The sequence below is a fragment of the Arachis hypogaea genome, chromosome 3, assembly GCF_003086295.3.
Source record: "Arachis hypogaea cultivar Tifrunner chromosome 3, arahy.Tifrunner.gnm2.J5K5, whole genome shotgun sequence".
NCBI lineage: Eukaryota > Viridiplantae > Streptophyta > Magnoliopsida > Fabales > Fabaceae > Arachis > Arachis hypogaea.
Window position 1 is genome coordinate 37,737,873 of NC_092038.1, and position 72,089 is coordinate 37,809,961.

Consider the following 72,089-nt stretch of genomic DNA (forward strand, 5'->3'; position numbering starts at 1 on the left):
TCTTTCATTAAATTTTGTGATTAGAAAATAGGAAGTGTATGTTACCAGTTTAAACTTTAAAATTGTACTTATGTGGTAGATGACTATAAATTTTGTGACATGCTCCAACCGACTAGGTGTATATATAGTGTTCTGAGGCAGCAGAACATGGCTTTGCATGACAGGATCATATCATATCTGGAGAGAGCCGGTTTGTACCACCTGGTGAGGCTCAACGTCAGGTGGTTCTAGCTGGATGACATGATTCAGGATGACAGATCCGGTGGCGATGGAGTCGGTCATGCCGATCATCGTGTCCGGCATGGCCGTCCTCAGCGTCGGGGTGGTTCATCAGGGGGCACATCTGCTGGTCCTGGTGATAGACCCGCTGAGCATGCAACGGCGGAGACCCAAGAAGTTTCGCTTACACATGTTTCCAGCTCCCAGATATACCACGACATCCATGGCTAGATGTATAACGACCTGGCGGGTCTGACTTTCACGATAGATATGGACCACGAGGTTGGGAGCTCATAGTTCTATTCCGACTTTGCAGATCTCATCCGGGGTGATGGCTCTCCACATTTTCAGCAGCAGACCCCACAGGATTAGGTGCCTGAGACCCAGCTCTAGATGGACGTTGCGCAAGGGTACCGCCCAGATATGGATGATATGCAACAGTACTAGCCGCAGATGTCTGACCCTCATGGATTCCAGCCCCAGCTACTTGTAGACCTGAATGAGCCTGCTGGCAATCCATATGACAGTTGGTTGGGCATGGGAGGGATACCTGCATTTGCATATGGCGTGGACATGCCGGTCGATCCTCCAGCACAGCAGCGCCAGAGGCCCACCAGAGTGAGACGGGCCACTCGATGCGGTATAGGGTCGCATCTCCTGGGCGCATTTGGACATGACTCTGCCGACAAGGATGAGGATAGGCAGGGGCTATAGCTTACTATTTTATGTTTTCATTGATTATACCTATGTATGTCGGAACCATGTACTTTTGTATTATATGTGTTTGTACTTAGTTTATTTCCATTGAATTAGGTGTATGTAATGTATGTTTTTAGTTAACCACAGACTTTGTATTATGTTTATATAAATTGTATACTAATGCATAAACCGCTATACCCCTCTCGCGGTTTATGCAGAATTTACGCCCACACGTAAACCGCGACACCCCTGTCGCAGTTTATGTTCAGTTCTTCTTGCACGTAATCCGCGACACCCCTATAGCGGATTACGTGTATTCTGTAAACCGCATGACCTCTATCGCGGTTTACATAGATTACGCGAAAAATACATTTTGGTATCACTTTACCATTATGTGTATTCTGATAAAATTGGTTTTCATTTTATTTATTATAGTAAATTGCCCTATGAATTATTCAAATAATCTAATCAAATTTAACATTAAACAAAAAAAAAATAAAATAAAACTCATATGAATTTTTCTATATTTATTAAATTATAGGGTAAAGTATACTTTTTGTCCCTAAAATTTGGCAAAAGTCTTAAAAATATTCATAAGTTTTATTTTGTTTCAATTTTGTCTCAAAAGTTTTCGATTTGAAACAAATATATCCTCGACGGCTAAAGTTTCAAAAAATTTAAGATCAATTTAACAATAATGCATAAAAATTATGCTTGATTTGCTTGTGTCGAGGGGTTGTTCTTATGAAATTGTTGTTGAATTGGTCTTAATTTTTTTTAAAAAATTAACCGTCAGTGATATATTTGATGCAAATCGAAAACTTCTAGAACAAAATTGAAATAAAATAAAACTTAGGGGTATTTTTTAAATTGTAGTCAAATTTCAAGGACTAAAAATATACTTTATCCTAAATTATAATATCGTGGACATAGTTTAAGGGCTTATTTGGATGAACTTCTAAGAATAGATTTTTTTTGAGTTTTCTTTTTTTTTTTAAAGATGAAGTAAACGTAATTTTATGTTTGAGTATCTCATACAAAAAAGATCTTTTTATTTATCAATTATGTTTGGATATAACAATATAAAAATACTTTTTTTATTTATTACATAAAAAATATTTTTTTTTTAAAAAAAAAAATCTTTTAAAAAAAAGATGTAAATTACAACTTCTTAAAAAAGATATTTTTTTATATTTTAGTACTTTTACTTTTTACTACTAAAAATTTGTCAAACACATTAAAAAATAAAAAAATCTTTTTTTTTTTATCAAAATAATGATGCCCTAACAACCATTAATACTTTAATCTAGTTTTATATAAAATTGATTGATTTTAATTTTACACGAGTTTTGTAATTTTGTTTCTGATCCAAGCAGACCCTCAACCAAAATCCCAAATGACATGGCAATTTCTGATCTGTGTGCCGTAGCCGCCATTGACGACAAAGAACCAGAGCTAAGCTACAGCTTGGACCCTGAAACGGTGTCGTTTTCTCTACCGTAAAATTCGCAGCTTTGGCATATTCCGTGTAAAAAAGATGAGGTCTTCTTTGGAGACGATCAACATCGCTGCAAGTACTCAGAAGCTTGAAGTTGATAATCGAATTTCTCTTCGTTTCTACTATCGGATTGCAGATAATATCCTCAAACAGGTATTTCTCTTCTGTTCTTCAAAGGCGTTATTATCTTCAAGTAGGAAGGAATTGTGGATACTCGTAGTTGGTGATGCTTGGCTTCAACTTGTTGATAAAAATCGATGCTTTAGCTGGTTTTGTGCTGTTTAGATGAATATAAGCATACCCTTTATTCGATATGAGGTCTAGTTTAGATTCCTGGTATGGATTTTGTAGTGATCCATCGTTTGCACTGAAAATTGGTGTCAATTCCCTGACGTTTTGTGTCATAGTTGATGGCAGTTATTTGTTCACTTTCTAGTGGTGTTGAATAACTGTGAAATGTGCAACCTAGTATTTGACTCATTGGGTGACTATTCTTTCTTAGTCAATGGCTATTTGCTTATTTTGGAGTTGTAAAATATCTTGTGTTTTACTAAGCAAATAGCCATTATCTAAGCAAGAATGAGAGAGAGAGAGATTGGAATTTTCACCAGTTAATTGCTAATTGTGAAATACATATATCATCTGCTCACCTGTTGCATTTAGAATTTCTAAGTTTAGTAGGATATATACCAGTTAATAGGTATTCTCTTTATATCTGGAAACATTACTGCGGAAACTATATTTAATTTCTTGTTACTTTGTTCTGCATGCTTTCTCAGCTCCAAATATTTTTTTTTTTATTGCAGGCAGATATCTTTCGTGCTGAGAATAATATTGTTGATTTATATATCATGCTGCTAAGATTTTCTAGGTAATAGAAGTTCTTGTCGTGATATCGTGTGCTATCATCACTTTGGATGGTTTAAACTTTATACATTGCTTTATTATTATTATTCAATATATATAATTTTTTTCCATACTGCATTGAGTGTCTTTCTGTTTGGTTTGGTTAGCCTGGTCTCTGAGACAATTCCATGTCACCGAGACTATAGAACATCTCCACAAAGCAAGAAAGTATCATTAAGAAAGGTTAACATTTTAACGCTTGTCTTTTAGTTAAAATGTTTTAGACATTGTTGGATGTAACCTGATCTTCAAACTCTTGCTATAGAGATTGTTAAATTCTATGAATGAACTGGAGAAGTTGAAACCACTGGTACGACAGAAGATCATTGAGTTTAACAGCAGGCAAGCATATCAACACAATGGGTGGGAAAAAAATCATTCAAATAGTTTGATGCATTTCTCTCCAATGAAAAAGGAAACCTTGCCTAGTTACGGTCTAATAAAGGTAAAATTGTGAGAGAATTTGTACTGAAGGTTGTAGCCTATCAGTGATAATCCAACAATTAGATCTTATGTTTGAACACATCTTTTTCTGTTTATGGGCTCCCCACCTCTCCCTGGAAATTTACTTTGTTTCCATAAGTTGGTATGTATGTGACCAGGAAGTCAGACCAAGAGCTGGAGAGTTTGTCTCCGAGGGATCAAGGGGTCAGCCTTTTTCTTATGCAAAGCCTATTGACGAGAAAATGAGACGATTGTAAGTATTGAACTCTTCTTCCATGTGTAATTGGGCTCCTTAATGCATAATCAGTACTGCATATATAATTTGTACTTGCTTTCCACAGACATGAACTTATTTGATGGTTTTGATTGGATAGCTATCCTTTGATTGTCACATGAGACTTGTGCATATGAAATTGGATAGAGATACATGTAATTTGATTCGTAATCCTTGCAATTGTGCTCTCGTTTTGTAGATCTCTAACTCTCCCACGTCCAACAGATGAAACTCTCTCTAGACATTCGATTCTTGGTCCCAGTGGGCTTAACGGGCAGTGGCTACCACCTATAAGTGATAAACGGGTATGTTAGCATTTTGCTATGTCTTTCAACTCTATTAAAAGAAAGTCATCCTGAGGTTGATTTCTAATCCAAAGACTTTGGTTTCTAAACAATCATCCTGGGTGTAGGTCAGGTATCCATCCAACATTGATCTCTCACCAATTGAAATTCCAAGGTTGTGGCACTATTTTATTCTATTTTGCCTTTCTTCGTTTTTTGACTTTACAATTGTTTCGTGTTATGCATCTCATCTCAGCTTTTGTAAAATACTAAAGTTTATTTCAAGAAAATTTCAGCAAATGGGTCTATTTGGTTTTAACTTTTGAGGTTTGGATTCCATACACGATGCACCGCTGAGCTGGTTTATCTGTTTAAATTGATATACTAACTCCATTTTGTCCTATTGGATTCTGTATCTAAACTACCAGCCTACAACAAGATTTGGAAGATGGATCTCAGAAGAAAAAAGATAATAGCGCTGTAGAACACAATAATTTGGATATGAATTCCAGTCTTACTCAAACTGAGGACTGCCAGGCTCAGCATGCTGATGAACCTCCTTCTCTTATCTCTTTTGAAGAAGTAACAGAAATCACTCCTCAAATAGAAGTTATAAGACAGCCTTCTCCGCCGCCTGTACTTGCTGAAGTACAAGATTTGGTTCCTCCAGTTTCACATCAGGTGAATGATGTGGAATGTAAGATAGAGACCACATCATCAGATAATTTCCTTTGTGGCGAGTCTCCTCTGCAACTACACATTGTGAGAGATAATAAGATTTTATCATTAATCTTTAGTGAATTCTTCTTTTGGTTTGGAAATTCTTCCACTCTTTCTAATGATTGTTTCTATTTGCAGTCAACTGCTATGATGGAAACTTTTATGAAGTTTGCAAAATCAAATACTAAAAAGAATTTGGAGACTTGTGGAATTCTTGCAGGTTTGCTTGTAAGTGATCCCATTTTTGGCTTAAAGTAACATTCAAGAATTGGTGAAAACAAGTGATCACAGTTCTGTAGGTTCTAAATTTTTCATCAATGTTGTTGGTCTTATCCTTGGATTTGTCTCTCTTAGCTTATGCTTTATTTCAATAATGAACCATTGACTATTATTTTGCAAATACACTTGATGCAGAAAAATAGAAAATTTTATATTACGGCTCTAATAATCCCAAAGCAAGAGGCTACGTCAAGTTCTGTAAGAACTCGTTCACAAAGCTTTTGGGAAATTATTATTATTATTGTTATTATTATTATTATTATTATTATTATTATTATTATTGAGCAGTGTCAAGCCACAAATGAAGAAGAAATATTTGAAGCACAGGACAAGAGATCACTTTTCCCACTTGGATGGATCCATGTGAGTTTTCAGTTTTCTGCTATTGGAGCAGTAATGCTTATGCTCGAACCTTTTGACTTATTTATAGCCTCATTTGTCTCATATGTTAATTCTGAATTGGCAGACACATCCTACACAATCTTGTTTCATGTCATCCATTGATGTACACACCCATTATTCATATCAGGTGAGTTCATGAGGTTTCTTGAAAGAGAAAGTATAGGGAATTAATTTTTAGTTTGCCAACATTAGCCAATTTCTTTTCTAATTCTAGAAATTCTCATTTTCTGGAGGATTTAGGGTTGAAGTTTATGATTTAAGATTTAGAATCTAAGATAAACAAAATAATTTTAAAAAATTTGGCTAATGTTGGTGGAAAAAAGTTGGCTTCCTAGTATTATTCTGAGAGAATTGTTATTTCACTCGATCAATATACCCGAGAGCTTCATGTATGTTTGATAGTTCTTTTGTCGTAACTTATTCGAATTGGAATGCTTTCTCCTTAGATTATGCTGCCAGAAGCTGTTGCAATAGTCATGGCACCAACTGACAGTTCAAGGTAATGTTGCATCTCAAACCGAATATTTTTTTGTCCGAGGATGATTAGTCTCTCACTTTCGATGACTACGTCGTGGGGATGCACAGAAAACATGGCATATTTAGGTTGACAAGCCCGGGTGGCATGTCGGTGATCAGACAGTGCCCGCAGCGTGGTTTTCATCCGCACAATCCGCCGCCGGATGGTGGTCCCATCTACGATACATGTACAGATGTTTACATGAATCCTGATTTGAAATTTGATGTCATTGATCTACGATGATTATTGAAAAAAACCGGTTTGTTAAAAAAAAGTGTCCTGCCATGCCAATTGTTCATATTACCATACTTAAATAGGTTTTATAATTAGACTTAAACCATTAGAGCAGCCTTGCTGCTTTATATTCTTTGCTTATTTTGTAACTATTGACCAGCTTGCCTGTTTGGCCATTTATTCTGTATTCCATTCGTGGCGATTTCATCAAATCTAGTTAATACACTGACTCTGATTGTTATCTTACTTCCATGTTCCATTACTATATTCAGCGTGGTAGTTAAAAGAGTTTTGAGAACCCTACTATAAAAAAATAAAAGGTAGTATCTCACGCGCAGTTATTTTTATGTAAAGTTGATAGTTGAGAGTTCTTAGATAATTTGACATATTTGACTAAGATTTTGTTTGGGAAGGTCCATAAGTGGCTTCTTTTTAAATTTTTACCTATGAAAAGTTATAGGGTTAATGTTTGATATAATTTTTAAAATTAAGTTATAGTTTTTTAAGAAGTTATTTAAAGTGCTATAAAAAAATTAAAAAAATTAAATTTTTTTGTAATAAAAATTTTTATCAATTTTTTTAAATAAGTATTTTAGTAACTAAAAAATCAAATATAAAAAATTATTTTAATTTATATTTTTAAATAATAATTAATTAATGATTAAAAATAATAAATTTTGATTATTTTTTAACATTTCTGTTTATTCAAATTAATCTTAAATTATATTTAATAATTTTAACTATTAATTTTACATGTAAACTTTTGCCAAAATAAAAATAAAAAAGGAGCAGTCGGATTAATTTTGAGAAAATGGCAAAAGAATCAACTAACTAAATAATGGGATACTCAGAATTATTAAAGAGAATGAGTAGATTATGTTGGACTAATCCACTGTTCATATTTGACAAAGTCATTTGAGTATTCTTTTTTTTTTTTTTTTTGATCAAAAGTCATTTGAGTATTCTAAATTGGTCACTTGGTGAGGTAGGTGAAACAATTCGCCACTGAAAAAATCTTAATATAAATATTCTTGATATCATAACTGCATGGCTTGGGTCATGGGCATGGCCTTCGTTATGAATTTTGACGGAAAATTTTATATTAATTAATCAATAAACAATGGTTGTTGGTTTGGCTTGGTTGCTGACGTAAGTAGTTAGTGGCGCTTGAGTGAAAGCCATAACCCATAAGGCGGTGACGGTGCATTGAGGATAGAGTATTTATCGTTATTCAATTCTTTGAACATTTCCAATTTCCAAAGTCTTTGAAACTTATGTTGTCAATTTTAAGATGGTGAATTTTACGGTGTCTATAATTTGATGTCTAATTTTTATTTAATTTATTTTTTATAATAATTTTTAAATATTTAATAATTATTTATTTTTATATTTTTAAAATTAAATATTAATTTTTAACCTTTTTTAATAAGTTAGATAAACATTTTTAGACACCATAGAAATCACTTTTTAAGATATCTGGGAATCATTGGTCCAAAGTAACAGAATCATAGTAACAAGCAGATGGCTCTCATTCGCTTGAGAGATGAACATGGTATGGTACCAACTTCATAATTGAATCATTGTATAGTGTATCTACTAGTACCAGTGTCCTCTTATTATGAGGTCCAGTTTGGTAAATAATTTAATTAAAGTTTTTTAAATTTTTTTTAAATAATAAATAGTTATATTAAAAATAATTTATAAATAAATTATTTTATATTTGAATTTTTAATTTTAAAATTAAAAGTGTTTATTTTTAAAAAAATATAAAAAAATATATTATAAAAAAAGTTATTTTTTTTATTTTTTATAAATTTCTATAAAACTTCTTAAAAAGCTGTAATTTGATTTTGAAAATTATACCAGCCAATAATACGATTATTTTTGATAAGTTAAAAGTTTAAAAAAATACTTTTAAAATTTTTTAAACAAATTCTTAACTTTGTTTTTTTTCTGTAGACAATATTTTTTAATTTAACAAACTAAAGACTAATTTATCTTAAATCTAAATTTTATTTAAAAAATTTATCACTAACTAATAAATTATTACATATATATAAAAAAATTCGAGTCCATATATTTAAACGACTAAATTGATCTCTGATCAATCCAAGTTACTCCCTGCCATTATTAGCTATAGTGAAATGCAAGTGATGTATGCTTTGTTTGTGGGCTCCACAGGATAGTAGGGGAGTGGGGTCCCATGCTATGGCAGGGCAAGTATTGAGCATTGGAGGTATTGAGGTAAGGACTATTTTGTCATTCTTTCAAATCACTCACATGCCCAAGTTGTCAAAAATGGTTGTCTTTGTGAGAGAAACACTTAATACTAAAACTTTTATTTTCTTAACCCTTGTTAGAGTTTACTAACAAAGGCATCAATAGCTTTTCTCACTCTTAACCTTATGATTTATTTATCTTTGTACCTAATCCTTTAACCTTCATTTGTCCTTGCATAATATTACTTGTTTAATTTGACCAAGTTAATACCCAAATGGATGGATAAATCTATTTCCGTGTCATGTCATGTCATCTATAAAATAATTATAATTCAAAGGGCATACTTATTGGAAGGAAAAAAATTGAAATAGTTACAGAAGAGAGATTCGGTCCTTAACATGCTATTAAATGAACATCCACCTCCACCGAAAATGAAAGAGTTGGTCCTTGCTAACCACCTTAATTATTACTTTGTAAAGCTTTTGTAAAGAGCAATATTGCTCTGGTCTACATCTGATTCTCACAATCTTGTGCTGCACTAAATCTTGAGTTAGAGTGCTTCTTCAATTTTGTTGAAATTGATTGGCAGGTAGCTAGACTGTTCTTTCATTTTATTTTATTTATTTTTTATTTCTTGATAAGGAGTTTAGATAAGATTTTAATGATGATGACTATACTTCAATAAACCGTACAAATATTAATTTTCTCGGAAACATATTGTCGTATACTCTTATGTAAGTGACAAAAACCAAAATTGTATTTTCTAACCCAAAAAGATTTCAGTTTGATCCATCCACGTGTTTGACGATTATTCAATTCAACTTGGTATTAAATGAAATCAGTTTTACATGTCCTTAAGAAATCATCTATTATAGATATAGGGAATAAAAAGATGTAGCTAAACCAACCTAGAAGTTTTATTTTGACAGTGCTTCCCCGTCTAATTTAACTGATTAATTAATATAAATAAAAATTTTGCTGAGACAAGGTTGCTCTACCTTAGATTTATGCATAAACATGATGGGGATTGGGGAAATTGGGATGATGAGAAACCCCCCAAAATTAAATAATCTATAACTCCTTGAATTCAGCAAAGTTTGATTGTGTTTGCAGTCACACACCTACATTTGTTTTCTTTCTTTACAATTTTCCAAACAAATTGTCACTGATATAACATACACTTTCTCTTTAGTTCTTTTCTTTTTATGTCATATTCTGTGTCTTCTACTTTTGTTTCTACTCTCCAACAAGTCCCTCTTGAAAGTAAATTAGATGAATGGTACCACACCACAAAGTAGCTAGCTCTTCTTTTTATATGTATACAATGGTCTATTATTATTATTATTATTGTCATCTATTTCTCTTTCTTTTTTGACTTTGCAATGAAAAGCAACTCTATTATTTTAAAAATTTGGTTTGAAATTTCAGTCCCTTAATTAAGGCTCTATTATTTCCTTGCTATTTACATCAGCAGTTATATATATATTTAGGTTAGTTATTTGATTGAAGCTTAATTGGTTGGAACTTGGAAACACAGCTACCTTAAAGTTGCTTGGTTATGTTGTCTGAAATAGTTGCTCCTCGTCTTTCATTCTCCCTTGAAGACAGCGAGGAGAAGGATGTTCCTCGAAAAGACACACTGCTTTTGGGTTCAAATGAAGATGAATTTGAGTTTAGCAGAAACAACAGCATAGATTACGAGTCATCTTGTTGTGCAGATGAGGTTTTCTCCAACGGAGTGATGATAACAGAGAAAGAGAAAAGCAACACAAGCAGAAAGCACATGCGGTATATGAAGCTGCCTCCACTTGCATCGTCACCAACAAGCAAGAGCAAGAAACTAGAAGAGAAGAGAAGCGAGTCAAAGTCTTCATTCTGGGGATTCGGTAGAAGCAAGAGTCTCAACAACTGTGATAGAAAGAAGAAGTTGATGTGTTCTTCGAGTCCTTTAATGTTGTCGCGTAGCAAGTCAACGGGATCAGCATCAGTTCCTGTTCCAAAGAACAACAAGCAGCAATCCAGATCAGCGATGATGAATATGTATCCTCCTCGATCATCGTCATCATCATATGCAAATAATGGGCATCGTGTTAGTCCTGTATTGAACGTTCCAACCCCTGTTTCTCTCTTTGGTTTGGCTTCTTTCTTGCGTCTCGGAAATTCAAATAAGCTTCGTAAGACTACCAAGAACTAATTAATCAATCATCTTCTTTTTGCCTTTAGCTGTTCGTTTATCATTTTATCATGAATCAAGTCTTAATCATGTACCTGTACATATGTCTTTAGCTTGTTCATATTATGTCAATGTGAAACGATGCTCTTTCAGTTCAACTAACCATTATTTTGGAGGAAAAACAAAAATAATTAACTTACTTTGCGACTAATTCACCAAATATATTGACCATTTTTTTACTTTATTCTAATTCTAATCTAATGCCGTGTACGGACCGCCCTAGATTTAGGGCATTAACATTTTAGAAACAAAACCAACTTTGGATACTCCAATCAAAATTTATGATTGTGTGTGAATATATTTTATTTTGATTATTAAATGATAAGTTATAAGATTTAATTTTTATATGTTACAAAAATATTATTTTGATTTAAAAATATAATTAAATAAATAAGTCATATTTTTTAAATAAAAATTATCTAAAAAAAATATTTTTAATATTTTTATTGGAGCAGTTGCCAAACTAAATATCGTGCCTGTGTCTTTCAAGTTTCAAGACAAACAACTAATTTTAGGGTCACATTAAACTTGTACTGTGTACTAAGAAAAATAGAAAAAATAGAGCCTTTTCATTAAGGGTACTATTCATTAGCGGAATTCTCGAAGCGATGATACAGACTTCTTGGATCAAATCAATTTAATTTAATTTAATTTAATTTAATTTAATTAGAATAACACCTGATTGATGCGCCCACAGCTAAATAAATTAGACTATACATTATGGATTTGGTCTAATATTTTAAAAGTTACTAATTCTTTGTAGATCGACCAAAGAACATGTTAAAAATGAGATTTGAAAGTTATGTGATTTGTTTTATTTATAAAATTCATTATTTTGTTATATTAATTATGATTTTTTTTTCAATGCAAAAATAATTTATTATGTAATATTTTTATTATTAGAATGTTATATTTAGGACTGCACATAGATCGGATAATATCCACATATCCGTATTCGATCCGAATTTTACGGATATTATCCGATCCGCATAGTCATTGGATCGGATCAGATCCGATCCGCACTATAGTAGGATCAGATTACGAATTTAGCAGTGATATCTGCGGATCCAATCCGCAGATCCGCATATCCGCACATCTCATATAAATAGCATAGTTTAAGAAAGTAATGTGATATGAATTTAGTGTGTTGATTTATGAATTTTTTGATATCTTGTTTTTAATTTTTTATGTTGTATTTTAACTTAAAATAATTAAACTTAGATCTTGTGTTATTATATTTTTTTGTTATTCAAAAGAACTTTTATTGATAATATTTTAGGAGTAAATATGTTTAAACAGGTGAAAAATAGATTTTTTGGACATTTTTTGTAAAAACAACCAAACAAAATCTTAAATCAGTTTTTTTGAATTATGCGGATATACCTAATATCCTATCCAATCCGATCTACAAATAGGAGGATCGGATCAGATCGGATCCGGCCTAAAAAAATGCAGATATCCTATCCGATCCGATCGAATGAATATAATGCAGAACGGATAGAATTATAGGTTATATCCGATCCGATCCGATCCATGTACAACCCTAGTTACACTTCTAACTACATTATTCTGATAGCAAAAATATTACAATAATTTTTAAATATATCTTTATATAATAGAAACCACATTGACTTTATTTAAAAACCAGAAACATTTTTTCAATCTTAAGACCCTAAATACACACACATATCATTACAATTTTTAACCCTCTTTGAAAAATGTAATAATAAAAACAAAGAAACATCTAGTAAAAAGTAAAAACTAATAGAGACTTACAAAAGAACATCACCAATATTTTATTGCAGCAGTGATCATTGCTCGTCTTATGAATCTTTTTACCAAATTATTCAATTTCACCAAACTTACTAATATTTTATTCAATTACAGCCTTCGATCCAAAATTTAATCAGCATTCAAACCATTTTAGAGTTAATCTTTTACAAGCCACCACAATCCATTATAATCCGAATTAACAAGTTACAATCACAAGTAATCAGAAAGACAATCAATTAATCGATCATACATAGATAATAATTATAACAAGTAGTACAATTAGCAGTTAACAAAATATCAATTAGACAAATCATGTAACTATGCGGCTCAAGCAATTTCAAACAAATGCAGTATGATGCATAACTGTCCTATTGGCCATGAGCTCATGTGTCGGTTATACCGCCAGACCCGACACAAATTCGGTTGGCAACTCTCGGATTAGTCTTTTTGTTGTGCATCCCCAAGAGGAATAACTTTCGAGGTAGAGTGTCCTATCATCTTCTTCTGGAGGTATACTCAGGGGGTAAGGTTCTGAGGAATAGTGTCCTACCACCTTCCTCAAACTGTGCCAAAAACAACGGAGAGTGCCGTTTCACCTTACAACCAAAGAGAGACGTGGAAAAAAATTTCGAAGAAAAATACCCTACCACCTTCCCCACTTCCAACAAACAATCAAAAGAGAATGTGGAGAAAATATTCTTAAAGGAGAGTGCCCTACCACATTTTTCATTTTTATACTGCAACTGCATTTCTAAGAAGAATAATTCTAAGAGAGAGTACTCTATCTCCTTCTCCTGGAGGAATACTTAATAGGTAATATTTCTAAGGATTAATATCCTATCACCTTCCCTTGGAAGCAGAACCACATTAACACGCAAGTGGGACAAAATCCACGTCCTTGCCAATTTAATGATATATCATAATCATAATCATAATCACAATCAAGCATAATCAAGATTATATTTAAATCCACAATTCTATATAATCACACTCATTATAAGATTAATTAATTATTCTCATCATAATAAGGAGGGAATCATTCATAGTCAACTTGTTTGTTTGCAACAAGAAAGAGAATCCTCAATCTCAACATGCCTATTCGTGAGCGGAATAGCGCCACCATCCTCACTGTAAGCAGGACAAAACTACCATCCCCACAACATCAAGTATAATAATTATTATTATCAAATTCTTCATTAATTTTGTCATCAATAAGACGATAACCAACCTCAAAATTCTTCTCATTTAATCTCATATGTCATTCTTTAATTAATCATTTTAAGGACTAACTAAACATAACTCTCAAACTTCTTAGGTTCAACTTTAAAGTACTCCCAAAATTCTCAAAATCGATTTCAATTTCATTTTTTTTAAGTTTAAAATATTTCAAAAGACTCGAAGATTATTTAGTTTCGCCAAATCAAATTCAAATGCTTTAACTTCTCTAAAACATCTCAAAACAGAATTCTTCAATCAAATTAACTAAATAAAACTTTAAAACAAAATCTCTAGTCTTTATGAAAATAACACCAGTTTTCATTATTCTTATGATTCAATTTCACTCAAATACTTATAAAAATTTCGGTAGCATCTCCTCTAAAACTCAAACTTTACCACCCGTCAAGGATCCATCCAAACCATCTCTCAACCCTTTTCTCAACATATCATTCAACATAAATCAAGAAACCGATCATAATCACAGCCACAAACACAATGACATCAAATCAAGCACCATTCATAACTATAAATCAGACCGTTCTCAATAATATCAAACAAAAGATTTGTAATTGATCATTTAACTTTTTTTAACCTCTTACTTAATCTTTCATTAACTTTAATCTTAACAATCTATCAGCCTTTTATCAGCAATTATTCAAACAACAGATTTTTAATAATCCTTTCATCATAATTTAATTTATCATTCAACACAAACAATTCAATTTATCGATGACAACGACGGAACCAAACCTCGCTAGCACTGTCTCTCTCTTCTCCCTCCTTTCCAATTTCGCGTGTGGATGGATGTGTAGGACGGGGAGTGACAACGTGAGGTTAGAAGGAGAGTAGAGTGTGTATTGAAAAATTAGGATTTGAATAATTTTAATAAGAATAAAGTATCATTTTTGTCCCCAACGTTTGGGATAAATTTTAAAGTTGTCCTTTAACGTTTCAATCGTTCTATTTAAGTCCCTAACATTTAAAATTGGCTCAATATTGTCATGTCGTTAGGGATCCGTTAACAGAATTGACGGCGGGACAAAATTGAGACGATTTTAAAACGTTAGGAACTTAAATACAATTGGGACAAAAACGATACATAGAAATAAATTTTAATTTTATCCTTTATTAATATTAGTTTTTTACTGTATATAATATTCAATTATTTTTTTAATCACATCTAAGTAAATTACACTTAATCACACTACTTTCATTCTAAATAATTTTTTTATATAAATTTATTTAGAATGAAAGTAGTGTGATTAAGTGTAATTTACTTAGATGTGATTAAAAAATAATTAAATATTATTTACAGTAAAAAATTGATATTATTGAAGGATAAAACTAGAATTTATTTTTATATATCATTTTTATTCCCAACGTTTTTGTCATATTTAAGTCCCTAACGTTTTAAAATCGTCTCAATTTTGTCCTGCCGTCAATTCTGTTAACGGATCTCTAACGGCAGGATAACATTGAGTCAATTTTAAAATGTTAGGAATTTAAATAGGACGATTGAAACATTAGGGATAACTTTAGGACTTACCCCAAACGTTGGAACAAAAACGATACTTTATTCTTTTAATAAAATTCAAGATAATGTAATAATTAAAAATTAAATATAATACAACAATAATTATTTTTAAAAATATTATTTAATTATCTATTTATAAATTATTTTTAAATAAATACACTAATTCAAAAATTAAAAATAATTAAATTAATTTTTCTTTATTCATAAAATAAAAATTTAGAAGCTCGATATTCACAATAAATCATATAAAATTTTTTGTTATAAATAAAAAATATTTAATAACTATAAAAATTATATAAATTTTAATAAATTTTAAACTCAATCATAGTTGTCAAAATTGGACCGGATCGGCCAATTCGACCGAAAAATCGATAAATCGGATCCTATACCGGTCCGGTCCAGGGGTAGGACCGTTCAAGGTTGAGAACCGGAATGAATCGGACAAAATTGTTCCGGACCGAACCGCTCGGCCAACCAAAGGCGAAACTACACGCATATGAGTTCTGCAAGCCCACCATGCTCCAGCGTGCCAAGTGTCAAAGCTTTGTATTTTTTGAAAATTTTTCCAAAAGTTCGAACCTCTTACGCCAAGGTTGCAAGAAGAACTCTCATGCCACCAAGCTACACTCATTCTTACTAACATATATCCCAATTATAATACATATAGTAACTTTTTATTATACTTATATTCAATTAATTTTAATTTTAAAATTACTTATTTTTAAATCAATTATATTTTATTTAACTATAAATTTTATTAATATATATATATATATATATATATATATATATATATATATATATATATATGGCCAGTTTTCTGGTGGCTAAGGATATGGTGCCTAAAGGTGCCTAGTGGTTAATCAACTAGTAGAGAAGTGACACATGTCATTGTTGATTATAGCGAGAAACACCCTCTAAAACGGTAATGAAAAATTATTTCAATGCTAATATATGTAAATTTTAAATATTTACTGTGATGACAAATGGATAATTTTGTCATCAAAACGTTTTTTTCGTATGAGCATTCCACTATATGGACCAAGCAGGAAAAAAAATTAAATTGGAGGGTCCTAGAAAAAAATCAGTTATAAACTCAGAGCTTCATCAAATTATGATAGAAAAAAGCTTCACCAAAAAGTCTATGGTGTTGGACTGGGTTCATCAAGTATGGTTGTTTTGAAACTCTCTTCCATCGTAGGATCGCAGCTGAGCTGTCCTAAGTGAAACACATTCTAGCTTCCACGATGATCACCGCCCAGTGAACGCCGCCTTAATCTACCGGCCTCTAGTATCACAATAACTCTTCTATCGTCACACAGGATGGTAGTGAATGATACTAATTGGCTAGCAAGGTTGACCTTTGAAGGGAGTAATTATGGCATTAGATGAATTCCAGAACAAGAGAGTTATGGTGTTAGTTTTGAATGGTTTCAAAGTTTGGTGTTCGGTTAGTTGTTGTTCTTTGATTTTGAGGAAAAAAAGATCCCAACAGTGAGAAAGATATGATTTTGGTGACTAGTGAAAGTGAATCAAATTGAATCAAAGTTAGATGGAAGAGAAAAATATGGTGAAAGCAAAATTGTTACAGCTCAATACCACTTGAATTATTAATTTCTAATATCTTGCGGTTCTTTTTCTTACTATTTTTCTTTGTTTTTTTTCAATAATTGCTTGTCATATGCTCTGATAATATGATATTTTGTTATATAGAAATAGCATGTCTATTAAAATGTGTTTGGGAATATAATCTGAAAGTTGAAGATGAAGGAAAAGGGAAAGAGAAAGGAAAAGGAAAAAGAAGAAGATATAGTTTTATTTTGGTTGGATTTGGATTAATTTGTATTTTCTTGGGTTAATGGTTGTGCAATACATGATGTTGGGAGAGAGAAAATTTTACTGTGGTAACTTTACATTAATTAATTCTATTAGTGACCTTCAAATTTGAGTCAAATCTAAATGTTGAATTCAAATTCATGACATGTGTATCTATCCTAGTCATGATAGTCACAATAATATCAACGCCACTATAGAAAGCACATATATATATATATATATATATATATATATATATATATATATATATATATATTAAAAAGATAAACAAAAAAATTATTAATCACAAATTATTTTTTTATGATTATATGATATCTATTAATATTATTTTTTTAATAAATATTTGTAATATATAATAATAGGTAAAAACTCACATGCAGTTGTTTTCATATGAAGTTGATAGTTAAAAATCATTAGATGATATTAATTAAATTTGTCAAATCATCTAACTATTTTTAAATATCAACTTCACATAAAAATTAACTGTATGTAAGTTTTTATTTATAATAATATAATAATACAATAAATATAAATTTAATTAATAAAATATTAAAATTTGAAAATAATAATTATTTTTATAAAAACAAATAAAAGTACTTATAATAAATAAAAATAATTAAATTTTATATAATTATTTAATTATACTAGATTAACCGGTTCGACCAATAACCCACCGATTGAACTAATAATCCAATAACCCAATAACTTCACAGGTTCGATCACCAGTTCAGTTATAACTATGCTCAAAATCTCATAATTTTGTTTTAATCTTTTTGTAAAATAATTTTTAAAATAAAATTATAAATAAATATTATAAATATTAAATAACTCATAATTTAGTTTCCGAAATTCGGAAACAAACGTATTACATTAATTCAACATAACTAACATATAATTGTACATGGTTTCGAATTTTCGAGAATTCTAGAAGTTTTCTCGATACATCTAGTTGCAAAGCAGATACCACTGGAAGCAAATCTTTATCTTTATAGTAATACAAATGGGAAGTTCATTTGCTGACGTGGCGCTCATACGTTGAGTCTGGGAGTTTATTTGCTTATGTGTCATCACTAGAAATTTGTAGATTTATATTTATAAATTATAAATTATTATTTGCTCAGGTTGTTATTTTCAAATTTTAAATTTGGGTTGTTTTATTTAGGTTGTTATTTTTAAAATTTTAAATTGTTTTATTTGTTTGGGTTATTTTATAAAAATTGTTATTTTTTAAATTTTAAATTATTTTATTTAATTTGTTATTTTTTAAATTTTATTTAAATTTTATTTAGATTGTTCTTTTTTATATTTTAACACTATTTTTTAAAAATCTGTTAATTCTTTTTAGCATAATTTTTTAAAATTTTGTTGATTTTTTTTAAATTGCAGCTACATAAATTCTTTTAAAGAAATTTAGAGTTTTAAAAAAATTTACGTTAATTATTCTTCGGTTATTACATACTAATATTACAATAAATAAATATTTATGTTAGTTTAGAATTTTTAAATTATTATTTATTTAAGTTGTTATTTTTAAATTTTAAATTTGGGTTGTTTTACTTAGTTTGTTATTTTTTAAATTTTAAATTAAAGTCAACCAAATTTTAAAAAGCTTAGTTATGATGCAACTATAAAAGGATAAGTTATGAGAGATGTAAAGCACCACAATTTAAAGTACATCAATCACTTTCTTTACATATATCCAAAATCTCCCTATTTATTCCAATGGCTGATATTCACAAAATTGCTAACATCAATCCTACAATCGACAATTTGTGTGTACGTATACGAGTGATATGGTTATGGACACTATCAAGTTACAGAAATTCTCCATTGCCATACTCAATTGAGATGGTTTGACTCGATGAAGACGCGAGTTTTCTACTAATATCCTTTTATCCATGACTCCAAGGTTATTTATTTATTTATTTAAATTAAAGTCTATGTACATTAGATTAGATATTAAATAAGTCTATATTTAACTTTTTCTTATGTTATTTTCTTTTTTAAGCAGGTATTAAATAAAGCTTGGTGTCATTAATGATTCGACTGTGCATATTATGTAGTCTTTGACAAAGAGGCAAAACAAGTTTTGGAAGAGAGCTGTGTAGAAATACTTGATCCACTCCTATTGGTAAGATCTAACCAATATTTATTTCTAAAAGCATTAGTGAAGATATTTTTATTGGTACTTTTTATATTATTTATTATTAATATATTATGTAATATCCTGTAGAAAGGAGATCTATCAGATACACCTACACTTTTACTCAACCTAATTGATAAGATCTTTCTCTTCATCGTTGAAGTTCAAATATATGATATTTCATATTTTTCACCTTCTTATAAAGTTAAGAAGATGACTAATAATATGTATCTCATAAATAAATTCAAAGAGGCTCACCCTATTCAAATGGTGAGTATATATAAGTGTATTTCTACTAAAAATTAATTTATTTTTTGTTTTCTTGGTCATTAGTAGTATCTAATTTATAAATAATAATTAATTATAATTTTAGGATGTTGACTACATCGGTGGTTTGTTTCCAATTTCAAAGACATCCACAATCATTGAAGGGGAGAAAGTATAAGGTACTAAGGTATTTGTTCAAAAAATAATTTTTTTTGTTTGTTCTCTCAAAATTCGATCTTAATTTTATTCAAAAAATATTAGTGAGATAAAATCAAAGGTTAGAAAGAAGTCTTTAATTTAACATGATTTTTTGTACAGAATTTGTTGCTTGAATTCTCCAATGAAGTTGCGGCCAATGATGAATCTGAATTGTTGGAAAGTGCTATTATACCAACTAAGTGACTATCCTCAGAGTCGGAAGATTTGAAGGTGGAAGGAGATACCTCAACTTGCAAGAAGATCAAGATTGAGAAAGAAACTTGAGAATTTGGATGCACATGTTTTGGAATTTCTTTTAGAGTCTATCTAATAGAATAATGCCAAGCATATGTTTGTTTTGGTGGAAACATTGTCTTTTCTTGAGTTGTTATTTTTCTTTTGGTTCTTTTCGATTTTTATGTTTGGAATTTAGAATTTTTTTAAATATAAATTGAAGTTATTTGGTTATTACTTGTGGTTTTATTTTTAATTTGATTCTCACCGTTGATATTCTGATAATTTTTAATTTAATATTTAATGTCATAAAGTTATAAATTTCTTCTTTGAATTATTGTTGATACAATTAAGTTAGTTATTAATTTTTAATGTGTACTTATTTAAAAAAAATCTAATTATAATTTTTAATTAAAATATTATGTTTATAATTTTAAATTTAAATTCAAATATAGTTTTTTTTGAATTTTTACGTAAGCAATTGGGTTTGAAAATATTTTTTAAAAATTTATATAATTTATAAATTACTATGCTAATTACAAAGGATTATAATAAAATAAATAGAATTATCAGTCTTATTAAGATGTGAAATTATTTATACTATTTAAAAAAATGTAATACTGTTTAAATTTTAGAAAAAGTATAATAAAGTTAATACTGTTTATGATGAAACTAAAAAAATTATTTTTAAATTAATAAATTTCTATATTGCTAATGGACAACGGACGTTTGATTAGAAAATTTTTTCCTAATGGAATTCTTCCTTAGACTATAGAATCGCCTTGGTAGCTTCCTCCTTACTCTCCTAGCATATGAGTACTCTTAGCCTCCTGCTTTCTATTGTCTGATGCCTCTTCAATTGCCTAAGCAACCTATTTATAATAGTTGGGTTTGATGGACAATTCCCATCCTTACCCTTCTTATGACGTCATTGCTTACGTCATTGTTTGTTCTCTTGCACCAGCTACATTGTTGGTGCTCTATAACCTAAGTGCTTACGTCATTATGCAATAATGTTAAAAGATGCTTCAAATGCACTGTCCTCCTCTTTTATCATGTGACCCTCAGATGCATTGTCATCTTCTTTCATCATGTGAGTTAATTCCGTTTCATTATTGCTTTCTTCAGATAACTCTGAGGCACATAGCTGGCACTTGTGGTCTTCTTTGTCTTTTATCAAATAGCAAGATTCCTCTTTATCCCTTCAGGGAGCTTTTCTAAAAGTCCGGATAAGTTATAAAATGCTGATTCAAATTCCACCAAGAGTCTCATCTCTCTTTCTTCAATTTCATTTCTTTTACTGGACACAAGCAAAGTATTTCTACTTTTATAATTAATCCTTGTGCGAGATTCCTTCGTTATTTTTTGAGTTCTTTCAAAGACCCTTACTAATGTGCTGGCTAGCCTTCCTTCATGACTGTAAATTGTTAAGTCTTGAATCTGATCAATTGGTTGAAAATTTCCTGGGAAGACGGACATGAATATTACTTGGTGTGCTGGAACTAAGCATTCTTCTTCTTCATTAAAAATAGGTTGACTGTTTGTAAATTTTAGGGATATATCCCTTGGATTTACATTGTCAATCATATTTTTAAATCTCTTTACTGCATCAACGAATCCTGCAGGAAACTCACTAATAATTTTTAGATCATTAAAAATTAAAATTGTATCAATTAATCCATATTGGAAAAACTGATAGGTGTCAGATGGGGAAGCATCTGGAAATATAACCAGATTTGTTAGCTGTTTTTTGGCAATAGGATAATATCCCAAAATTGCCCTTTTTTCTTCAGTCTAATTCAGGACTATGTTAAGGGTTTCTCTGAGATTTGATCTACAGACCCTTTTCTTTTCCTTGATTTCAGTCCTTGTAGGAATGTTTCTTATTATCCCTGTTCTCTGGGTTTGAATTGGAGCTTTATCTGCTCTTTTTAGGGTTTGCTCTGGATGGAGAGCTTCATATTCCCTGAAGGATTTCTTTGCCTCTTCCAGTGTTAGAAACCCTCCTTTATGAATTATCCTTGACTGGTGTGTGAATGGTGCTGCTTTTTTCCAGGCATCATATACTCCTTTCATGGGGCCATTATAAATTACATAATATTTTTTTATCTTGGGTGGATTTTTTAATGATTTCAGCAATTGTTTTATTTTCTGAAATTTTTTCTTCACCTGATTTGTCCACCATGCTTAGCTGGCTGAACTCTGATGGTTTTGCTTGTTGTGTTGATTTCATTGCTTCAATGGCCTTCTTGAGAGATTGGATCTGTGTCCTTATTTGCTGACAATGCTTACATTTTTCGAGTTCTTGCTCATATTTTTGAATTTCTTGATCTAATGCGTTGTAGACGAACTCCATTCTCTTGTTAATGTATCTGCAATAACATTTTTGTCACCCTTAATATATTCAATTTTTATTGGATATTGTAACAAAAATAATTGCCATCTTACCAATCGTCCATGATTATAATCAACTTTTAAATTATATCGTATGAAACCTGTTAGGTAACTTGAATCTGTCCTTAATGTAAATTCTCTGGGTAGTAAATCAATTTTCCATTTCTTAAGAGATTTAATTGCTGCTAGAGTTTCCTTTTCATGAGTGGTATATCTTTGTTCTGTTGGAGTAAAAGTCCCTGAAATATACCTGCAAAGTAATTCCTTTGGGGAATATTTAGAATCTAGTGATTCTTTTTCTTGTTCCAAACTTTTTATAGCTTTCTTAGCTTTTAGACATCCTGACCATGTTATGTCTGAAGCATCTGTTTCTACTGTTAAGTAGTCATTTTCTTCTGGGATATAAAGTTCTGGAAGTTTTTCACATAATTCTTTAATCCTTTGAATTTGCATACTGTCTTTTTCATCCCATTTCCATTCTTTTTTAGTACTTATTTTTGGAAATAAGCTTTTAGTGTATTCTGTTATATTCTTTAAAAATCCTTGATCAGAAATATAATTTATACACCCTAAAAATCTTTGTAATTGTTTTCTATCTTCTATTTTATTAGGAAATAAATTTACCTTTTCTAGGACATTTGGCTGAAGTTTTAGCTTTCCTTGAGTGGATAGAATTAATCCAAGAAACTCTATTTCTTGTTTTGCTATTCTTACTTTCTTTTTGCTAAGAACTAATCCTTTTTCTTGACATCTTTCTAAAACTATTAATAATTTTTGAAGATGATCTTCTTTATCCTGTTTTGTAAAAATTAGTATATCATCAATGTACACTAAAACAAATTCATTTAACTCTTTTAGATTTTCTTCCATAAATCTTTGATAAATACCTGGGGCTTGTTTTAATTCGAATGGTAATACATTCTATTCATAGAGCAACACACTTGTTGATTCTTTTGTTGGACAAGTAAAAGCAGTTAATTTCTTTGTTTCTTCGTCTAAACGAAGTTGCCAATATCCTGATTTTGCATCAAGAGATGAAAACCAAGTTGCTCCTTTGATTTTTTCTAAAATAGAATCTTTTCTTGGAAGTTTATGAGCATTACCAATTGTTGCTTCATTCATCTTCTTATAGTTAATAACCATTCTTCGTTTTTCCCTTTTAATTTCATTATTGTTTTCGACATAAAAGGCTGGAGCCGCATGATGACTTTTACTTAATCTTATAATTCCTTTTTCCAAAAGATCTCTACATTCTAATGAAAACTCTTCTCTATCTCTTGCGGAATAAGGAATTTTATTTGGAACATTTATCTCTTTTGTAGGATCTTTTAATTTAATACTTACTAATTCGTTATTTGTATTTTTAATATCTAAAGGATTTTTAGCACAAATTTTATCCAAAAGTTCTTCTATCTTTATTTCAAGATTATTTTTTGGGATATTTATTTGAAAGTATAAATTTAAATAACATGTCTCCAATATAGAGAATATTTTAAATTTTAAGATCCTATCTATAGTAGTAGTCGGTATTTTTATATGTTTTGATTTTTGATTTATTGAAGAATTGTGTGGGGCTTTTAAAACTATATATGTTAATTCTTGAATGAATGGATGATATAGCTTTAAAAAGTTATTTCCTATGATAAAATCCATTCCAGAATCTAACATATATATAGATGGAACAATGAACCTATAATTTTGAATAAAAATTTCAACCATCTCTGCTTTTTGGTCAATTTTATATATTGATTTGTCAGCTATTCTAACTCTTAATGGTTTCTTTAATTTTTTCCAATCAAGTTTTATATTTGAACTAGCAAAGCATTGTGTTGCTCCAGAATCTATGAAAGCATTTATAAACTTTTCTGTTATTTTTATAGTAATAAATGTAGCATTATTACTCAGTCTCTGAGTCTGTTTCCGAGACATATTCAAAAATATAGTCTAAGTTATCATCAGATTCTTCTAATGGTTCCATGAAACAAGACTTAGCAATTTCTATTTGTTTAGTAAGATCCTTTTTATCCTTCTTTTTCGGGCATTCATTTGCATAGTATCCTTCTTCTTGGCAATACCAACGTTTACAATTTTCTTTTTTATTCGGGCAATAGTTATTTTCTTTTCTAAAATATCTCTTTTTTCTCCAGTTTGGATAGTATTTTCTTTTTCTAAATTGATATTTTCTTTTTTTTGAAAATTTTTATTAAGACCATATTTTTGAGGTATCTCTTCATTATCCTGACAGCAAATTTTAATTATATTTGCAAATCTTTTTTGAGTTGCTTCTTGCGTACAACGTTCTTTTATTTCCTCTCTTATTGCAGAGGTTGCTCCACCAAAATTATTTTCAATTGTCCCTCTATTTATTTTTCTTATAAATCTTCCCATTATAAATTCATAAGCAGGATATGAAAGTTTTGTTATATACATACTAAGATAATGATTTTTATCTTCTTCTTTTAATTTGTAATAATGTATTCTATATTCACATATATAAGACTCCACATTACATAAATCATATATCTGAATATTAGCTAAATGGTTTTTTGCTTCTTCATATTCTTTATTATAGACTTCTTGTCTATGATCTATAATATCTTTTCCAAAAAATTCTTTATATAGAATCATCATTATATATAATATCTTATCATAAGCTGTTGTTTTTGTTTCTAATTCTTCTATTATTTGGTTTTCTATTGATGTCATATAATCTCTTATAGTTCCTTTAGTATGAAACCCTATGTAATTCCAAATGTCTCTTCCAGACAATTCACTAAGTTTTGGATTAGTAAAGGCTTCTAATAAGAAGGAATTCAACCAGTTTTCGAAAATTTCTTTTTCGTTCTTTTTACAGTCTAAATCGAGCATTCTTTCTCCTTCCATTTCCTGGATTTTAGGAACGTATTTTGACGGTATTTTTGTATATTTTGAATCTTTATTTATAAACCCTTTTTTAAAAGCATAATTATCAAAACCTGTTTCCCATTTGAATTGAGATTGATTATCCTTAGATGTTCCAGCTTCATTTTTTACTTGTATTGGAATTGCTGGTTCTTCGTCACTTGAATAATCTAGAATGTGATCTTCATTTTCTATATTTTCAGAATTTACTAATTCTTCTTCTATTTGAAAACCATGTTCCATAATATTATTTTCTTGAGCCATTTTTAATTGTTTAAAAAGTATTGTAACTTCTTCTAATTTTTTTTCAATATTCATAATTTCAATGGTGGTTTTACTTTTAAGTCTGTTATGTTGATTATATTTTGAAAATTTTCTTCTTTGGGATTCTCTTTTTCCTTATTTCTTTGAAATTTTATGGATACTAATATTTCTTCAAGCATATCTACTATAGAATTTAATTGTGGGTTAAAAGTATGATAAAGATGTGGGAAATCATTTCTATGGTAGCATTTTTTAGAAATTCCGTGTGAAAAATAAGTTTTTTCAGGTTTTTGAAGTCCTTCAATAAAACTTATAGTAAAATAAAGATTTTGAGAAAAATTATTTTGTATTGATTTTAAGAATTCGGTGTCATTACAATTAACATTGGTTAAAATAATTAATTTTTGATCTATTAATTTTGATAATTTAATTATTTCTTCCCTTAAATCTTCTAATTTACTTTTTTCCATTAGGTGACGCTTTTCTTTGTGAAGAGTTACGGTTTTAAGTGAAAAGTGTAGCTTTAGAATGTATGGTTTATACTTTGCCACGTAGCATATCTTCAAACTTTGATCTGTACCTTATATTTTACCTAATAATAATAATAGATTTTGTTTTGTATCCCACTAATCCAAATTGGTTCGCGAATCACAAGAGTTAAACTTTTTTTGGACATGGTCACATGGGTAGGGCCGAATAACCAGACCCAACAGTTGAACTTATTTTTTCTGTTGGCCCGTCCCTCATGACCTGTGTAGCCCACTATACTTTGCAAACCCAACCCAATATAACCTTAAACAAACCCATTTACCAACCAACTTAATGCGAGACCAAAAACTAGCTGTAGGAGCCAGGCCTTGGATCAATGGCAGCATCACCTGCCTCGTTGGGTACTGCACCTAGGTTCGAATCCTCAGTAAGGAATATAAACCCATCACATGTTAATAATAGTAGTGTGTGTGAGTATGTATGTTGTGTAACCTAGGATGGAATAAATCTATCAACCAAAAAAAAAAAAACTACCTGTATTATGAGGGTGTCAGAGAGCGTGAATTATGTCCTATATTTCATATTGACCCCAAGTCGATTAAAAATGTTTAATAACTTATTATGAACTAAAAATAAGATACAATCGCACCCTTTAACAAAAAGATGCTTAATTTTCGTGCAATCCTAAATGAACTATCTTAAGATTGATGCTTAATCTCATCTATTAATTCTAGGGGGTATCAAGCGCCAATTCTTGAGGGGAAATCAGGAGATTGATATCATGTATTGATGTGCATTCTCATTTCCATATTCCTCTCTCCTTTTTTTCACTTTTATGAATTCAGCACATTTTAAGTTTATGAACTTAAAGTCTACAATTGGTTCTATTTATTTAAATTTATGAGTAGCTTTCAAAGTTTACCTACAATGTCAATGTTTCTTAGACAAGCTAGCTAATGAGATTGGCTAACAGCATCTTCATGCATAACATGCACTTGCAATCACCTGTATAGACGACATGAATTCTACCACAGTTGATAAGAATCTATCCATGAAACCAAGAAATCATGGTGACCAAAAAATCTCACTCTTAAACCTATAACAAACATAAGACAAACCAAACATTGCTTTCCTACTCCTATCTGACAGTTTGAGTGGAAACACAATCACAGTAGGTATTTAATTCCGGGTAAACTCTGAACTATTTTCACCAACAAACAAAACAGCTTACCTGTTCCTTTCTTAGGGCACCTGGTCTTGCCTCTCAATCATGGAAAAGACTCCTTAATCCAACTCATTTATGTCACACTATTTTATTTCCATTTATAATGGTTTGTTCTTGGGCAATGCATTTGGCTCTGACATGATTGCATATTAATATTTAATAATTCTAGCTAAACTTCTCCGCTAGATTGTTTTGGTTATCCAAAGCAAATCTATCACTAGCCATTTATACTGCATTAACTCCTCCAAGCCAACCCTTTATTTGGTAGCGAAAAGGATAAACCTTTTACCATATCATTATTTTATTCAAATTGATCTCAGAAAAACAAACTATATCATTAATGTCCTAACCGAGTTAACCGAGTAATGCTAGAGAAAGCTAGAGAGAGAATAATATAAAATTATCTTATTCAATTAATATCTATAATTTTATGGGCAATATTTATAATTATACATTTATTGTATTTAAATATTATATATTTATTTCAGTAGTAATTAATGAATAAAAACAAAAGCCAAAAAAGACAAATTGTGACTCCCAAACTATGCTCCGAAACATTTTTGTTTTAAACTCACCAGTGCAAAGAGTATAAATCCAACTTTCTCTATCCATAACTGATAATTGATAAAATTTGTGCCATAAATAACTCTAGTAAATATATTAATAGGGTATATGTTCTTAACTTGTTCAGGTAGATTGACCTATAATGCCCATTCAGGAAGAATAAACTCATGTGGATCGCTAACAAAATTCCACCAAACAGAGTAAGACCAATATTCTGACAGACTAAGAGAAACTCAATACCTCCAAATTTTTTGGAACAGCAGCAGCTCTACCACAAAGTAGAGAAACCAAAAAAGCATTATTTCCGTTTCTTGAAGGCATTCCAAAGCAAGTAGTAGTAGTTTAGTTTATGTATAGAATCAGTCTATTAGAATGTACAAGCTGCTAAAGTTGAGATAACAAAATGCAAAACAAAAGGATTTCATTGGTACTGCATTCAGTGTTGTGATTTACATGGACAACTTGGTGGTTACCATTATTTATGTGACACTGTAAGACAAAAAAGTCAGCAAGAAGCATTGGCATCATATGATTCCCTGCATGAAGGACCAAAAAATTAGTGAGAAACAATCCACTTAGTTATTCAATTAAAATTCATAGCTGCATGCATGCAATTCCTCCAATTTACCTCATTCAGGGACATCAGGGACTTTGTAAGATTCTGCACTGACCTCACTGAGCCACAATCCAGGAAAAAGGGTCTGAAACAATAAAAAGGGAAACACATTCAAGACAGAATACAAAGCTCATAATTTGAAAGTAGCAAAACAAAACATAATTGATATCGTACATCAAGTTGCCTCTGCACAATTCTAGGCCTCTTCTTGGGCCTCCGTGGAGGCCTGGTCCCAAGCAAAACCAAGAAATCCTGTTCAATCTCTGCCTTGGACAATGAAACAGAAAACTTGGGCTTTTCTTCCGTTATCTTTTTGGGGGTCTCTATGCCCACACCAACCACCATAGCTTCAGGGATAGAATCAAGATTCTTGTGTTTTTGATCTTCACGGTGCGTCGGCGGCGGCGACTTGCACACAGCTCTTCTTGTCCTGAGATTCCATGGCCTTGCGTGGTTGTTGTTGATGGTGGTGTTGGCGACGGTACCTTCCTCAAAGATTGAAACTTTGAGCTTATCGGCGGCGTCTTTGAGATCCACCATGAGCTTCTGGCGGACGGCATCGATGTTGTCGATGTCGCCGGTGGCTGTGGCTTTGCGCTTGGTGGAAGCGAGAAACGGCGGGTCGGGATGGGATGATCGGCGATGGTGGTCGTCGGTGGAGGGGACTTTGACGCAGCGGAGGAATCTCTGGTGTCCCCATTTCAAGCAGGGCATGGAGAAGTTGTGCAGTGCCTTGGATCTTTCTGGCCCCATAGCCATGATTCCTCCTTCCTCGTACACTGTGGGAAACACTTGATCGATTAATAATTTTAGGGGTGAAAAGGTTTGGTTTTTGTTAGCGGTGTGTGCGTGTGAGAAAGAGAGAGAAAGAGAAAGAATGAAATTTTTGGGTTGGAGGAGTTGAGTGATTGATATTGTATTGTGTTGTGTCTGGAAACTCACCCGCGAAGCTTACTTCATCTCATCTCTTTATATTTATATATACATGCGTCTATGCCTCATTGGAAGAAAGAGAGGGAGGTAACGTTCCCTTCGAGTTGGGCTTGCCAAACAACATGCTTTCTATTCCTAAGATAAAGCAACCGCATTATGGCGCATGGATTGTTTGGTAATTTAAAGGTATTTAAGTTGTGTTTAGTAATGCCATTTGAAGAGGATTTAGGATTTGTTTGGTCATCTTTTAAAAAAATTTTTTTTGAGTTATTTTTTTAAAAAATTTTATAAAAAAATAAAAATAATTTTATATTTAGATATTTTTTGTAAAAAAATCTTTTTATTTATTAATTATGTTTAGATAAAAAGATATAAAAAATTTATTTATTTATTTATTATATAAAAAATATCTTTTTTTTCAAAACAAAAACTTAAAAAAAAAATACAAATTACAACTTCTAAAAAAAGATATTTTTTATTTTTTTAATGTTTTTAAACAAACACTTAAAATTGGACCTCAAAGTAATTGTGATCAGAGGCTTGACTTCAACTTCCTGAGACTTAGCTGCACCTATTGCAGCGTGATTTAGCTTAGGCTATTTGTTTCTTCTTTTCTTTATTTTTATTTCAGCACCAAAAACAGACATGCCATTTGAATTTATATATTGAAATTGATTTTAAAAATGTGGTGACGCATAGTAGGACATGTAAGCGTTACAAATACGTGGGTGTGCAGGTGAATGCCGCAATGTAGTTTTTATTTTTTAATTAGTCAATTGTGATGAACTTGTGAGTATTTATTTAAGAGGCAATGACACGAATATCTGCTAAATGAAGAATCATTTAGGAGCCAGGTTGATCGGAAGCTAATAAGATTAAGATGCTGAAGGGATGGCTCGTGCTCACACCGAGTTGGAAGTGAAACACACAAGACCAGACACTTTGCCGTTGCCATGGCTCGCTTTAAACTCGTTTTATTAATACAAACACCTCCGGGAAAAAAAAAAAAAGAATCCTCAAAATAGAGGCCCTAATGTTCTTGAGATTATGTGGAAATTTCGTAGCAACAACAGTTCTGACTTCTGAGCCACCAACTCAACGATTGAGTGGACCACCCATGGCGTTGCCAGGTGCCACCTCCTATTTTTGCACACTTCAACTCTCAATAGAGAGAGAGACAGACAGGATGTGTTAGATCAATTTTTGAAGAAATATTTTTAATATCACAATGCGCGCCTACTAGTCAGGGAAGTTGGATAAGAATTCCTTAGCGTGATTAGAGCGCTGTTAATGATAAAGAGAAACGAGGATGGATGGAATGCAAGAATTTACATTGCAGATTGAACATGATCTGTACACAGCGCTACATGATTAACTAATTAGGTGCTTCTATCTCTACTCTCTAAACTCTAGCTTACGACAGCTCATAAAAGGATCTAAAATGTCTGCATGGAAGTGACTCAGATTATGTATAAGACCAAACGATAACCAGGTTGGTTCCTGGTTTTAGGGAAAATTTGGTTTGGCTATACAAATATTTACAAACACGCTGTCAAAATTAGCACACTAAGAGTAAGAGCAGCTGGAATTTGATTCCTCACCCTTAATCACCCGGGTATTGTAAGAGCCACAAAATCCACATTTGTGGTATAACCAATGGAAGCGTGAAGTGCCCTTTTTGTCACAGTCATGGCAGAGTATGTCCTGCATTGCCATTACAAAACTTAGTTAACTTGCAATATACTTAAAAATTATTTGCTGGTGAACTTCAATACCACACTGCTTTCTTCCGTAGAATCCACATTAACTTTGGAGAGGAATGAAGTGAAGAGTAACAAGAAAAAAGTGTTCACCTGACACCGGTCCTTATACTCTTCAGGAAGATCCTCAGTAGCCAATAGTGCGTCAAGCATGCCAAAATAAACCTGGGTAGACGGAGAAACAGCTAAGCATGGCTTATCCTTAATAGTTCCAACCCAATACCCTTCAACGAGTACAACTGAGACCCCCACAAATGGTTGATATGGTAATCAAAATTTGGTTTTGTTAATTTAGAAAAGGAAATAATATTAGCATAGATTTGTTATAACTTGGTGAATACCTTCCAGGATTTACTTTGTTCAAGCTTAGCAAAAATGAGAGTTTAATTTAACTAAATTATGCAGAAAACTTCAATGAATGCAAAAAGATATATTAAATGGAAGAAAATCTTCTTACCGCCATATCTCCCAATGACTTGCTGCAGATCGGACATGTGTAGTGACTACAAGTGTATGCCTAACATATTATAACGAAGTATAAGATTGAATCCACAAATCTTTGAGATATTTTATATAATTTCCCCCCTTTTGTTTAGGGAGGGAACTAAAGACTCTATAATAGGCATGTTAAACAGACCTGAAAGCAAGCAGAATGCATATAATGGCCACAAGGCAGAGCTCTAACTGGAGCACTTGACGTGAATAAATCATCACAACAAATTGGGCAATTCATTTCTAAGCCTTTTTCCAGGCACTTATGTGATTGTGATCTTATGCCCAAGCAGCAATTGCATTTCATGCAATGGAAATAATCAATCCCAAGCCCTCGTCCGACACGGCATATGTTGCAAAATGGGCAATGATATACATTCCTGAAAATGAATGATCCAATAAATAAATAACAACTTTAGGTAATTAAGTATAAATATGTTCATTTCTTTGTGATAGTACTGAAAGAATTAAATTTATGTTTTTCGAAATATTGATATATCCTCGGATTATCCCTCCCTTTTCAGGAGAAGAGGTGATTTTGTCTCACGAAATCTGTTCTCTGAAACCTCCACAAGTCAAATTGCTTTATGGTGTAACTTTTGCCACTAAAACACTAATAAATTGTAAACTTCAAGCAACAAATTGGCCCATGGCATTTATTCTGATTCCACACATATGGGAAACAAAATAGAAATTTTAATTCTAAAGATTTTGGATTTAAAGTAAGAACAAAAAATTACCTTTCATCATCAAAAAATTTGCATATGTTGCAATAGTATTTTGCCATTGAAAGTTCGTTACATGAAGGTGTCATGCATTTAGGCCCTATCGGCTGTATATTCAGGCAGCGCATACACATCATTTCTGATGTTGCTTTTCTGCAATAATCAAGCAGATGGTTAGATGTATGTACTACCAGTCTACCATAAAGTAAAAAAAAATCGTATCAGAAAATTACCTATCCATTGAGTGATCGCTCACATTGTCATGACAAAATCTGCAAGTAACTAACTTGCCACAACATGCAGCTCGTAGCTTACAATTTCTCTTATAGTGCTCACACCCATACACATGTTTATCAGGGTTCCGAAATGATGGTGACTGCCCTTCTATTTGTTCACCATTAGATGCTACTTCAGTTATGGCTTTCAGTGATTTCTGCTGAGCAGCTATCCAACGACTACAGTACACAAATAGCTAATCAATGAGTGTATGTTCATGAGGAAAAGGCAAGGTGCTATAAATAAAGCTAGGTTTAAATAAAACCAGAGAATTATGCTCACTTATACAGACCTTGTCATCAGATTCTGCACAAGGTATGCCTTTCTCCTTGGATCAAGAGTTGAATCACGATAAACCTTTCGGATCTCTGACTCAAGTTCATTCTGGTTCATCCGGAATATGTCTTTCCAACCAGGCTTGAACATTTGATCATTATGGTCCAAGCTTTCTTGATATTCAGCACCTAAGAATGAACAATACCAATCTATAATATTAATATCTATCATACAATTTCCATAAAACATGGAAGAAACTAAAGCTCAATATAAACCTCTTCGAGAAGTGTTATGATCTGATGTTTCTATCTGTGTTATAGGTGCTGGACTATCTTTCCAGCATTCAGTGAGCCATTCATTGAACATAGTGTTTTTAGTTGCCTGCTTCCATGTGTCCATCATTTTGTTCTGTTCATCTTGAGTAAGTGCGGAAGTTACCCATGGCAACATTGATTGGAGAACTTCAGCTCCAGTTGTTCCAATTATCCGTCCCACTATCTTGTCCTGTTCTTCTACAGTGAAATGTTTCCCAAATAATGGCCACAGTTCACACTCCTCCCTGAAAAGATGATGATCCAGAGTAACCCTTATGGATTTGCACATTCCTTGAAGCTTAGTCGCGAGTTCATTATACTTTTTAATATTCTCACTACCCTTGGAATCAGATGTTCTAAAATTACTTTCACTTAAGTTCTCTGGCATATGGTTCATCTGCAAGGCTTCGTGAAGCATAGAAAGCTCAGAAAGAACGCAGGAAATATCCTCAAATAATTGTTCTTCCTGCTTATGGTCCAGCATGTATGAATGACTCACATTATGAAGTGCCTCTTTTGACTCCAATGCTGGAAATACTATATCATCTTCTGCATTACTATGAGCTCTATATAAGCCCCATAAAAGACGAAATCTTCCACTAAATTGCCGAAGAACTATCTCATCACCATTACTCAGCTTTCCAGATTCAACATCTAGATACTCCAAGTCTTTTCGTATAGCTTTGTGGAAACTAAATATGGTATCAATTGGTCTTTGTGCAGATCCAACATCAGATGAGCTGCTTTCTGTTTCCCATACAAAAAGACTGGAATTAAGAGATGGGGCAGAAGAGTTGAAAGACAAGGACCGCAAGGACTTGGCTGTAGAAATAGAACTCAACCCCAAATTGTTACTGTTTACTCCTAAACCTGGCACACAAGACCGAGTAGCAAAACATTGTTTTTGGACATTTTCAGTCTCTGGATTTTCAGTGATATCTCCATGGTTGTGGGACTCTAATAGGTTTCGCTTGAATGACTTTCTGTTCCCATCTGATTTGTCTAATACTAAACAATCTCTTACAGATGATGCGGAAGCACAAGCGCAGGATGGCCAAGCAATGTTTTCTTCAATATCAGAAAGTCTTTGAACAGGACAGCAACCTGACGCACCGGAAGACAAACATAGACCTTCAATACGAGCCTTGCAAGCCCACCCAGAGAAGAGTGTAACTATAGCAGAATCCATTTCTGGAGCTGAAACAGATAGGGATATTGTCAGATATAGAAATTTGTTTTTGGATGAAAAATTGTCGGAAGAAATTGTGAAATTTCATTTCTTTAAGCAGGCAAATATATTAAAATAGACATATAACCTGCCAACTGCATGTTTCTCAGAAACATCTTTGTTTCTTCTGCAGTTAATGATCCTACCAACCATGGAAGAACGCGCTCAATCAATTTCAGAGGCATCATGCACAAGCTTTGATACAGAAGTTCGCATTGCCTTTTAAAGCTAAAGTGCTTTCTTGCAAGTGGAAGGACCTACAGAATAGATCAATTAAGCGCATTTAATGTTCCTTGAAAGGTAACTTGTGTTGCAACTATCTTGTCAAAATCACAGAATAAAATTTAATTATGCACTATGAAACAAAAACTCAGTGTCACACTTATGATAAAATTCGGTTAATTAACTGATAGATACGAGAATTGGCCATATTTATCAACTTTGAACATATGATGCATATCCCACAAACCAAATATATCAATCTTTATGTTGCCAAATAAAATCAAATTTGCTAACTAATTCCGAATGTCCAACAAACACCTCCAAACATTATCACATAAACATTTATGACTCACCTGAACTTCTTCATTATGGAAATGTCTCTCTATGGTTTCCATTATATGATCAGCATGTGAGCATAACTTTGAAAAGAATTCAACTTCTGAATTAGATGTTGCTCCTTCACTTTGAATACCTTCAATCAAACACCGGAAGTCATTAAACTGGCTTTCTTCTTCAGCATGCTCCTGAAAAAATGACAATTCTCCATCTACTGCTGGAAAAATAACTTTGTCCTCAGCAATACTGCATTCCCAGTAATAAATAATCAATATTTCAGACATGGAAGGTTGTCTTTACTATTCATATAACATCAGATTTACAATACTATAAGTTTGCAGAAAAAATACATACAGAACCATGAATCAAGTATGGAAATTTTTAAAAGAAATATAATTGGGTAAGCTACACTAAGGTGATACCTATGAAATATACAAACTTCAGCAATGAACTGCAATCTTTGATTAAAAGAGGATAGATTTGTAAAATCCCCTGAACATTGTATCTTTCTGGTCTCCACTGCTAACTCACTTAGCTCTTTTCTAATTGCATTATGCCAGAGCAATATTTCATCTATAGGATGTGATCCAATGGCATCAGAGTCATCCAGGGTAGATCCAGAATATTTCCTTTTTCCAGTTGATGGGCTACTACTAGATTGAACTTGAGAATGTTTTACACAACTGTCAACTGTGTTAACACTGCTTCTCCCTTCCATCCACTTGAAAATAACCTTCAATAAGCAAGAATTGTATATATTATAATCACATATCAGCTTCAACCCATAAAGCAACATTAACAAGAAAAGGAATCAGCAATGCATTATACAGAATTTAAAATTTAAAACCACACCTTTTGAAGAAGCTTTTCCTCTGGAACTATCTTGATTAAGCAATTCTGCAAATCCAGTCGTTCATCAGGTGATATGGATCTTGAAAGCCATGGAAGAAATTCTGTCATCATGTTCACGGGAATACTGCAAAGAAACTGCCAAACTAAAGATGCCTGCTCCTCGAGAGAGAACTTCTCAATAAGCAAAGGAAATACCTGATATCACCCAAGAAAAGGGAGAAAATTAAATTCAGACACATCCAAAAGGATTTCTACTTACTCAGTTTTACAAATTCCCCTTGCATTGGAATATACGTGAATTCTTAATTCAATTTCTTCCTGAAATCAACTTTAGCTGTAAGTTTTATAGAAAATACTTCTTACCAGACCAAATGTTAACAGCTTAAAGATTTTTGGATAGAAGTAATGTACAAAGTTAATAAGTAAATTTGGCTTTAGTCATATTTACTAATATCACATTAAAGGTTCAATAATTTGAATGTGTTGATGTTAGTCGATGGCACCATATCACTCTGAGCCCCAAACTTAAGGGTACTATCATCCCATTTGGCCAGCTATTTAATACAACAACCCCTAAACCCCATGCTATGCTCAGAACCAACGCGAGTCCAAACAAGGGATGGGCACAAAAATTTTCCTGTATTGGGTCATTTCTACTGGACAAGTGAAGTAAATAATTTTTAAAACCCAAAATAAAAACACGTGTCCTAGAATTTATTAAACCTCTCATCATAAGATTAATTTGGCTCTAAGTTCCACCACATTGGCCAATTTGGCATCCTCCCACATTCCAAGATTTAAGAATAGTATTTAAATTCCTTTTAGAATAAGGAGGATCCCTTATTCTCTAATCTCTTTGTAGCCTGTCATTTTCTCATCATTTTAATGAATGTCTTGTTTAATCAAAGAAGCAACATTAGTACCTTTAGGATGAAGAATGTCAAAAAGTAAGTCCATTTTGCTATTGCCTTAATCTGGATTTATCTTATAAGGTCCAAGTGGAAATTCAAGGTAAGGACTAGTAAACAAACTTATACCTGCTCCTCTTCCTTTGCCATGTGTTGACTAACTGACGTCTGCAAAGCTCCTGTGCAGGATGCTAACTCTCTAGCAAAACTTTCATCGTTGTGGGTGGAAGAATTTAGCAGCTCAAATAGATGATCAAAAAGATTGTTTTCACCTTTGTGTTCAAGAGAATATGTCTTTGCAACATTCTTCACACGTATATCAAGGGCTGGAAAAATCACCTATATTCCAGAATAATATATTTCACTCAGATGTTCAAAAGCTTTAACCATAGCCGAACAGGATTGATGCAGACAAATTAACAGAATACTCTTTGCCAAAAGTATGAAGGTGTCAAGTAAAGCAATAACAGAAGATTAAGAAATTGCTAAACAACACCTGTTTCTTTTTCCTCCTACTAAGTCTTTCCAAGAGCAATAATAGAAGATTAAGGAGAAACACAGCAACAAATCAAGCGATTTCGGACATGAAAAACTAGAAAAGCATAATCGCTGGCGGCAGCAATTACGAAATTGCTCCCCCTGTTATCATAAATATTGAAGCTAGTTATCATACCAGTAGAAATGAGCTTTCATTGAGCTAGACCACAGTTTGACCTAAATATATGAAGAGGAAATGGCAGAGAGACAGAGAACACACAAACAAGAGCACCATTTGGATTCTGTATCGAAAAATGTAATCAGCTATAAAACTTAATTTTCTACACCATTTCTATCTGCAAGGGGAATTCAAAGACACAGTCCAAAAACGAAAAAACTCCGAAAAAAAACAAACCGAAGGCAAGATTTGCACCTCGTCTTCGGCATTGGAGTGGTGCCTGTACATGGAGCTGAGGAAATGGTAGCGCTGGGAGATAGGCTGGATATCGGAGGAGTTGCCGGTGGCGAATGCCATGGCGAGACGGTGCAGCGCGTCTAGCTCGTTCCGAATCGCCTTGTGGAAGAACAAGAAAATCAAAATGGGCGAGTCTACCAGCTTAGAGCACTTGACGCTGCCACTGAGCGCCGTCGAGGAGGAAGTGGAGGACGAATCAACCTTGTCGATGGAATTGGAGAGCACCGCCAGTCCTCCGCCTCCATCCAAGTGCTTCAGCCCCGCCGAAAACGGCGTCGTCATGTGTTATTTTCCCTTTCGTTATTCCTTTGAGAATTCTGTTCTGTTGGAGCTTATTTATTTTGCGGGGAAGATTGGCGTGCAGTGTGTGTGACACATGAAAGGGAAGGGAGCGCGAGAGAGAAAGAGGGTGTTTATGGAGGGAGAGGTTGTTAGTTTGTTGTGTTTGTGTGTGAAACTAAAAATGTAAATGATGGTGGGAGCGACCAGGAGAAGGCGGGGTTCATGCCGATAAGGGGAGGAGTGTCTGCGATATACCACTGCCACTGCGACCGAGGGGCCAACCCAATGCTTGTGGGCCCCATGCCACGTCACATCCATTTCCCACGCTGGACATTTCACCACCTTCCTCGTATTTTATATTTATTATTAATTAACAAATTCTCAATTAATTCCTACTTTCATCTGTGCACTTAAGAATAAGAAATTAATTTACGCCGTGATATTAATATGCTAACAAGAAATGTGAGAGAATTAGTCGTTATTTAAAAATGTGATTTAAAAATACATTAATAAATTATTAAATTAAAAAATTAAATTAATAATTAAAAATAATAAATTATATTAGTTCTTGAAATTTTTTTATTTATATTAAAATTTATATGATAATTGTTTATTGATTTAAAAGTTAAAACTCAAACTTATAAAATTTTTTGAATAATATTTATAATAAAATTAGGCACCCAAGTGCCTATAAAGTTTTCGATTAAGTTATTGCTTGTTTTTTCTTTTTCGTATTTATGTAGACAACTCTTTTTTTGTTGTAATTTTTTTATTTCTTCATTCTTCGATATTATTATCGTTATCGTCTTTAACTTTTTTTATAAATATTTAAAAAATTAGAGTATAAAATTGTATAAAGGGAGTGTTGAGCGGCTAAAGGGAGCACGAACATAAGCTGAGTGTGGCAGAGATGAAGATGTTGAGATGGATGAGTGGTCATACGCGATTGGATAAAATAAAGAATGAAGATATAAGGGAGAGAGTTGCAGTAGCACCCATTGTGAAAAATATGGTTGAATCGCGTCCCAGGTGATTTGGACATGTGAGAAAAAGACCGATAGAACATCCAGTCAGGAGGGTGGATGAGATGGAAGATGGACAAATGGCGAAAAGGCAGAGGAAGACCTAAGAAGACCATCCATGAGGTGGTCAAACGAGATCTACATGTAAACGATCTCTCTGTAGACATGATACATGACAGAGCACAATGTCATCGTTTGATTCATGTAGCCGACCCCACTTAGTGGGACAAGACTTTGTTGTTGTTGTTGTTTGTATAAAAATTGTATGCACATCACATAAATTTTAGTGCACAATATAAAAATTTTAGTATACAACATAATTTTTTAAAAGATTACATACTTAAAATATTTACACTCAACTAACAAAATACACACATCACATAAATTTTGGTATATAATACAAAAATTTTGGTGCATAGCATAAAAATTTTAATGTGTAGTATAAAATAGTTTAAAAGACTACATAATTAAAATATTGATTCACTCAACTAACAAAATATATTTACAATAAAAATTTAATTATGTATTATGTATAAAAATTTTGATATTATATACAAATATTTATGTGTTATATATAAAAAAAATTTATACTATATACAAAATTTTGTGTTATATTAATAAATTTTTATTCTTTCTAACAAAAAAGTTTATGATACAGAAAAAATAAAAAAAATAATAATATATGTGCACAATTTTTTTTAGATTTATTATATCAATTTAATTAGATTTAATTATAAAAATACTTATAAATATAATACCACATTAATATTTACGGCAGCGAGAATGGTGACCATACACACGTGCTAGTGGCGAAGTCTATAACGAAACGCAACCTTACAAGAAGAGAAATATAAAAGGCTAGGGTTTGAAAGGTTCTTTGAAGAGCTGAATGATGATAGACTTTAGGAATGTTTCTTTCATGGTCAAAAACATGAGGTTTGAAATGATGATAAATGCTAGAAGACAAACGAAAATGTATGAAATAAAGTAAAGTACATTTCAATAAAAATGAAATATCACTTGCAAATTATATTCGATTAAGGAAATGGATATATCGAAAATCTCATAAGTTCGGTTTCTTACGTTATATTTTAAAAAAAAAACTATTTATAAGAGAATAAAAATAATTTAAATTAATTTAAAATAATTTAATTGTGTATTTATTTATTATTGTTAAAATAGATATATAATATTAAATATAATAAATAAATATGTAATTATAAATAGTATATATATAAAATTATAAATATTAAATTAAATAAAATAATTTTAAATTATTATTTTCCTAACCTTCCTGTATTTTTAAGCAAATTGAGGTGTAACCTAAGTATATAATTGTGTAAGCTAAGCTTTTAGAATATTACACGACTTCCAGCAGAAAACAAGATCATCATATTCCTGGGTGTGTGTATATATATATTCTGAAATGTATCATATATTGTTGGCTTGACATTCTTAGTATCTGAATCGTTTCAATCTTGGTGGGATCTTGCATTCATGGTGTGGACTGTGGAAAACACATTTGTTAGGCTTTAGAATCCACCGGAAAGGGAAAAAAAACTTTTGTTTTTTTTAAAAAAATATTACATAGTTATCATAATTTATTATTTTTTATTATCAGTTAATTATTAATATTTAAAAATATAAAATAAAATATATTATTGAATTATTATTTTACAAAACTAAGGGTTAGTTTAGATTGGCTTTTAAAAAAATATACTTATTTTTTTATCTTTTAATTTTTTTTAATCGATAAAAATTATTTTACATTTGAATAAATTTTAAAAATTTTTTTTAAGTATTAAAAATGTCTTTTGTTTTTATTTTTTTAAATAAAATATTGCTAACTTTTAAAAAAAGTAAATAATTGTTTTTTTAATAAAAGTATTTTTTTAAAAGATGTATTTAAATAGATTTTAAATTGAATAAAAATATTTTATTACAAAAACTTTTTAACTAAAAAAACTAATTCAAATTAATACTAAAAAATTAAATTAATAATTAATTAATAGACAAAAATAATAAATTCTAAATTCCTTAACATTTTTCTTTTTAGGGTTTAGTTTAATATAATAGCACATAACTTAAAATAGCTCTATAAAGAATATTACTTTTGGATACAATTCATCAAGAAATGATCCCACGAAGACATGGTTAATAATTAACCTATGTGTTTGTTGGTGGGAAGTCAAGATCAGGTTGTTAGTTTTAGGGGAAAACAGCAGCATAAATACAAAGAAGTAAAGGGCACAAGGAGACACGAGAAAAAAGTGTGGCTTATATAGGTTGGCATTTGAAAGAGGCATGTCAACCCTCTCTTCCCTTTGGATAACACATGCCTCCTTAAATAACTCCTTTATTAATTTCTACCTTCATAACTGCCACATGTTACAAAAAGAATTAGAGAAAAGTAGTACTTTGTTTACAAAATAGAGACGAAAAAAAAAAGAAGAGAAATTCCTTGGTGTTTTGTAGAGCAAAATTAGTAATTTGTTCTATTCTTTTCTATATTTGTCATAGTATAATAAGTTTTTATACTATTTTAAATAAAGAAATTTTTTAAAATTTAAAAAGTAAGTAACTATAGTAAATAATATAAAGACAAATTATTATTCTTAAGTGTAATCAATGCAAACAGAACAAATAATTGATTTTGCTCTCAAAATATCCTATGAATTTTCGAAAAACAAAGTTATTTCTTTCTACTTTTATTCTATCAACAAATTTATCTGAAATTTGTATATATCTTTTTTAAATAAAATTAACCAGTATTTTTTTAGAAATAAAAAATGATATGTAATTTAATATCATAGTTAATTGGTGTAATTTTTTTATATGAATTAAAATTTTTAATTTTATTTTAAATAACAAATCGAACCCTTAGATTTTCATAGTGCATAAATTGGAGAATCCGATTTGTGTTTGAAATAATTTTTTTTTCGCTTTCAAATAAAACGAAGAGTCCGATTTATATGTTTAACATTTTTTCAACACTAATATACAAATTTGACTCTCAGATTTATATTTTTTTTAAAAAAAGATTGCATCATGTTAGAATATAATTAGCATCAATTAGGATCAATTAGTACTATTTAGTATATCTGAATATTTATTATAGGAGATTACGTCTTTATTATTACGATTCTCTTAGTACCTATAAATACCCTTTATATTGTATCATTCTGAGACAACTTGAATACACTCAATAATACATAAATTCTTGCGGTGAAATCACCGTAGTTTTTGCATTTTTTTATGCCATTCTTCTTTCCCTTTTGTCATTCCTTTGATATTTTTTCACTTCATCACTAACTAGCCTATTTTTTCCTGTCTTGTATTTTTTTCGAGTCGTATGATCAAACACCATCGTCATCGCTGTTTACCTATTCTCATGAAGAAATCATATAGTTTTCGCTCTCCTTCGGTAGTTTCGCTGCGTTCTCTCCTGTCAGTTCTATCTGCGTTCTCTCATGGCAGTTTCGTTTGTGTTCTCTTGTGGCAGTTCCCTCTGCGTTTTCTCGTGGCAGTTCCATTTGCATTTCGTTTCCTTGTTGCAGCTCCATCTGCGTTTCTTTCAAGCAATTTCATCTGCACTTCCTCCAGACAAGCGGCAGTTCCGTCTGCGCTTCCTCCAGACAAGCGGCAGTTCCGTCTGCGCTTCCTCCAGACAAGCGGCAGTTCCGTCTGCGCTTCTTTCAAACAAGCAGCAGTTCCATCTGCACTTCCTTCTGGCAGTCTGTCTGCACCCGTTTTATCAGTTTATGCAGTTTTTTCCTCTTTATTTCGTTATTTTAAATAAGTTTCAAACTCAAGTTGTCACTTGAGTTTGAGAAGAGATGTTAGAATATAATTAGGATCAATTAGAATCAATTAGTATATATGAATATTTATTATAGGAGATTATGTCTTTATTATTACGATTCTCTTATTATCTATAAATATCCTTTATATTGTATCATTTCGAGACAACTTGAATAGACAACTTGAATACACTCAATAATACACAAATCCTTTCTCCAATTTAGTTTCTTATTTCTAACACATCAAAAAAATAAAAATAAAAAATTACAAATCTAACTTTTAAATTTATGATATCTAAAAAAAATACACTAACTTTTCACATTATTTAAAAACACTACTAAAATTTCAATAATAAAAATAAAAGCGCCTTTAGGAGGGTAACATGATTTATATTTCAGCGGTAGTAAGATCTCACTGCTGCGAATATTTCCTCTTTTTTCAAGAAAAAAAATTAACGATCAAATAAAAAAAGTAGAATATTATCAATTTTAGTTTGTTATAAACATCAAATAAAAAGAATCAAATCCTATTCCATTCATTCCGCTTTCTATTTCCTTTTTCATTTTTTATTTTATATATTTTTTTAAGATAAAATTCATTTCATTGAATGAAAATGGGTGATCCAAAAATGGATAGTATAACAAGAGTAAAATTGGAACGATTCAATTTAAGTCATATACATAATTCAATAGAAAAAAGAAAACCAAAAGGTAAAGTAAACCCAAGGTTCAGAAAATTGGACCAGTCATCAAACTGCTTTAATTACTGGTTTACTGGTTTATTAGTCTAATCGGTTCAACCGATGGTTCAACCGAAAAAATCGTTTTAAAATACAATAATAAATAAATTATAAACACACATCCTAAAATATAATTATAGTCTGATATAAATCTTAAAATATCTTCGAAATTTAAAACACTACATAAAATATCATCAACCAAATACATAATATGATCTTATCAAAATCCAAACTCAAAAGTTAAATAGTAATAAAAGCATATCTAAATATTAAATCCCAACTACATGGGTTATCAATCATCAAAATCCGCAAGAACTTGTTGCAAATATGCTTCGGTGGGATAATTTTCACCTTCATTCCCACCCTGTTCAGCAGAAGAATCAAGAGATGCAGCATAAAAACCACTACTACCACCGCCACTTTGATATAAATCAGCATCAACAATGAACATTAACAATTCTGCCTACAGCAATGAACATTAACAATTCTGCCTACAGCAATTCTGCCTATAGCAATTCAGCCAGTCAATAATTATGCAAAGGAATGAACAGAAATTGAGCAACAAATTTCAGCTTATTTACAAAACAAAGTAACAAATTTGAGCAAAGGAACGAACAGAAATTGAGCTACAAACAGAAATTGAGCAACAAATTTCAGCTTATTTACAAAAAACAGAGTAACAAATTTGAGCAGAGGCATGAACAGAAATTGAGCTACAAATAGAAATTGAGCAACAAATTTCAGCTTATTTACAAAAATAGAGTAACAAATTTGAGGAGAGGAACGAACAGAAATTGAGCAACAAATAGAAATTGAGCTGCAAAATAGAAGACCAGCCAGTTAATTTTCATATTATTTATTTCTCACCCTAACCAACAAACAGAAATATGCTAACCAACAAACAGATTATTTATTTCTCATGCTAACCAACAAACAGATTTTTTGATAGTCATGCTAACCAACAAACAGAAAAAATTCACAATTAAACTGAAATCTGAGTTCACAGAGGAAGTCGAAGTTCCCAGAGTATCAATTTCATAGAGGCGAAAAACAAAGAAGATGTGCAGAGGACGAGTCACTCACCTGGGGTCGACGGAGGGCTACTGGTGTTGATTGTTGAGGACCACGCGATGATGAAGACAATGAGAGGGCTACTGCTTGCTAGTGTTGCAAAAATGAAGACGATAGAGATGGAGGGCTACTGGGCAGGGAACCAGGCGAAGATGGAGGGTTACTTGGGCTGAGGACCAGGCGACGCGGTGGCACTGATGACCTGAGACCGCAGTGACGAAGGAGGGCGACTGGGCGGCTAGGGTTTACTCTTCTCTCACTGTGAGATGATTCAGAATAAGATGAATCATGAATGAATGGGGTCGGGGGAAGAAAGGGGGGTGGGGTGCTCCACGAGCAGGTCGGGTCGGGTTAAGGATTTTTTTAAAAAACAATAAAACGGCATCGTTTATGCAGAACCGGCCGGTCACCGGTTCAGTCCAACCGGCCAGTTTTTGGCCGGTTTACCGGTTCTTCAGCGGTTCTTCCCAGCACGTTTCTACAGGAGGACCGGACCATTTGCGTCACCAGTTTGCGGTTAAACCGGTCGAACTGGCCGGTCCGGTCCAGTTTTCAGAACCTTGACTAAACCAAAAGGTAAAGTAAATAAAAGTGAAGGAGATCTCCAGGAAGAAATGTCAAGGAAGGTGTCGGTCTTCTTCCATGGCGTAGCGAGCAGCATAAACCAATTAAAGAGGATGGCATCTCTGGTTTTCGAATAGAGTCTCGTTTCAAGTCTTCCAAATCTGCCATAATACATTTGCTGCGAGCTCTTTCTTATTCGTCACATTGCTACCAAACTTTAGATTTTTGTCAAGCTCACTCTACTAAATTCATGGTTCTTCAATTAAAGCTGGAATAGGTAGATTAGTGATTCTCCAGGCCTCAACAGCATCGGTGCACATCCAGAGGCAATGCGCAACAGTTTCAAGGAACCTGTTGCATCACTGACATAATAGACTCACTAATGGAAGTCTTTCACTCAGCCTTTATGCATAATTTTCCAAAGGAAAACTTTTATCTTGGGTTGGCATTTGATGCTCCAAATATCAGACCATAGTTGCTTATTTTGACACTGTTATGGCAGGAACTCTATTGGGGGTGGAAGAATTGGAACGCTAGCTGGTACCCAGACGCTACTGAATAGCATCCGTTTCTCCTTTAGTCAGGTAACCTCATCATCACCTTGTTGGATTTTAGTGTTTATGATAGTCTCTGCAATTTCTGGTCTGAATAGTTCTTGTATTAGTATATGGTTCCATGATCTGGTTGGTAAAATTAGGTCTGAAACCCATGTAGGATTGTGCTCTGAATTAGTCTCTGTAGTTGGAGTAATAGACAGATAATCACGAACCCATGAATCTTCTCTTATTCTGATATCTGAATCGGTGCCTACCCTCCATAGGATTCCTTTTTCCAGAACTTTTCTGCCCTCTACTACGCTTCTCCATCCCCAAGAAGGGTTGATTCCAACTTCTGCGAGGAGAAAATTGGAGTCTTTGAAATATTTACTTCGGTACACCCTAGAGATTAGAGAGTTTGTTCTTGTAAGTAGTCTCCATCCTTGTTTGGCTAGCATTGCAAGGTTGAAAGCTTTAAGATCTTTGAAATTGAGACCCTCTTAGCTCTTGGACCAAAAGGTTGAAAGCTTTAAGATCAAGTAATTCTCCACCCAATCCATTGCATCCTCCTTTTTGATCCTTTTTGGCCCCACCAAAACTACAAAATGGCTCTTTGTATGTCTTCTATTAGTGTCTCTGGGAGTTTAAAGCAACTGAGAGTATAAATAGGCACTGCTGTAGCCACCGCCTTAATAAGAACCTCCCTTCCACTCGATGATAGTAGAGTCCGTTTCCAATGTTGCAGTTTCTATAGCACTTTATCCTTGATGTAATTAAAGGTGGATTTTTTTTACCTCTGCACTATAGCCGGTAAACCCAAGTATATATTCTGGTTACCCACGTGTGGAACGTGTAGTAATTTAGACAACATATCTATATTTTGTGTCTCTAATTCATGATCATTAGTGTTTAGTAACTATGTCTTAAAGTTATGAATAATTCCATTAATCCTTCACCTCTCTTAAATGAAAAATATTTTTAATTCAAAAGAACAAAGAAGTACATGAATTCCGAATTTATCCTTGAATTTAGTTTAATTATATTGATGTGGTGACAATACTTTTTGTTTTCTGAATGAATGCTTAAACAGTGCATATTTTTGATCTTGTTGTTTATGAATGTTAAAACTGTTGGCTCTTGAAAGAATGATGAACAAAGAGAAATGTTATTGATAATCTGAAAAATTATGAAATTGATTCTTGAAGCAAGAAAAAGCAGTGAAAAACAAAAGCTTGCGAAAAAAAAGAAAAAGAAAAAGAGAAAGCAAGCAGAAAAAGCCAATAGCCCTTAAAACCAAAAGGCAAGGGTAAAAAGGATCCAAGGCTTTGAGCATCAATGGATAGGAGGGCCCAAGGAAATAAAATCCAGGCCTAAGCGGCTAAACCAAGCTGTCCCTAACCATGTACTTGTGTCATGAAGGCCCAAGTGAAAAGCTTGAGACCGAGTGGTTAAAGTCGTGATCCAAAGCAAAAGAGTGTGCTTAAGAGCCATGGACACCTCTAATTGGGGACTCTAGCAAAGCTTAGTCAGGATCTGAAAAGGTTCACCCAGTCATGTGTCTGTGGCATTTATGTATCCAGTGGTAATACTGGAAAACAAAGTGCTTAGGGCCATGGCCAAGACTCATAAGTAGCTGTGTTCAAGAATCAACATACTTAACTAGGAGAATCAATAACACCATCCGAAATTCTAAGTTCCTGGAGAAGCCAATCATTCTGAACTTCAAAGGAAAAAGTGAGATGTCAAAACTGTTCAGAAGCAAAAAGCTACAAGTCCCGCTCATCTAATTAGAATTAATATTCATTGATATTTTGGAATTTATAGTATATTCTCTTCTTTTTATCCTATTTGATTTTCAGTTGCTTGGGGACAAGCAACAATTTAAGTTTGGTGTTGTGATGAGCAGATAATTTATACGCTTTTTGGCATTTTTTAGGTAGTTTTTAGTAAGTTCAAGCTACTTTTAGGGATGTTTTCATTAGTTTTTATGTTAAATTCATATTTCTAGACTTTACTATGAGTTTGTGTGTTTTTCTATGATTTCAGGTAATTTCTGGCTGAAATTGAGGGACTTGAGCAAAACTCTGATAGGAGGCTGACAAAGGACTGCTGATGTTGTTGGAATCTGACCTCCCTACACTCGAAATGGATTTTCTGGAGTTACAAAACTCCAAATGGCGCTCTCTCAATGGCGTTGGAAAGTATACATCCAGAGCTTTCTAGCAATATACAATAGTCTATACTTTATTCGGGAATTGACGACGTAAATTGGCGCTCAACGCCAGTTCCATGTTGCTATCTGGAGTAAAACGCCAGAAACACGTCACGACCCGGAGTTGAACGCCCAAAACACGTTACAACTTGGCGTTCAACTCCAAAAGAAGCCTCAGCTCGTGGATAGATCAAGCTCAGCCCAAACACATACTAAGTGGGTCCCGAAAATAGATTTATGCATCAATTACTTACTCATGTAAACCCTAGTAGCTAGTCTAGTATAAATAGGATAATTTACTATTGTATTAGACATCTTTGGTCTCAGTTTTATTTTATTCTTCATCTGAGGAGACTATTGATCATGTTTTGGGGGGCTGGCCATTCGGCCATGCCTGAACCTTTCACTTATGTATTTTCAATGGTGGAGTTTCTACACACCATAGATTAAGGGTGTGGAGCTCTGCTGTACCTCAAGCTTCAATGCAATTACTATTATTTTCTATCCAATTCGAATTATTCCTATTCTAAGATATTTGTTGCACTTCAACTTGATGAATGTGATGATTCGTGACACTCATCATCATTCTCACCTATGAACGCGCGTGATTGACAACCACTTCCATTCTACCCTAGACCGGGCGCATATCTCTTGGATTCCTTAATCAGAATCTTCGTGGTATAAGCTAGAATTGATGGCGGCATTCATGGAAATCCGGAAGGTCTAACCTTGTCTGTGGTATTCCGAGTAGGATTCCAGAATTGAATGACTGTGACGAGCTTCAAACTCCTGAAGGCTGGGCGTTAGTGACAGACGCAAAAGAATCAAGGGATTCTACTCCAACTTGATTGAGAACCGACAGATGATTAGCCGTGCTGTGACAGAGTATTTGGACCTTTTTCACTGAGAGGATGGGATGTAGCCATTGACAACGGTGATGCCCTACATACAACTTGCCATAGAAGGGAGTGATAAAATTGGATAAAAGCAGTAGGAAAGCAGAGATTCAAGAGGAGCACAGCATCTCCATACGCCTATCTGAAATCCCCATCATTGGATTACATGAGTAACTTTATCTTTATTTTATGTTTATTATTTATTAATTTTCGAAAATCCATAATCAATTACTATCTGCCTGACTGAGATTTACAAGATGACCATAGCTTGCTTCATACCAACAATCTCTGTGGGATCGACCCTTACTCACGTAAGGTTTATTACTTGGACGACCCAGTATACTTGCTGGTTAGTTGAACGGAGTTGTGACCACATATAGTAAAGAGCTATTTTCTCGAATTAAATTTCATACAAGTACAAAGAGTACGAATCACAATTTCGTCCACCATTACCCACGTGTGGAACATGTAGTAATTCAGACAACATATCTCAGGTTTGGGTGGGCGCATTCCTGCTAAAAAAGATTGAAGATTTGTCTAAGTTAACTATTTGTCAACTAAACTCTTCATATTTACTTAAGAACCTGAGTAAACTCTGGCAGTCCTTGACCGTAGCCTTACTGAACAAAATTGAATCATCTGCAAAAAATTAGTGGCTGACTTTAGGACATCTGCGATTAAGTTTCAACCCAGAAAACTCTAGGCTCTGTTCTCCTCTATGAAGCAGATAGGATAGACCCTCGCAATCCTCTTGTTGACTAGATCAAATCAAAATCAGATTCCTAATTCCTTTCATGAATCTTTTATGTAAATAGAATTAATTATAAAACTTTTCCTTTTTGGGTTTAGCTTAATTTTAGGAATTTTATGATTAGAAATCTTTCCTTTATTTTAGGCTAGTATTTTTCCCTTCTTTCCTATTTTTTACGAATTTTTATTTCTGTAATTCCTCTAAAAAGATGCTGATTTCCTGTACATTTGATAATATAATATATTCAAACACTTCAACCTAGTATCAGAGCAGGATCTCTGCAATGTGCCTCTGATTTATAGCTATGACTGACAGTTCCTCAGTCATTAATCATGAACAGAAGAAGAACACCACTCCTACTCCATCAGATTTAAAATCTGAGCAACGGGTACTAGTTAGAGGTTACTCTCATTCAGTTTAGATCACCATATTTTGACTCAATGGGTCAAACTACCTTAGGTGGTCTCAATCAGTTCAGATGTATATTCGTGGAAGAGGGAAGATTGGATATCTCACCGGTGAGCGAAGCTAGCCTAACATCACTGACCTACAATATCATGTGTGGGATACTGAAAATTCCATGTTGATGACATGGCTGGTGAACTCAATGGAGGAGGATATCAGCAGTAACTACATGTACTATACCATAGCCAAAGAATTGTGGGATAGTATCAAGGAGATGTACTCTGATCTTGGGAATAAATCCCAGATTTATGAACTTACTCTAAAAGCTAAAAAAATTCAACAAGGGAGTGACAATGTCACCAAATATTTTCACATATTGAAGCGGGTATGGTAGGATCTTGACCACTTCAATAACTATAAGTAGAATTTAGCCACTGATGCCAAACACCACCAACAAATAGTGGAAGAAGGGAGGATATTCCAGTTTCTTGCAGGCCTCAACGTGGAGCTAGATGAAGTTCGTGGCAGAATTATTGGAAGAGCAATTCTATCCTCAATTGGAGAAGTATTTGCTGAAGTTAGAAGAGAAGAAACTCGTAGAGCTGTGATGATGGGAAAAGGCAAGACTGAATAGACCTCTTTGGAGTCTAATGCACTTTTAGTGGCACCTGTTGCACTTAAAAGTTCATCAAATCAGAAGCACCCCTCCAATCTTTAGTGTGACCACTACAATAAACCTCGTCACATCCGAGAAACCTGCTGGAAGATTCATGGAAAACCAGTACATCTTAAAGGCAGCAAACCTGGTCCCAAGATACACTCTACCCCAACTGCTCATGAGGCTGAAAAATCATCATTGAGTAAGGAACAGTTGAGCAGCTCATAAGGCTGTTAAATTCCAGTTTTGTGTCTAGTACTCCTAGCAGTTCTTTGGCTCAAACAGGTAATCTTAGTATTCCTATGTCCCTTAACTGCACCTCAAACTTGAATGCACCATGTATTGTCAATTCAGGTGCATCTGACCATATGACCAGCCTCTCTCCTTTATTTAAAAGTTATCTCCTTGCTTTGAAAATGAAAAAATTAGAGTTGCTGATGGTAGTTTTTCATCTATTGCTGGAAAAAGGTACAATTAAACTGTCCAAAAACATTGACCTAAGAAATGTCCTACATGTACCAAAACTTTCTTGTAATCTTCTCTCTATTAGTAAAGTCTGCAAAGATTCCAATTGTGCTGTGACATTCTTTGACAATCATGGTATTTTTCAGGACCGGACTTCGGGGAAGATTATTGGCAGTGCTAAGATGATGGATGGGCTTTATCACTTTGAGGATATTTCGGAGGATAAAATAGCTCAAGGATTTAGTGGTATAAGTTCTATGCCTATAAAGGACCAAATAATTCTCTGGCACAATAGAATAGGACACCCTAGTTTTTCATATCTCAAACATTTGTTTCTAAGTTTGTTTAAAAATATTGATTCTTCCTTACTTAAATGTGAAAGTTGTATTCGTTTAAATAGTCATAGAGCTCCTTATTACTCTCAACCTTATCATGCATCTAAACTTTTCCACTTGATTCATAGTGATGTATGGGGTCTATCAAAAATAACAACTCAATTTGGAAAAAAATGGTTTGTAACGTTTATCAATGACCATACACGACTATGTTGGATCTATCTCATGCATGAAAAATCTGAGGTTTCTAAAAATTTTCAGCATTTTTCAACAATGGTAAAAACACAATTTGACATAAAAATTTCAATATTAAGAAGTGATAATGGCACTGAATACTTTAATAAAAATCTTGGTAAATTTCTTCAAAAGAAAAGTATTCAACATCAATCAACATGCCCCAATACACCCCAACAAAATGGCATTGCTGAAAGGAAGAATAAACACTTTCTTGAAGCAGCACGTGCCATTATGTTTGAGGGTAATATTCCAAAGTATTTATGGAGAGATGCTGTTCTAACAGCAGCCTATCTCATAAATCGAATGCCCACACGTGTGTTAAATTACTGCACACCGTTGGATACTTTGAAAAAAAATTTTCCAGCATGTAGGTTGCATTCTGACTTACCTTTAAAAGTATTTGGTTGCACTGTTTTTTTACATACGCCTTCATATCGAAGTAAACTTGATCCAAGGGCAGAAAAATGTATTTTTATTGGCTATTCCCCAAGTCAAAAGGGTTATAAATGTTTCAATCCACACACCAAGAAATTTCATGTAAGTATGGATGTTACTTTTTTGGAATATGAAACCTTTTATAAACTACAATGCTAAGACTTATAGGTCTAATCTGTTTCAAAGACTTAGTATCATACACTTTAGGGATTAGACAGACATTGGTATGATTGAAAGCTTTTAGTACTCTACCTCCACTGAAAAAACTCTTGACAGCACAGAGCGCATCTCCTTTGATAGTCTCCCAAAAGTGTTGAAAGAATTTAGCCGTGAAACCATCTTCACCTGGAGCTGAGAAAAGGGTTAATTAAAAACACAGCTGATTTGATTTCTTTTTCTGAAATAGGCCTCCCAGAGTTCGGTTTATTGCTGCTGTTATTTTTCTAGGCATTCCTTGTAACTCTTTAGTAGGATCTTTAGGAAAGTTAGTTGAGAAAAATATTTCAAAATACCGTTGAGCGATTTAAGCAATGCCCTTCGCATCCGATGCCGTCCCCCCATCCTCATCTCTAAACTCTTTAATTTTGTTCCTTCTGTTCCTAGCTTGAAACTTGGAGTGGAAGAACGTCATATTTTTATCCCCCCTATTTCAGCCATTGTATTTGGAATTTTTCTCTCCAATACCTTTCCTCTTGCTCACAAGCTTTCTCAAGTTCAGCTTCCAAAATACGAATTGTTGTTCCATTTGCAAGCTGCCCTTTGTTTGTTTCATCTGATATCTTCTCCTTAAGGCTCATGATTTTTGAATTTGAATTGGAATTAGAGGTTCTTTGCCACTCCACTAGCTTGTGCTTGCAAAACTTTAACTTCCCAACCAACTTAAACATCACTGACCCCACTACCTCGTGCCTCCAAGCTTGCTTGATTAAATTGCCAACCTCTTCCTTCTCACACCATCACTCTTGAAATCGAAATCTTCTTTTAGATCTCCTTTCCTCCTTGTGTGAGCATAATAGCAATGCCTTATGGTCCGATCTAAGTCATCTATGTGTTTGATAAAGGCATGAGAAAATTCAAACCTCCATGCCACTGAATCAAGAGCTCTGTCCAGCCTTTCCTATATAAAATTACCTCCAAACTACCTATTATTCCAAGTAAATTTTTCTCCTTCAAATCCCTTGTCAACCAGTCCTCCCGTATTAATAAAATTATTGAACTTTTGAATGGAGCCATCTGATTTAGCTCTACCACCCTCCTTTTCATGGTGCGCTCTGATAGCATTGAAATCCCCAATTAATAACACTTGGTCTACCTTATGCGCCATAATCTGCAATAGTTTTGTGTATTGCTCATCTCTTCCAGCCTCATCAGTGTGTAAGTAAACACCAATAACTTTCCATTTCCTACCCTTCTGTTGGCTTTCTATGATAAAGTGAATGAAAAATGTATCATGGTTCAAAATTTGTACATTAACTCCTTCCTTTCATGTCAGGACCAAACCTCCTACCATTCCAGTAGGGTTCACTGCAAAGCAAGACTGAAAACCTATCCTCCGCAGTACTCCTTCCACAGTCGAGATATTATTTTTTGTTTCGGATAAAAATAATACCTCGGGAGAATGGAACTTATTAATCCCTTTGATGTTGTGAACTGTCAAAGGTTTCATCAAACCTCGAAAATTCCACATCACCATCTTCATACCTCCTTGGGTACCAATTGTTGGGTGGCACCCACTCCCTGTTCTGATTCAGCCGTTTTCTCCGAGCACTGTTTCTTATAGCTTGCTATACCGCTGCTCCCTTTTGTCCTCCTTTTACTCCCCGAGATTGCACTATACGAATTTTTCCTTCTAGCTATTTGTTTCAGTTTCAATTTCTTCGAATTTTCCTTCTCTCCCTTTGCGTCCACCACCCCAATGGAGAAAGTTAGCTCCTCCATTTTGTTCTGATTTGTAATTCTGCTATTTTCTTTTCCACCACTCCTTATAGCCTCCAATCCTTTAATTATTGCAGTCTCTCTTCCTTCTTTTTTCTTACTGGTCAAGACTCTACAAGAGCTTTGAACCTCATTCTCCTCATCCCTTTTTTGTGAACTTCTATCTTAGACAGAGAGGTTTGCAAATTCCAACATTAAATTAATAGATACTGGTTTTTGTTCTCCACCTTTTCCAGATCTGTTGTTATTGCTGTTTGGATTCCGATTTTCTTTTTTATTTTCCACTCTTCTTCCAATTTGGTCCGCTCTCTGAGCCATCCTCCCCATTTTCTACTTTATATTGTTAGGACAAAGAATAAAGTTTTATTTTGGGTTTCAAGAGATTTAGTTTATGATAAAACTAATTTTTTTAAAAAAAGTACCATTGCAACTCGCTATAAAGATTAATAAAGATTAATTTTATTTGGCAAACATCATAATAATGGAAATATATATCTTTTTATTCTTTAAACGTAAGTCTACATAATGAGTTTTTTTTATCATTTTCTCCAAAAATATAGAAAAATTTGCATGAAAAATTCAACTAAAATGTGTTCTTAGAATATATAGTAAGAGTATAATAATATTTTTCTAAAATTTATGATATTCTAAATGTATTGAAATACAAAAATTTATTTTTACAAAAAAATTAGTCAAATAGTTTTGTTTATAATATTTTAAAAATATATTCTTAAAACACATATTAACCATATACTAAATTAAAAGTAGAGGTATTTGTCTTTTAATCATTATAATTAAATTGCTCTATTAATTTTCACATGATAATTAAATTAGTTTCTTTATTTTTAAATTGAACAAACTGGTTTTTGGTTTTAAACCATCAATCAAATTAGTCTAACTGCTAATCGATTAACACTACAAAAAAATATTGAGTACCGACAAAATTATCGTCAGAAAGACAAATAAAATATGATGATAAGTTAATTACCGATAAATTTACTGTCGGAAGTAATCCGATGATATAAATCTTGCCAGTAACCAGCTGTTGAATTTTTTCGTCTAACGGTAATCACCATTAGATTCTGCGACAAATTATCTGCCTAAAAAGCTTTTTGGTTATCGATAGATTTTTCTGACGGTAACGTTAGCGCCACAATATATAGTTTCCTGCACTATTATCATGGGATTATACCATCGGTAAATCCGAGGATAATGTTAATTTTTTTTAAAAAAATATTGTGATACAATTTATTTTAATTTTTAATTTAATTTTTATTTAAATTTATTTTTCACACAATTAGTGGTCAAATTATAAATAATAGAAACTAATTATGTAATATTATTAAATATTAAATGTTCAAATAAATTAAAAGTCAAATAAATCAAATACAATGAAAACAGTAAAACAAAGCTCTAAACCCTAAATATCTTGTAGTCGTCGTCAATCCCGTGGTCCTACTGAGGCAGCGAAGAAGGCGTTGATGTCTGTGTGCAACCAGCAGTGCCGCTGCCACTAGCGCCCATCTGAGCCTGGTACACCGCCATCTACTGCTCCATCCGCTGAAGTCGTTCCACCTGCTCCCACCACTCTAGCCTGAGCTCATCCATGTCCATCACGCGTGTGAGAATTTTTTGATATCTCTCCCGAGTTTCGTTCAGCTCCTGAGGCTGTTCGTGAAGGCTCCAGGTGAGCTCCTGCACTTGTAGCCTCAAATTAATGCCTTCCTCGGGATCGACGTTTTGATTGGTGGCAGAGGCAAACGTGGAGGAGTGGAGGCTGCTGGTGAAAAACAATCCCAGTCCGTAATTGCGGTTCTTGTACAGTGGTGAGGTGGTTTCGCGCCAAACTGCATTAGGATCGATGACTGAAACAGCAGAGTCACTGGCGTCTTCCCCACTTTGCTGAGATTGTTGAGTTTCGGTCTCCAGTCTCTGCGTGTAGGACTTCTGTGTAACACATGTTATTATGATTAGGACAACATCTGTACAGTTAATTAAAAATTTTATATCACAAGATTAGATGTTTACTCACATAATGATCAGTAAATCTCTCTTTGTTCTCCTTCAAAGTGTGAGTGTGCTTGAATGTTTTCGCCAAGGTCGCATCGCGATCCAACGACTTTGACCACACATGTTGCATTGAAACAGCCTGTTAGGATGCCCACTATGTTCATAACAAAATTAGAAAAGCTACATACCAACTTGGCCTTAGTATTTGTGAAGGTTACTGAGCCTCCAGTATATATGGACGACCTGACCGATACCCTATTAGCTCTGTTTGTGAGATGCCGATGCATGAATCCCTCATCGGTCTCCCAGTGAACGTACAGAGTCTTCTTGATTCACTACAGAAAAAATGCTAAATATCTCAGATTTATCGGCAGATTTACTAAAAAAATCCGCCGGCAACATGTTTATCGTTGGAATAAATTTGACAATATAAATCTCGCCAGTAGTTATTTACCGGCGGATCTTTTTGTCTGCCGCTAATTACCGCCGAAAAATTTTCATTGGTAATTTTTACCATCAGACTTTTTTTCCAGTAAATCTAATGGTAATATATTATTAATTAATAATTAGATTAAAATTACCGTTGGGTTTATCTACTGGTAAATCCGAACGATAAACTTAAATTTAAAAAAATTGTTAATCCTCCTGTATTAAAAAATAAAAATTATAAGAAATCATATAACAAAAAATTAATTTCACAAATAATGAAATAAAATTCCAAATAAACCAAATTATCCGTGGCTATCATAAATTATAACAAATCAAAAGTCACAACTCATAACACAAATTCACCACTCAACTCACAAATCAAAACACAAATTCACAACTTACAAGTTTATATGACAATAAAGTAAATTCAGGTAGTAAATAAAACAACTAAACTACTGTAATAAACAACTAATTAACTAAAGTCTGAACGAGTTATATAATAATCATCATATTCTTCATCTATTAAAAAATCTTTACGAAAAGAGGGGATCCTTGAAGAAGATTCACTTAATGTCATTTTTGTTAAAAAGAAGATATAACAACAAAAATTCAATAATTGAATTCAATGGAATTACAAAATTTTAACATTGCAGTTAAGAAAAAAATTCAAAATATAAAAAATTTAACAATTGAGTTAAAGGCCACAACAATTTAGTTCGAAAAAATTCAACAGTAACAAAAATTCAGTCGTTTAAACAATATATACAAGCTTCTTGGTTGTTGCTTGTGGATTATCTAATTAAACAAATTTTCATATACACAAGCTTCTTGGTCACTATTCTCATTTGGTGAGAGTCACCAAAATGTATAACTGTTGCCACTAAGCCAATATATACTTTTATTTAGCAGTGAATCAGCCACCTTCAAAGATTAAGGATTTAAGCCTTGCTTTGGCAAAACAATTTAAAAAAAAAAATCAACAACATCAATGACAAACATATTAAAATCAAAACAATCAAAATAAATAATCAAGCATCATCATTAGACCACTAACAATTTCAATTGCATAAGCCAATCCTATTGATAATAGGACACCTAATTGGACAATCACATTTATATCAGAGTTTATTTCTTATGTCGCTAAGTTATTGTATAACAAAATAAAAGTTCACATCACTTTTCATGCTTTCTATGTAGCAGAGCAAAATTTAATCAATCTAGAACAGAATATACAAGAATAAAATTCAACTAGATTAATTTAGTTCAATTTGAAAAAGAAGATTCAATAATTGTTTTAAATTTTAATAATCTAGCACTCAGCAGAATCATTATTTTTACATTAATACATCAAAGAACAAAATAAAGAAGAAAACAACATAACACAAATATACAACAGATTTATTGAACATTATTAAAGTACTTGATAGAGAAAATAAAGGGAGGAAGGGATTGAAGTCAAAATCAGAGGGAGAAAGAGGAAGTCTTATTGAAATTAGAGGCAAATGGGAGGTCTCACAGAGTCACAGTCTCATCTAGTCATATTGTCCAGCCACCACAGTTCAGTTCGAAAACATCCACAGAAGGCAACCCTCACAGGTCACAACAACACTCTGAACAAAAATTAAGAACAAACTAAAAATAAAAACAAAAATCAAGAACAGAAAAAAAATAAAAAATTAAGAATAAATCAGAACAAAAATCATAAAGAAAATAATAAATTTAGAAATCATAAATTTTAAAATTAAAATAAAATAATGAACCCAGAATAAATCCTAAAACCAAAATCAGAATAAACAAAAAAGAACAAAATCAAAACAAATCCTAAAATCTAATAAAAATAGAACAAAAACAAAATAAAACAGGAACATAGACATACACCATAAATTAGGATTTAGGGTTAGAGTTTGAAAAGGAGTTAGGAATTTTTTTATTAAAATGAAGTAAAAATGAAGATGGAATAGAAAGAGGGATGAAGACAACCTACCTGGAGGAGGGAGGAGAGACACAAGTCGGCGATTAAGGGAGCAACGACAGCGGCAGCAGTGGCGGGAGGATGAAAATGATAGCGACAAAGCAACCAACGCATCGCAAGCAACACCTAACTAAGTTCACACAGTCTTTGGACGCAGTTGGTGGTGGCCGATGCTGTTGGAGGGGGCTGCCAGAGGTGGTTTGGGGGAGAGAGAGAGAGAGAGAGAGAGAGAGAGAGAGAGAGAGAGAGAGAGAGAGAGAGAGAGAGAGAGAGAGAGAGAGAGAGAGGGAGAGAGAGAGAGGGAGAGAGAGAGAGAGGGAGAGAGAGAGAGAGAGAGAGAGAGAGGAGAAGGTTAGAGGAGAGGGTTTGCGGTTCAAATTTAGGGCAAGATTACCGACTGTAACGCTTTGAAGTGACTAAAATGCAGCGTTACACTAATAAGGGATTATCGACAGATAAATTTGATAGTAAATCCCATGGTAATCTAAGCGCCAATTTTTTTTGTTTTTCCTCTAATTATTACTAGCGAATTTACTATCGAAAAATCAAATCCGATGGTAACCTTTTTATCCAATGAATTTATTGCCAAATCCGCCAGTAAATCCGCCGATAAACCCGCTTCTAACGTCCGACGCAAAATCTGATGATATTCAACATTTTCTTGTAGTGATTTCTAGGTGGAGTCAGGAAGTGAGGTGTTTGCTCTTCTCACGTACATCCTCCAATATCTATTGCAGCTGTCTACCCATACGATGGTTGTATATATTCCTAATAATGAGATCGTGCTCCTTGTCCCATATAAAGTTCAATTGCAAAAAGAAATTTAAAAATAGTGAATCAAAATGTATCGTATTAAACAAAATAGAAGATATAAACTAGCTAAAAAGGTTTGATTATATTAAGTTCCTACCGCCCACTTCTGAAATCATCGCTCTCTGGTCTTAGAGGGGATTTTCCTGTAGCTCGACCATGGATGGTCGTACATCAGCTTGATGACATTGGTCATCTCCTGAGTATAGGCGTTGTTGTTTGGCGCAATCCTATCAACACTTCATAAACAAACCAATATGGTAATATAAATTAAAATTTTAGAAGCAAATAACCATAATATATAGAGAATTGTTTAGAAATTTTGGTAGAGTTTAATCTATAACTAGAATGCGCCACAAATTCTATCCATCAACAATTATCTTTAAACAGTACCAATTGTTAACAATCAATGAACAACAGTCAATAATCAAGAAGCAAAATCCATAAATCAACTAAACTAGAATCAATAATCAAGAATTAATTAATAAACAGGATATATCAAAGACTTTCAGCAAGTTAAACATACAACCCTAAATCCACTAAAAATAGAATCAACTATCAAGAATCACTAATCACGATATATTAAATACTTTGGCAGTTCAAACCTACAACCCTAAATCCACTAAAACTAGAATCAATTATCATACACTTTCAGCATATAGAAGACTTAAAATAGTACTTATGCCATTCTGCCATCAGGTCAAATCATTAATGGTACGATGGGAGGTGGTGGAGGGGCATTAGCTGGGTCACTTCCGTGAGAGGATTCCATGGTCGCAGTGTTTGTCCCTGGAAGCGGCATCGCTGAGACATTGGGCTGTTGAGCAGATGGAGGCGGCGGCATCACCGTAGACGTAGGGATGTAGTTGGAATTAGGGACCATGATGAACAACTGGCTCAATGCACCCACAACCTGTGACGTCACCGAGATAGTTAGAGTAGAGGGAGAGGATCCAGAATTCTCAGGGGTACCAGCAGAAACCCTCCCTCTACCACGACCACGACCACGACCACGACCAATAGGATGATCCGCAACACTTCTACCCGTCGTCATGTCTGCAAAGAGCATATTAATTAAACAAAGAGAACTAAATCAACAATAATAAATACCAATCAATAATAATCAGAAATTCAGAACAACAAATCAACCCTAAAAATTATAAGAACTTGTTCAGAACAAATCAACCATAATCAAAACATGTTTTAATTAGAATCGGAACAAGTTCAGTACCCTAAGTTCAAAACTAAATAAGGAACACAAATTCGCCAATGTTCTAATTAAAATTAAAACTACACAAGTTCAGTACCCTAAGTTCAGAACTAAATAAGGAACAGAAGTTAGAACATGTTCTAATTAAAATTGAAACTAAACAAGTTTAGCACCTAAAGTTCAGAATTTTAGAAAATCGTAAATTCAAAACAAGTTTAGTACCCTAGGTTCAGAACTAAATAATCAACAATAAGTTCAAACACTAACCTTATTCTTATAACTAATATCACAAGATTAATTTCAACATTTGAAATTCATTTTTAATATAACCCAAAACCAATTAAACATATAAAGTTGATATACTTGGGTTAAAAAGACCAACTTAATTAATCTTATACTATTAAATAAATGCCTCAATTATTCAAAAATTTAAAATTTTTAGTTAATTAAAAATAAATTAAATTCCATTATTAATGCATCATAACAATCATAACATGCAAACGAGCATTGATTTTCAAGAATTAGACCGAAAATTGCATTAAAAACTCTGAGGCATATTGACGAACACATGGCATGTACAAACATCAAACATGCAAAATCAAGATCAAATAGCAATTAACATCCCTAATTTCAAATCAACAATCAACACCAACAAAAAATAATTCAAAATCAGCAACAATCAACCATAATACAAATAATCCGGCAATTAAATCTCAGCAAAACTAGCCATAGCACAGTGAATCAATATAATTCAGACAATTTTAAACAACTCCAGCAACAAAATCCAGCAATTCAACTCAATAATCCAAACACTTTTCAGTAATTCAAAACCTAATAACCTAATATAACCTATCCTAATCACCTAAAATCTACTAGCAGAAAATTAATTCTAACTAACTAACTAGAAATAAAATTAATGAAACTAAAATATAGTAACCTGGGTTGCCAAAATAGAATGGAACGGAGAAGAAAAGAGTTGCAGCGGCACTATGATGTTGCCAGTGCGAGAAGCGGCAAAAGAATGATCGCCGAAGTTAGAAGCTAGTCGTAACGAGGAACAGGGGTTGTGCTGTTGCTCTGATCTGTGAACGAGAATGAGAGACAGAGGCCGAGGTAGAGTGGGTTAGAGAGATAAGGGAAGAAAGAGAATTTAGCCATAGCGGCTTATGGTGGCTGTTAGTGATAGGGAATGAGGAAAAATAGGGGAAGAAAAACAGAGAAAGCGTTAGAGAGAGAGAGAGAGAGAGAGTAGAAGGCGAGAGGGTTAGAGAGAGAGAGAGAAAGACAAATTCGAATATGGAGAAAATAAATGAGTAGGAACATGTAAAACTCATGCAATGCAATGCAACCTATACATGTGAATGCAACTATATGATTCTTGCCCACTTGATCAAGAATAAATAAGCTCTTCAAAATAATTACAAATCAAGCTCTACTAATTCAATTCTCATACAGTAAGAACAGATAAAAATGCAAGAAGGTAGCTCATGAAAGCAGGGAACATAAAATTTTAAGCATTGAACCCTCACTGATGATGTATGAATCTTCTAATCTCTCCAGTGTATAGGGTAATCACTTTATCCTTCTTTAATCATGGTCCCTAAATTTTGTTCTTCTCCTAACCAATCAACAACATTTAATATACCAATGCAACATCATGAGGTCTTTTCAAGGTTGTAATGGGGCCAAGGCAGGGGTGAGGATATATGTATGGGTAAGTGAGCTATAAATTGAATCATTGAATAGACTAAGCTCTCACATAAACACACACACACACACACTCTATATAACTCTAAATTCATGCCTGACTACCCATAATTCCCACTTTTGTATCACATACTCATGTACCAAACTTTTGATATTTCTTTACTTTTATCACATGTGCATTGATCTTTCTATTAAAGCTTAACATTGGAGTAATTTTGTCCCCTTATTTATTGAATATTTTTTTGTATCATAAAAATAAACATAACATTGTCAATGCAAATGGATTTTTTTTTTATTTTTTTATTTTGGTTTTTTATGAGTAGGTTCCCAAATTCCCAATATTTAAATAAATTAGAAACATGATACATGCCCTTATTAACCTATGTTTCCATAGTTTCTCCACACTTATTTGATACACAATCTCTGTCTTAAACTAACCAAAGATTCAATTGGGATATTTAATTTATTTTTCTGCTTAAGGCTAGTGATGTGGTTATAGAACAGAAGGGGATTAAAAAGCTCAAAGTGGCTAACAAGGGTGATGTAAAAGGTAGGCTAATTTGGGAGTGGTGAGCTAGAATCAAACAATGGCCTCAATCATATGCAAGTATGTAAATACACTAAATATTGGACATATAGATATGTTCCCACAATTTTTCCACACTTAGTTGATACACAATCTCTGTCTTAAACTAACCAAAGATTCAATTAGGATATTAATTTATTTTTCTGCTTAAAGCTAGTGATGTGGTTATAGACAGAAGGGGATTATAAAGCTCAAAGTGGCTAACAAGGGTCCTTTCAGAAGGATTTGGATTGACAACTACAAACAAGTCCATCATGTATTTGGACAAATAAATCTAATTTAATCTAGGAAGGAGTGGACAAAAATATCCAGCTGGGTATCAGTCTAAGTGTCCCAACCCGTAATTTAGTCCAACTTGGGGAATAATTCAGTAGTTTTTCACAACTAGAATCTCATGCATAAAGGGAGAACAACTCCCCACCAAACAGAACCGTCCATGAAAAAAGGAAAATGATCCATAATCTATAGAATCATCTTGTCTGTTGAACATTCAGTTATATCAGCAATTCTATAAATATTAGTACAATTAAGGTAATTAATCTTTCGACTTTTATACACTCTACAAAAATATATGTTGATTTTGGAATTAATATCTCTTGTAAATATTTTCAACTATCATCTTAAAAGCGTATGAAGTAGTTTTATGTATTTGGACCGCAAATCTAAGCCCATTTTTCTCATCTCTATTTCAGTAAACATATCTCAAAACAATTATCTTATAATAAAAAAATAGTCCTTTTATTAGAACATAAATTGGTTATATGATTATTACATGTTAATTCATATTTTTTGTTAGATGTTTGACGTGGCAGAAATTGGCGAGTTAAGAATTTATTAATAGGGATACGTTGTAAGTACAGTCCTTAACCAACCAAAAATCCGCTTATCAATTTAAAAGGGGTTGTCACAATATTGAAAATTGATGAGCGGATATTTTATACGCTTTTTGGGAGTAATTTCATGTAGATTTTAGTATGTTTTAATTAGTTTTTAGTAGAATATTATTAGTTTTTAGGCAAAAATTATATTTCTGGACTTTACTATGAGTTTGTATGTTTTTCTGTGATTTCAGGTATTTTCTGGTTGAAATTAAGGGAGCTGAGCAAAAATCTGATTTAGGCTGAAAAAGGATTGCTGATACTGTTGGATTCTGACATCCCTGTACTCGGAATGGATTTTTTGGAGCTACAGGAGTCAATTGGCGCTCTCTCAATTGGGTTGGAAAGTAGACATTCAGGGCTTTCCAGCAATATATAATAGTCCATACTTTGCACGAAAATAGACGACGTAAACTGGCGTTCAACGCCAGTTCCATGTTGCTGTCTGGCGTTCAGCGCTAGAAACACATTACGAACCAGAGTTGAACGCCAAAACACGTTACAACTTGGCGTTCAACTCCAGAAACAGCCCAAGCACGTGAAAAGCTTAAGTCTCAGCCCCAGCACACACCAAGTGGGCCCCAGAAGTTGATTTCTACACCAATTATCTTAGTTTACTCATTTTCTGTAAACCTAGGTTACTAGATTAGTATTTAAACAACTTTTAGAGACTTATTTTGTATCTCATGACATTTTTAGATCTGAATTTTATACTCTTTGATGGCATGAGTCTCTAAACTCCATTGTTGGGGGTGAGGAGCTCTGCAGCGTCTCGATGAATTAATGCAATTATTTCTGCTTTCCTTTCAAACATGCGTGTTCCTATCTAAGATGTTCATTCGCGCTTAATTATGAAGAAGGTGATGATCTGTGACACTCATCACCTTCCTCAATCCATAAACGTGTGTCTGACAACCACCTCCGTTCTACATCAGATTGAATGAGTATCTCTTAGATTCCTTAATCAGAATCTTCGTGGTATAAGCTAGATTGATGGCGGCATTCATGAGAATCCGGAAAGTCTAAACCTTGTCTGTGGTATTCCGAGTAGGATTCTGTGATTGGATGACTGTGATGAGCTTCAAACTCGTGAGTGTTGGGCGCGATGACAAACGCAAAAGAATCAATGGATTCTATTCCGACATGATCGAGAACCAACAGATGATTAGCCGTGCTGTGACAGAGCATTTGGACCATTTTTACTGAGAGGATGGAATTAGCCATTGACAACGGTGACACCTTACATAGAGCTTGCCATGGAAGGAACTTTTCACTTTTTCATTGAGTTGAATATTACATTACAGGAATTCAGAAGACAAAGCATCTCCAAAATCCCAACATATTCTCCATTACTGCACAACAAGTAATTATTTCACGCTCTTTTATTTTTTCTAATAATTCAAACTGATAATTATAATTGATTGATCTAAATTGGCTTTTTTTACCCCACTCTAATAAAATAAACAAAGAATGAAAATGATTATGAATTCACTATGGTATATACATATACCGTTATATAAATATAACTTCGACATATTTTCTTATAGATTTTATAATTAAAATTAATATGGATATGACTAAGAATAATAAAATAAACATAGCTTGCTTCAAACTAATAATCTCCATGGGATCGACCCTTACTCACGTAAGGTATTACTTGGACGACCCAGTGCACTTGCTGGTTAGTGGTACGAAGTCATAAGAAATCTTGATTTTGATATTGGGATTACAATTTCGTGCACCAAGTTTTTGGCGCCGTTGCCGGAGATTGTTCGAGTTTGAACAACTAAAGGTTTATTTTGTTGCTTAGATTAGGAATAATTTATTTTTGTTGCTATAGAGTCATTAAATTCTGAGTCCTTTATTCCCGTTTCAAAAATTTTTCAAAAATAATTATTTTTCTTTATCAAATTTTAAATTTTTTCGTAAGTTTAGTGTCTTGTTCTAAGTTTGGTGTCAATTGCATATCTTGTATTTCCCTTTAAATTTTCGAATTAGTGTTCTTTGTTTTTCCTTGATCTTCAAATTGTTCTTGTCAATTTTTCTTGTTTGATCTTTGGTTTGTCCTGTTCTGTGTCTTTTCTTGTTTTTCTTGTGCTTTTTCAAAATATTAGTTTTCAAAAATTTATTTTTATCTATAAAAATAATACATCTTTAAAACACGTTACATTTATAAATCAGTTGGCTAGAGCGTTGGCTTATGTTCTTGGCAATTGGGTATTATCTTTTTAAAACTTTTTCAAAAATAATTTTTTTTCTTTGATTAAATCTTGTGCCAAACTTTAAGTTTGGTGTTTTCTTGTTAATTTTTTTAATTTTCAAAAATTTATTTTGGTTTTCTAAAAATTTTAAGTTTGGTGTTCTTTCTTTTGTTCTTGGTGTTCTTGTGAATCTTCAAAGTGTTCTTGAGTCTTCTTTATGTTTTAATCTTAAAATTTTTAAGTTTGGTGTTCCTTGGTATTTTTCCTCCAAAATTTTCGAAAACAAAGAGCATTAGATCTAAAAGTTTTAAGTCTTGTGTCTTTTATGTGTTTTTCTCTTTCATCATAAAATTCAAAATTCAAAAAAATATATCTTTTCTAACTATTTTTAAGCTACTTTTTTGAAATTTTTTTATAAAAATTCAGATTTCAATTTCAAAATTTTTCAAATCTTACCCTCCTAAGATTTTTAAAAAAATTTTTATTATCTTTTTCAAAAATATCCTAACCACTTTCTCTCTATCCTCAATTTTTTCGAAAATCTTCACAAAACATTTTCAAATTTTTTATTTTTATTTTTATCTCGTTTTTATTTTTATCTTATTTTATTTTATTTTACTATTTCGAAAATAAATTTTTATATTTAATAAAATAAATAATATCAACATCCATATCATCTCCCTTGCTCCATCATGGAACTAAGTGGAAATGAACAGTCCAGAAGGACTCTGGGGTCATATGCTAACCCCACTACTGCTTCATATGGGAATAGTATCTGTATACCCTCCATCGGAGTCAGTAGTTTTGAGTTGAATCCTCAGCTCATCATCATGGTGCAGCAAAGTTGTCAGTATTCCGGTCTTCCACAGGAAGAACCTACAGAGTTTCTGGCACAATTTTTACAAATTACTGACACAGTACATGATAAGGAAGTAGATCAGGATGTCTACAGATTATTACTGTTTCCATTTTCTGTAAAGGACCAAGCTAAGAGGTGGTTAAATAACCAACCTAAGGACAGCATAAAGACATGGAAACAACTGTCAGAAAAATTCCTGAATCACTATTTTCCTCCAAAACGGATGACACAGCTAAGGTTAAGCATCCAAGGCTTCAAACAAGGAGATAATGAATCCCTTTATGATGCGTGGGAAAGATACAGGGAGATGCTAAGAAAATGCCCCTCTGAAATGTTTTCAGAGTGGGTGCAGTTAGACATCTTCTACTATGGGCTTATAGAAAGAGCTCAGATTTCTCTAGACCACTTAGCTGGTGGATCTATACACATGAGGAAGACAATAGAAGAAGCTCTTGATACAGTTGCCAGAAATCAGCATCTGTACCTAAGCAGTGAATCTTCTATCAACGAAGAGGCTAAAACAGTAACTGCTGAACTCAGTCCTGCAGATCAAGCTGCTGAATTCAATCAGCAATTAGATTTTCTAACAAAACAGTTAGCCGAATTCAAGGAGATATGACAAGAAACAAGAATGGCTAATATAAATATGGAAGCACAGTTAAATCAAACAGAACAACAGTTATCAAAACAAAAAATAAAAGAATGTCAAGTAGTTCAATTAAGAAGTGGAAAAACATTAAATACCTCACTTCAAGGTAGCAGAAAGCCAAGAAATGAGCAAACCACCCAAAATCCATCTGAGGACAATCAGAGCCCAGAGAGGAATAACTCTGGCGCTCAAACGCCAGAAAATGGGTGGAAAGCTGGCACTGAACGCCTAGACCATGCTCAGTCCTAGCGTTCAATGCCAGAAACAAGCAATGAATTGGCGTTGAACGCCCAAAGGAAGCACAGTTCTGGCGTTCAAACGCCAGAAACAGGTAAGGAGCTAGCGTCTAATGCCACTCCAGCTTCCACCCCTGGCATTCGAACGCCAGTGGGAGATCAGACACATACAAGTGCTGATAACAACCCCTCTAAAAAGGCTTCTCAACCCACATCTGTAGGCAATAAACCTACAACAACTAAGGTTGAGGAATATAAAGCCAAAATGCCTTATCCTCAGAAACTCCGCCAAGCGGAACAGGATAAGTAATTTGTCCGCTTTGTAGACTATCTCAGGACTCTTGAAATAAAGATTCCGTTTGCAGAGGCACTTGAGCAAATACCCTCTTATGCTAAGTTCATGAAAGAGATCTTAAGTCATAAGAAGGATTGGAGGGAAACTGAGAAAGTTTACCTCACTGAAGAATGCAGTGCAGTCTTTCTGAAAAGCTTACCTGAGAAGCTTAAAGATCCGGGAAGCTTTATGATACCATGCACATTAGAAGGTACTTGTACCAAGCAAGCTCTATGTGATCTTGGGGCAAGTATTAACCTAATACCTGCAGCTACTATCAAAAATCTTGGGTTGACTGATGAAGTTAAACCAACCCGGATGTGTCTTCAACTTGCTGATGGCTTCATTAAATACCCATTAGGCGTGATTGAAGACATGATTGTCAAGGTTGGGCCATTTGCCTTTCCCACTAACTTTGTGGTGCTGAAAATGGAGGAGCATAAGAGTGCAATTCTCATTCTGGGAAGACCTTTCCTAGCAACTGGCCGAACTCTTATTGATGTTCAAAAAGGAGAAGTAACCCTGAGAGTCAATGAGGATGAGTTCAAGTTGAATGTTGTCAAAGCCATGCAGCATCCAGACACCCAAAATGACTGCATGAGTGTTGATATTATTGACTCTCTGGTAAAAGAAGTCAATATGGCTGAGAGTCTCGAATCAGAGCTAGAGGATATCTTTAAAGATGTTCAGCCTGATCTGGAGGAATCAGATAGAATAATAGAACCTCTGAAAATCCCTCAGGAAGAGGAGAAACCTCCCAAACCCGAGCTCAAACCATTACCACCATCCCTGAAATATGCATTTTTGGGAGAAGGTGATACCTTTCCTGTAATCATAAGCTCTACCTTAGAGTCACAGGAAGAGGAAGCACTAATTCAAGTGCTAAAGACACACAAGATAGCTCTTGGGTTGTCCATCAGTGATCTTAAGGGCATTAGCCCAGCCAGATGCATGCACAAGATTTTATTGGAGGGTGACGCTAAGCCAGTGGTTCAACCACAAAGGCGGCTGAACTCAGCCATGAAGGAGGTGGTGCAGAAGGAGGTCACTAAATTACTAGAGGCTGAGATTATTTATCCTATTTCTGATAGCCCCTGGGTAAGCCCTGTCCAAGTCGTTCCTAAGAAGGGTGGCATGACAGTGGTTCATAACGAAAAAAATGAACTGGTTCCTACAAGAACAGTTACAGGGTGGCGTATGTGTATTGATTACAGAAGGCTCAATACAGCCACCAGAAAGGATCATTTTCCTTTACCATTCATAGACCAGATGCTAGAAAGACTAGCAGGTCATGAATACTACTGCTTCCTGGATGGATATTCAGGTTATAATCAAATTGTAGTAGATCCCCAGGATCAAGAGAAAACAGCATTCACATGTCCATCCGGAGTATTTGCATACAGAAGGATGCCATTTGGTCTGTGCAATGCACCTGCAACCTTTCAAAGGTGCATGCTCTCAATTTTCTCTGATATGGTGGAAAAATTTCTGGAAGTCTTCATGGATGACTTTTCAGTATTTAGAGACTTATTCAACTCCTGTCTTGACCATCTAGCACTTGTTTTAAAGAGGTGCCAAGAGACTAACCTGGTTTTAAACTGGGAGAAATGTCACTTTATGGTGACTGAAGGAATGGTCTTTGGGCACAAAATTTTGAACAAGGGAATAGAGGTGGATAAAGATAAGGTGGAGGTAATTGAAAAATTACCACCACCTACCAATGTTAAGGCAATCAGAAGCTTTCTGGGGCATGCAGGATTTTATAGGAGATTTATAAAGGATTTTTCAAAAATCACCAAACCTCTAAGTAATTTGCTAGCTGCTGACACGCCATTTATCTTTGATAAGGAGTGTCTGCAAGTATTTGAGACTCTGAAAGCCAAGCTGGTCACAACACCAGTCATCTCTGCACCAGATTGGACATTACCTTTTGAACTGATGTGTGATGCCAGTGACCATGCCATTGGTGCAGTGTTAGGACAAAGGAATGACAAGCTTCTGCACGTCATTTACTATGCCAGTCGTGTTCTAAATGACGCACAGAAGAATTACACAACCACAGAAAAGGAGCTACTTGCAGTGGTTTACGCCATTAACAAGTTCAGATCCTATTTAGTAGAATCAAAAGTGATTGTATACACTGACCATGTTGCTCTTAAATATCTACTCACAAAGCAGGATTCAAAACCCACACTCATAAGATGGGTGTTACTTCTGCAAGAGTTTGATATAGAAATAAGAGACAGAAAAGGGACAGAGAATCAAGTAGCAGATCACCTGTCCCGAATAGAACCAGTAGAAGGGGCGTCCCTCCCTCTTACTGAGATCTCTGAAACCTTTCCGGATGAGCAACTCTTTGCCATCCAGGAAGTGCCATGGTTTGCAGACATTGCAAACTACAAGGCAGTGAGATTCATACCTAAAGAGTACACTAGGCAGCAATCAAAGAAGTTGATCACGGATGCAAAGTACTATCTTTGGGATGAACCATATCTCTTCAAGAGATGTGCAGACGGAGTAATCCGTAGATGTGTGCCTAAAGAAGACGCACAGAAGATCCTCTGGCACTGCCATGGATCACAGTATGGAGGACATTTTGGAAGTGAGCGAACAGCCACAAGAGTTTTCCAATGTGGCTTCTACTGGCCTACTCTCTATAAGGATTCCCGAGTGTTTGTACTTAATTGTGACAGTTGCCAAAGATCTGGCAATTTGCCTCACAGTTATGCCATGCCTCAACAAGGGATCTTGGAGAATGAGTTGTTTGATGTATGGGGTATTGACTTCATGAGGCCTTTCCCACCATCATACTCAAACACGTATATTCTGGTGGCAGTGGATTATGTATCCAAATGGGTAGAAGCTATTATAACACCCACTAATGACACTAAAACAGTGCTAAAATTCCTCCAGAAACACATCTTCAGCAGATTTGGTACCCCTAGAGTATTAATCAGTGATGGGGGCACTCATTTTAGCAATAAACAGCTTTACTCTGCTTTGGTTCGATATGGAGTCAGCCACAGGGTAGCCACTCCATATCATCCACAGACAAATGGGCAAGCTGAAGTCTCTAATAGAGAACTTAAAAGAATCCTGGAACGGACTGTGATTAACCGCAGAAGGGATTGGGCAAGAAGCTTGGATGATGCTCTGTGGGCATACAGAACAGCATTCAAGACTCCTATAGGAACTTCTCCATACCAGCTTGTGTATGGAAAAGCTTGTCACTTGCCAGTGGAACTGGAACATAAAGCCTACTGGGCAACCAGATTCCTAAACCTTGATGCCAAGTTAGCTGGAGAAAAATGATTGCTCCAGTTAAATGAGCTAGAGGAATTTAGACTAAATGCTTTCGAGAATGCAAAAATTTACAAAGAGAAAGCAAAAAGATGGCATGATAAGAAATTATCATCCAGAGTCTTTGAGCCAGGGCAAAAAGTTCTGCTGTTTAATTCTAGGCTCATATTATTTCCCGGGAAATTAAAGTCCCGGTGGAGAGGTCCATATGTGATTACAAGCGTGTCACCATATGGATATGTAGAGCTTCAGGATAATGATTCTAATAAAAAGTTCATTGTTAATGGACAGAGAGTCAAACATGATCTTGAAGGCAATTTTGAGCAAGAATGCTCAAAACTGAGACTTGATTAAAGCTCAATAATAGTCCAGCTAAAGACAATAAAGAAGCGCTTGCTGGGAGGCAACCCAGCCATTAACAAAGTTTATTTTTCAATTATTGATTTTTATAGATTCATATTAATTTTCTTCAAGGTAAAATGGCAATTGCATGAGTTCACAGAGTTACAGAAGGCCTCACAAGATAAAACAACAAAAAGGATGCTCACTGGTGCGAAAAAGCCAGTAAAAGCTGTTTTGGGCGTAGAACGCCCAAAAGAAGCATCTACTGGGCGTTCAACGCCAGTAAGGATAGCCATCTGGGCGTTAAACGCCAGAAAGGAGCATCTTCTGGGCGTTGAACGCCAGAAAGAAGCACCTTCTGGG

At 33.5% G+C, this 72,089-nt stretch overlaps 4 protein-coding genes across 5 annotated transcripts; 2 read left to right on the forward strand and 2 right to left on the reverse strand.

The window, feature by feature from the left end:
* Positions 1-2,239: 2,239 nt before the first annotated feature.
* Positions 2,240-6,722, forward strand: LOC112790303 (AMSH-like ubiquitin thioesterase 1). The gene is made up of 14 exons (XM_025832633.3): positions 2,240-2,569; positions 3,223-3,287; positions 3,430-3,505; positions 3,588-3,767; positions 3,925-4,019; positions 4,240-4,345; positions 4,453-4,499; positions 4,753-5,086; positions 5,183-5,272; positions 5,459-5,521; positions 5,612-5,686; positions 5,790-5,852; positions 6,172-6,224; positions 6,311-6,722. The coding sequence occupies exons 1-14, from the start codon at positions 2,456-2,458 to the stop codon at positions 6,483-6,485; spliced, it is 1,536 nt and encodes a 511-aa protein (XP_025688418.1). The 5' UTR covers positions 2,240-2,455; the 3' UTR covers positions 6,486-6,722.
* Positions 6,723-9,311: 2,589 nt separating this feature from the next.
* On the forward strand, positions 9,312-11,027 carry LOC112790304 (uncharacterized). Its single transcript, XM_072232822.1, has one exon. It carries the CDS (start codon positions 10,255-10,257, stop codon positions 10,888-10,890), a length of 636 nt encoding a protein of 211 aa, XP_072088923.1. The 5' UTR covers positions 9,312-10,254; the 3' UTR covers positions 10,891-11,027.
* Positions 11,028-28,373: 17,346 nt separating this feature from the next.
* On the reverse strand, positions 28,374-29,671 carry LOC112790305 (uncharacterized). Its single transcript, XM_025832635.3, has 3 exons — positions 28,760-29,671; positions 28,598-28,670; positions 28,374-28,505 (listed from the first exon to the last, which is right to left on the reverse strand). The coding sequence occupies exons 1-2, from the start codon at positions 29,342-29,344 to the stop codon at positions 28,599-28,601; spliced, it is 657 nt and encodes a 218-aa protein (XP_025688420.1). The 5' UTR covers positions 29,345-29,671; the 3' UTR covers positions 28,374-28,505; position 28,598.
* A 1,157-nt stretch (positions 29,672-30,828) lies between these two features.
* LOC112790306 (zinc finger protein BRUTUS) lies at positions 30,829-38,365 on the reverse strand. Of its 2 annotated transcripts, none has more exons than XM_025832636.3 (14): positions 37,818-38,365; positions 37,037-37,246; positions 36,000-36,194; positions 35,570-35,880; positions 35,165-35,393; positions 34,678-34,846; positions 33,323-34,558; positions 33,064-33,235; positions 32,729-32,950; positions 32,511-32,648; positions 31,916-32,150; positions 31,736-31,795; positions 31,372-31,443; positions 30,829-31,222 (listed from the first exon to the last, which is right to left on the reverse strand). In XM_025832636.3, exons 1-14 carry the CDS (start codon positions 38,139-38,141, stop codon positions 31,085-31,087), a joined length of 3,711 nt encoding a protein of 1,236 aa, XP_025688421.1. In that variant the 5' UTR covers positions 38,142-38,365; the 3' UTR covers positions 30,829-31,084. The 2 variants fall into 2 exon arrangements, with proteins under 2 accessions (XP_025688421.1, XP_072088924.1); XM_072232823.1 differs by having other exon boundaries at positions 37,581-38,362.
* Between the last annotated feature and the right edge of the window lie 33,724 nt (positions 38,366-72,089).

What these genes read in the sequence shown, in the direction of transcription:
- LOC112790304 (XM_072232822.1), top strand. Translation starts at nt 10,255, where the DNA reads ATGTTGTCTGAAATAGTTGCTCCTCGTCTTTCATTCTCCCTTGAAGAC.
- LOC112790305 (XM_025832635.3), bottom strand. Translation starts at nt 29,344, where the DNA reads ATGGCTATGGGGCCAGAAAGATCCAAGGCACTGCACAACTTCTCCATG. An exon ending in TTGTGCAGAGGCAACTTGAT is followed by an intron (nt 28,671 to 28,759) that starts GTACGATATCAA and finishes TTATTGTTTCAG; the next exon opens with ACCCTTTTTCCTGGATTGTG.
- LOC112790303 (XM_025832633.3), top strand. Translation starts at nt 2,456, where the DNA reads ATGAGGTCTTCTTTGGAGACGATCAACATCGCTGCAAGTACTCAGAAG. An exon ending in GACGAGAAAATGAGACGATT is followed by an intron (nt 4,020 to 4,239) that starts GTAAGTATTGAA and finishes CTCGTTTTGTAG; the next exon opens with ATCTCTAACTCTCCCACGTC. An exon ending in GAATTCTTGCAGGTTTGCTT is followed by an intron (nt 5,273 to 5,458) that starts GTAAGTGATCCC and finishes CACTTGATGCAG; the next exon opens with AAAAATAGAAAATTTTATAT.
- LOC112790306 (XM_025832636.3), bottom strand. Translation starts at nt 38,141, where the DNA reads ATGACGACGCCGTTTTCGGCGGGGCTGAAGCACTTGGATGGAGGCGGA. An exon ending in TCCATAATGAAGAAGTTCAG is followed by an intron (nt 34,847 to 35,164) that starts GTGAGTCATAAA and finishes TCTATTCTGTAG; the next exon opens with GTCCTTCCACTTGCAAGAAA. An exon ending in AGTCATTGGGAGATATGGCG is followed by an intron (nt 31,444 to 31,735) that starts GTAAGAAGATTT and finishes CCGTCTACCCAG; the next exon opens with GTTTATTTTGGCATGCTTGA.